Below are 62,063 nucleotides of genomic sequence, written 5' to 3' on the forward strand. Positions count from 1 at the left end.
CTCCCAGCTCCCAGCATCCCGCAGAGCTCCCAGCTTGATGTTTTACTCCAGACTCTTTGGAGGACGTACCTGTCAGGGCTACCTATGCCCCAATACAGTGGCATCATGAGCTAGCCTAGCACCTTAGACTACATACAGACAGACACACTCTCCCCTGAGGCCAACCCCCGTCCCAGCCCTGAGGGGACATAGACGAAGAGCAGGGGCACACCAGTCCTATTCCCCTCCACTCAAGCCTGGTCCCGTGCTTGCACTCAACAGCCTGGGTTTGATTAATTTTTCATAAATCGTGAGGATTTCAGAAAGCCTGGGGGTGGTGTGGAAGTATTTTAGATCCTTCTGTGTTTGCCTAAAGAATGACCAGTCTCCATGCCAGTTGGCACGTGAAAATGGAAGGGCTCATAATTTGGCCAGCCTGAAGTGCATTTCCAAAGATAATTATAATAATAATGAAAGGCCACAGTGCACGGTCACAGAACAGAAATCCAAACCCAAGCTCAGTGAATCTTCAAGCAGAAACAGACCTTCAAAGGTCAGCCAGTTCCTGCTCCAGACCGCAGACAGTTCAACCTTTAAGCTACCCCAGATGGACGGCCTACCTGTCGGCTCACTAACAGACCTTGACCGCACTCAGCAAGTTCCAACTTCATTAAGCCAGAGTGCTCCAAGCAGCATACCCCACAGCTGGCTCTGTGGTCTGTCTGCTGGGCGGACCTTATGGGGCCTGACAACTGGTGTTCTCAACTCCACTCACAAACCCATGGCCCAGATGTTTCTCCAGCACCTTAGCTGTTGCTCCTGACTGGGTCTGACTCACAGAGCCTTTCAGACGTTCAACATAATTGTAACCCATCACCCAGCAAAGGTGTCTACCTGTGCATTTAGTTGGCATGTTATAAGCCACTTCTGGGGGTCCAAAGCTCCCCTTGGCCCTGCCCTTGAGTGAATCTGTGACTGTTCACCTAGAGTTGAGGTCTGGCCCCTGTATCTGCTTCTGACTGCTCTCTCCTCGCCTTCTGCAGAAGTGATTCAGCTGAGCCTTGCCCCTGAGGACAAGGTCAGTGTGACCACAGTGACTGTGGGGCTGAGCACAGTGCTGACCTGCGCTATTCGTGGAGACCTGAGGCCACCGATCATCTGGAAGCGCAATGGGCTCACTCTGAGCTTCCTGGGCCTGGAAGACATCAACGTAAGTCACCGGCACTCATTCTGAGTGCAAGGGATGTCCTGGGAATGCCAACGTGCAGGACACCCTGTGGCAGTAGTGGCAGAGGGTTTCCATTTAACAGATCCATGCTCAGCCTGACAGCTTTAGAGGACCCAAGTCCTTGCATGTACAGAGGGCAAGATGGATGAGGTCATCAACCTGATAGTTACGTCCAGTCAAAGGAGAGGGGTTACTGACCAGGAGGCACATGGCCAGGGCAGGTGGCACCTGGCCAGGGCCCTCTTTTAGCAAAGGCCTAAAACAGGCCCTAAGCCTGGGATCTGGAGAGAAACAGGCTGTGTGAGCCCAGTCTCATCCCTCACAGGGATGAGCCGCAAGCTGCCAGAGAGCGCAGCCAGGCTGAGAGAAAAGCTGGCCAGGAGCTACAAGGAGGAGAGTCCAGCCCTACAGCTGGGGAGGGTGTGGACAGTTGGGCTGTCCCTGCGGAAGGCAAACTGAGCAAGGTGGCTGGTCGGATGAGGAGGTAGAAGGGAGCCAAGTAAGGCCAGCAGAGGCTCACTTTAAGGACCAACCTTCTTTTGGGGGGTAAGGAGATGCGGATTCAAGGAATTTCCAGCCCCCTCCCCTCACAGATGGACATAGAGGTTATTCAATCACAAGTGGCCCTGACTTAGCATGGAACCAATCACAGTGTCCAAAGGGCATTTACAAACTAATGCCAACCATGAGAACTTCTATACACACAAACCCATACACCCAACACCGCATGTGCGTACACACACACACACACACACACACACACCTCATCAGAGAGTAGGTGGGTGAATTCACACAGCCTAATGTGTGACCCACAGGGCATAATACTTCTGGACCCTGAAGAACCTGGCAGCTACTTCTATACCAGCTTTGTGGCACTGAGTAATTCCTTGGCCTGCTGATCCCTAGTAAATTTATCTTTAAGAGAGTGACCTGGGCCGCCCCTCCCTTACACTGCACTGCAGGAAGACATGGACTAATTCAAATATAACAATTGGTCTAGCTTTGGCAAAGGGTAGAGGTGGCTGTCCAGACATTTCATGAGAGAAGTCAGCAATGCCCCCCATGTTGGTGAGATAGAGGGGCTGCTACGGGTCTTGGGCTAAAATAACGGGAGTAGAGTTTTCAAGCAGGGGAGACTACGCTGGTCTCCTTGACTCCGGACAAACAGTAGGTCCACAATGGGATGCTTGCATCAGAGAAGGCGACTCATGGGATGAATGGTCAGATCCTGGCCACCTATCAGTGGAAGGAGATGATCTAAGCTGTGTGACATCCAAGGAGACCAATCTGACTCCTCAGATGGGACACCATTGTTGCTACTGAGCCTGCCTCATGGTAGATTGAGCCTCCCATCCCTAGGGATGTGTAAGCACAAGCAGGGACCATGGGCAGCAATGCTGACAGTCTCCAGATGGCGGCTAAAGCCGTGATCTGAAGCTGCTTCCAGGGCTGAGACTAGTATAAGCAGTCCAGCCCAAAGTATAGGCACCATTAGAGTTGAGATTCAAGACTCTAGGCCCCTTTGGGTGGAGCCTGCAGATCACAGGGAAAGCAGCTAGAAAAGGTAACCACTCGGCAGCGTCTAACCTGGCAGATCTGGCTGAGGAATGTCCTCAACCCTCTTGTCACACCAGGCAGTATTATTTCCCTAAGACTTCCCCCTTTGTGGGATGGACAGCCAGTATCCTCTCCCATCCATCTCAGAATGTCAGTGAAGCCTGCCCTGGGGGTGCCTGACAGACACTTCTTGAGTAGACTCCTTCATCCTCTAGACCTGAGATGGCTAGGCCTTGCTAGAGACCGTAGCAAGAAAGTCCAGTGTGTGTGTGTGTGTGTGTGTGTGTGTGTGTGTGTGTGTGTGTGTGTGTTTATGTGTGTACATGTGTGTGTTGAGTATGAGCGTGCATATGTGTGCATGTGTGTGGGTTGGGTATGCCGGCTTGTATATACAGAGCCTCTCATAATTGGCATCCATTTGCAAACGCCTTTGGCCGCTGTGATTGGCACCTCACTGGGCCAGGGCCACCGGTGACTGACTAACCTCCCCAGCATTATTTGGTGCTCCATTTAAACACATCGGAAATAAAAGCAGAGGCAAACTCTCCTCGGTGCACTTGCCATCGGTTAATTAAATTACTCAAACATGCCTCCAGCACCAACTCGATTGCATTTCTCCTTTTCAAATCAGGTTAGCAATTTGGATAATTGTGGGTGCAACCAGAGATTAATGGCCCCTTGTTACCTCTCTGGAAACACTTGCTCATGGTTGAGTCAGTAGCCTACAAATAGGCAGGGTCAGATCTTTGCTTCTCAGAAGCCCCAGATACAGGTGCAGAGCAGCATCTGCTCTACAGGGGTCCTTGCTGCATGCAAAAACACACATGCAGTGCCCATGCTGCCTCCTCCACATCAGGGAGAGGGAGCATCACCTGCTAATGTAAAACATAGGCTGTGGATTCAAAGAGGCCTAGGTTCAAGTCTCAGCTCTAACACTTTGTTGAGTAACCTTGGAAAGGGCCCTTGACCTTTATAAGTCTCAATTTTCCTCATCTATGAAATGGGCTAAATGAGAGAGGGCACCTGCCTTATAGATTTACAGTAAAGAAATGCATGTAACATTCTTGACATAGACTATTCTATGAATGCCATTATCATCTTTATTATTATTATTATTATTATTATTATTATTATTATTATTACTGAATGAAGAAAAAATAAAAAGGAAAGGACATGACTGCTCCTAGGTATGGTGGAGGAGAAAGTTTATTGTAGATAAAAGGAAGAGGATAGCCAGAGGCAGAGGCACCTGGGACAGTCCAGAGTGGCCATGCCCCTGAGCTATGTGAGGAGGGGTTGTGGGGAGAGGGGACAGAGGGGACAGAGGGGAACCAGGTGCAGCAGCCAGGAGGTCCAAAGAGGATGAGTAACCAAAATGGTTGGATTATATAGGGAAGGGGAGCTGGTGGAAGGGATGCCTAACCCCTGGGCTGGAGAATTTTAGGGTAAAGGGTGGGGTACACCAACCAGGAGGACCCTGTAACAAGTAGGAACTGAGGGATGCTGGGAGAACCTAGTGGCCAGTGTCCACTTTGATATGTTAAATAAGCACTTCAGCCATTTGTCCCAGGATTTGAAACTTAACATTCTACCCCCATAACATTAAGCTGAGCATGTGTGGGAAACACCCAGCTCAGTGTGGGACACCCAGGGAGGTGCAGGAGCATCCTCCCTCCCTCCCAGGACATCAAGGAGGACCCTTCTAGGAGTAAGTCGAGCCAAAGAGGGCAATAGCTGGGTCCCCAGAAGGCCCAGGGTATTTATGAAGCAAGAATTGGTCAGGGGAGAACAGCCCAGGAGGAGCAAAGATCTGAGGTTCTGGGGGAGGGGGGTCTTCAGAGTCTCTTAGCCATCTCAGCACCCCTCACTCCGCCACCACGAGCACTGAAATACGATCAACGCAGTTGTAATTAATGCCTGGTGCCGAAACATGGCTTCCAACCAGGGAAACGGATCAGCCTTCCAAACCCCAGGCAGGGAGATTAGAAAACACAAAAAGGTGTGGGTCTCCTTTCTTTGTCATTTGTATGAGACATCTTGATTGGCAAGGAAATATTAATCACTTTTTCTCTACTCTCTTAATGAGACGCTTTCATGGGCAACAAAATATTAATTTGTCTTGTCTTATCTGTTAAGAATTCTGTTAATGAATTCAGTCACAGAGCTATTAGAGAATGCCATCCTAATGACACATGTAATTAAACTTTTCTGACTTGCAAACATCAAAGATGCCTTGCGCATCAGAATAATATTTGATCAGAAAGTCAATGTTCCCCTCTAGCCCGGAGGCAAGCGAGGAGCTGCCTGTGTTCTGTAGAGAGCGAACACTTCTGTCAGAAGCACAGAGCTTGCCAGTCATCATTTTTGCATTGATTTGCTTACTAAGTGCCACAAAAGCTCCACGCTGGGGTCCAAAGCAAAGATACTGTTCCCAGCACACAGGGAGAGGCAAGACTTCCACAAACACCTGTTGGAAGGGCCTGCAGAAAGGAACTGCCCTCGCTGGGGCTTCCTGTGACCAGGACAGGCAAGAGAGAGCAGTCGAAAGGCCCCAGTTGGGAACAGACCCCAAAGGGCTTTGAATAGTAATGTCAACAGCCTTTGCTGTTTCCCCATAGACTCAGGGTAACTACTGAGTTTTGATCAAGAAGCAATGTGGTCAAAAGTGGCTGTTACACAGGACCAGAGACCCTCCTCACCTAAAGTTGAACATGTCTCCAAGAAGAGCCCCAGGGAACATGAGACCCAGAACAAAAGGGAGGTCCACAGCTGCTCCCGAGCCTTGTCCCTCTCTAAGTTGGCCTAGAGCACAGTCAGAGTGGCCATGATGTCTCCTGACCAAAGTTCCCCCCATATGGCTATGGTGTCAGAAAGTCCAACCGGGACCCTTCAGAGCCTCCTGAGGATGCCCACACCAGTCCTTCCCATGCACGTGACTTCACCTTCACCAGCTCGTAACAGCAGAAACCGGCCCCCCAAGAAGGTCCCCACTTCCAGAAGAGGCCGCTGTGCAGGGTGCTAGCGAGAGCACCCCCCGCAGAGGCTCCTGGGTCACAATGTGCCTCCTTCTGTCAGCCTGAAGAGAAATCGATGGTTTCCACTCCAACCCACAGTCCCTGGAGCCAAAAGCGTGCAGCCTGTGATTGAGTTACTTCCTGGCCATCTATTGGCTTCTTTACTCAAGCAGCCATTGTTCTCAGTGTGTCTCAGATCTGGCCCTGTGCTCACTTCAGCCCTTGGGGAACCACGGCCACAGTCACTGACCTAGAAACTGTCTTCTTTAGTCGGGCTGCCCCTAGGAGTGTGTTCACACCAGTGTTGTCTGATAGAGGAAGAAGATGAGACCTTGGTCCCCCAGCCCATGCCATGGTGCCCCACAGGCCATCCCACTGTGGGCACCAGAAGTCAGCAGTCAGGTCTCCCTGGCTCTGCTCTGTCCAGGTGACAAATGCCATGTGTGTAAGAGGCAAATATGTCACTCACAAAATGGCAGTAACAGGTGTCTCCCAGCAGCCAGAGCCCAGGTTCATCCTGGAGGGTTTGCTCTACCCAGACACCATACTATCTTAGGAAGCAGAAAGATGTCTACCACTCTAGGTGTCCCATCAGAAAGGGGGCAGGTTAAGCTCTGAAGGGTCTCCCAACCCTGTGGTCACACGGGTCAGTGATGAAGAAGCCGCTTTGGACTCTGTGGGATTTTTGAGTCCTGCACAGAAGCCAGGAAAGCATTTTGCTTTCTTTGCCTGGACCACCAAGAAGAACCTTGTATCACCCTTCCCTGGATAGCTTCTGCACACACTCATGCACACACACACACACACACACACACACACACACACACACACACACACACACACACACATCTCCCTGAGACTCAGAAACAGGCTTTGGGGTCTAAGCTGGGGCCCATGTCAGAAATAGACATATCTGCTACTCCCAGCCCCACCCTGGGCATTCTGGGATAGAGTTTGAATGCTGTCTCACTTTCCATACCAACAAAACATGCAAACCCACTCTGAACCACAGTCCTCTGGTTCTCTAACCACTCCAGGCTTCCCAGCAGCCATTCAAAGCAGAGTGAGGGACCCCTCCAAATCCAGACTGTGCGTCATTGCCTCAACAGTATCACTTGTCCTCTACCACGTGACTCCTTCGCTCTCCAGTCATCCAAAGGATGATGGCACCTGCCTAAGGAGGGGACAGAAACAGGGGCGGGGCATCCCGGAAGCCACCGATGATGGCAGATCAGCAGAATCACTGAGTGTTGGTGCTGTTTTTCCCTATGGGTTCGCAGCTGCTCCTGCCTTGTGGTAGCAGGTACTGGGCTTGTCTCTTCCTGCAACTGCATCCCTTCCCACTGCTGCATAAAGTGGGTGGGGTTAGAGCACTCAGAGGCATGGGGGAGCTTTCTGGGGGCCTGCAGCCAGCCTGCCACCCGGTGGCTCTCGGGGGTTCTTGATAACAGGACATAATACTTAGCGCCTGGCATTGCTATGCCCTGCGGCTGCCTCTGCACACGCACACGCATGCACATACACACACACACACACACACACACACACACACACACACACACAAATAAGTAAATGTGATTAAAAATTAAGGGGAAGGAGAAAAGGAGACACCAATGGCTCAGTGATAAAGGCGCTAGCCACTCACCCCGACACACTCCACATCTGTGCTGTGGAACACATGCCTGCACACACACACATGCACACACAATGTAAACAAATGGTTCTAAAAGATTTTAAAGACCTACCACACACTCAGTATATTTCAAATAACTTGAGTCACTCTTTATTTGGCTGTAGGCTTGAGGTTTCTGTGGGGGTTTTTTCCTTTGTTTTTTTTTTGTTGTTTTTTTTTTTAACGGAAGCTCACTATTTGGGGCTTTCAAATGTTGGCAGGCCAAGTACAGGGATAAAAGCAGTGCCACAAAGCCCCACTAGAAGAAAGTATCTGTGCTATTGTTTGAAGGGTGTCTTAAAAGGTTTTCTTTCCCCCATGGCTAAACGGTGTAAAACTGAGAACAAATATTTCTAATGAAGCATGTGCTTCTCTCTCCAAATGTTTCTTTGGAAGTGAGTCCTTTTTAAAGAAAAAAAGACCAAAAAGAACATGATTTAGGAGCTCGTGACTCATTTAATTTTTATTGTCTTTGTGTGAACTGGTTGTGAATCCATTGTGGAGTGAGGAGAGGCGTTTGATTAGCATGGAGAGCTGTTTACCACCCGGCAGACAGTATCTGTCATTCTGCGTTAAGATCATCTCATTAAACGCCTGGGTACATTTTGTTTTAAACTCTTGGAAAACACAGTACTTGAAGCTGAGGCCAGTTCTTTCCAGCTTGGGTTGAGGACCCTGGTGATATCTAAACCTCCTGCCTTTTTAATCTTTGGGTGAATTCAAACTGATAGGTGTATTGTCCGGAGTGGTCCCGGGGGAGTGGGTGGAATGGGTCCGTGGATAGAGTCTTGTCATGTATGCACAAACCCTGGATTCCAGCCCCAGCACTGCATCACAGGGCATGGTGACACACGCCTGTAACCCCAGCATGTAGGTGGTAGAGGCAGGAAGATCAGAAGTTCAAAGTCTTCTGTTGCCTCCAAAGCAAGTCAGAAGCCTGCCTGTGTCATGTAGGACCCTGTATTAAAGAGAAAAGAAGAAAGGCACTCCGGGAATGGGTCCTAGGTCTGTGGTGTGCCAGCTTGTGGACTTGTGGGTCAACTGTCCCAAGTACCTCCTCTGGCGCTTACTTTCTAGGTAGCTTCCTCTAGCTCACCTCTTTCCCCCTTAGACCTGACTAGATCCTGAACGAGCCTGTAGGCTCCTCATAGACTCACTACCCAGCCAGTGGAGGAGGCTGGCCAGGGTCCCTCTTGGCCACTGCAGGTTGGAGCCTAGCCCTCCAAAGGATGCTCTCCAGAGCCCGCAGTCTCAGCCCCACACCAGAGCAGCTGCCCTGCCTTGCCCTCTGCCCCCACCCGGTGTGCCTTCGTCTGTTGTCCCTTTGTGCTGCCCTTGTCCACTGCCCACCATGCTGCCGCCCTCATCAAGACCCACAGTTCTTATATCCGACCACGTCCAGACGGGAAGTTCTTAGGGGGAGCCAATGTGCAGTTTGGAGAGGGTTGGTTGGTTTGTCTTGAAACAGGCTGTCCTGTAGCTCAGGCTAGCCTTGATCCCCCAGTGTAGCTAAGGTTGCCCTCCTGCCCCCTTCCACCTGCTGATTGCTGGGATTACTGGCATGCCCCACAACACTCAGTTTATGCAATGGAAGCAATCAAATCGGGGCTCCGTGCATACTAGACAAGCACTCCACCAACTAGACAGACCTTCTCCCTGCCATTTTGAGTTCGGAGAGAAATTATTAAATGTTTCCCCAAAGGGCGTACTGGTTTATACATACCCTTCCAACAATGCGTGGGGGGTTTAAGCACCAGATCAGTGGGAATTTCCTGATCAAAAATCTCTTGGTCCCTACAAGGAAATGTAATCAAAATTCATCTTGGAATGTTCTAAGGACAGTAGTTGGGACAGGTTGGAACCAGGGGCTGTTACTCCATGAAGCCTCCTCAGTCCGGGGACTTGTGACCCAAGAGTCACTTGGAGGAGGAACAGCAGCCTCCCAGATGAAAACAACTGGTCACAGTGGGCCTGGAACTTCATTTGCTGCTGTCACACACAGCCTGATGCCTGAGTCCCTTCACATCCCCTGCACACACTGGCAATTATCCATGGACCCAGAGCCCCATTCAGGGACTCGGACACCTGGTCATAGGGCCTAACAACTGCCACTTATACCTCGTGACACTCCAGCCAGATGAGCGCTGTCTGCTCTCTGAGAATAAGCAAGCTCAATGCTCAGAGCTACATCTCTGATGTGAGCCTCCAGTGGCGGGGCCCGGGTCCACGTGTGCACCCAGACGCTCGCATATGCCTCCTCAGTATGGCATCCCAGAACCCAGGCAACTGGGCCAGAACCTCTTGTGTGAGTTTTGTACCAACAATGAAGTTAAAGTAGTACAGACACGTACACACACACACACACACACACACACACACACACATAATTCTGGGGCTCCCCAACCGGTCTCGAGATCAGTGATTTGCTGGGAGGACTCACAGAACCCACTGGAGACTGTTGGCCTCACAGGTGACGGTTTCCAACAGGAGAAATGCAGGAGAAAATCAGGAGACATCAGCAGAATCCAGGCAGTCCCAAGCAAAGTGCCTCCTGGGGCCCATCCCAGCGAAGCCACAGATGTGTCATTTTCCATCATCAGCATATGGCGGTCACACTGAGTGTGCCAGTCCTTGGTGTCCAGAGATCTTTCTGGAGCCTCCTCACAAGCTGCCCTGCGGATGACCTTTAGCCTGTAACACCTCAGGTGGCAGGACAGATCCCACATAGCCTGAAGATCCTACATAAACAAAGACTCCAATGAAACAGAACATTCTGGGGGCTTAGGGACCACCTTCCTACAAAGCTAGCAGTGTTTTTGAGTGGCAATATATTTTGATGCCCTTCCTTTCAGGCATAAGCCATAAGGAACAGCATCCAAAGCGACATGTCTCCATCCAGGTAGCCATCGTACCTGAGTTCATTATGTGACCCACAGGTGATGACACGGTAGTGGATGAATGTGGGATACCTCCTTTGAGGCTCACAGTCATGAGGGGAGAGACTGACCCCCACAAGCCAATAGTCACCCAAGCCATCCAGTGACCACGCATGCTCTCAAGGTCTTGAAGCTGGGAGATTTCCTTACAGTGCCTTCTCATGTGCCTCTGACCCCCTCTTCTGGCCTTGAACTTGAAGTGGGCAAGACAGCCCCCAGCCTGGGATGTCTACACCTGCATGGCTGCTCTCTTCAGGCTTCAGTGGCCACCAAGAATGTTACTTCAATATTCTTAACACAAAAAGATCTTGAGCAAGAAGACAGGCTTGGCAGGTCCCTGCAGAATGCCACATCTGTTCTTGAAGGAGCTTGGAAGGATAAGGCAGGCAGCACAGGGCCCCCAACATGAGTGGTCAGCTATAGAGAACTGGCAGGTTGGATGGGTGGGTGTGTGCGCGCACACACACTTTCTCATATTCAATACATGTGTTTGTGTGGATGCTGTATATTTACCAGTGCATGCATGGGGACCCCATTTGGTCTGGATACTAAACATGTGCTTCAAATGTCTCTGAGTATTGGCTACTAGATGTATAGGCTGTTAGATGTCACTCAGCGTAGGGACCACACTGTCTGCGTAGGCAAGATACCAGGATGAGTGACAGTTTATGGACTAGAGTCAAGCCAGAGACCCCTGTTTACACCCTCTTACTCAAAGAGAGCCAGGGGTGTCCCTGGGTTGGTTTGTCTGTTTTATTTTGTGTGTTCGTGTTTTGTCTGCATGTATATACATGCACCATGTATATTCATGCACCATGTGCATGCAGGAGGCCAGAAGAGAGTGTCAGGTCCCCTGGAACTGGAGTTACAGACAGCTGTGAGCTGCCATGTGGGTGCTGGGACTTGAACCGGGATCCCCTGGAAGAGCAGCCAGTGCTCTTAACCACTGAGCCATCTCTCTAGCCCCCTAGTAATGTTTCTTGAAAAAGCAAAGTTGGAAAGTTCTGGATAAATGTCTCCAAACTGAGCTTCAGCTTGTAACTTTGACAGCATGGTTGAGCTGAACTTTAGTGTTACCCTGGAGTCCTTCTGTTTAACGCTGAGTCACCAAATATTCAGCCTTGGTGGCTCATTGTGATATTACTTATTCCTGACTCTCATTTGTCACTATGGAGGCATCCCCCACCTCCTCTCTGCTTAACTACTGTTTAATACTGAAGTCTCATCTAATTACTTTCTTTAATAAGGGCAAATACTTAGAAAATCGCTTTTTAATAGACAAACATTGTGTCTTTAAGTAAAATTGTCTCCTTCCCAAAAAATGGATGTGCACCCATACAAAGAATAGCCTAATCTGGCATCTGTTTATTTCTGGAAGGAACTTTGATTTTGCTAATACATTTCTATGTATCAGAGGGAAAAAGCTATCCATAAAAAAACAATTACAGAGATGCAATCAAGCATTGATAGCAGTATTCAGACACATCTCAGAAAGCATTCAGAGGAGGAAAGATTGCAGGCTTAGTTTTATGTAGCTTCTTATAAATCAATTTTTTAAAGTAATTCTCTCACACCCAATGAGGTAATTTGATTTCTGCAGCCAGTATTCATATCCAGAAAACAATATGCATTTCGTTCTGTAATTATATGATGTCTATTGTTTTAGCCTAGAGAGATTATTTTATTTATTACAGAGGCGGGCTTTCCCTGAGCTGACACCACAGGCAGTGATGTGCTCTGTACTTAAGAGAAGAGCTGTGAAGTGTCTGGCTGTCTCCCTTGTCCCCAGGGGCTGGTGCAGCTCTTCCCAGGACTCACTCCCTGGGGGCATGCTCTGCTCACAGGGAACAAGGACTTATACTTGAGAGACAAGAGAAGCAGGCAGAGGTTAGAAGACTCTTTCAGGGGTGTATAGTTAACAGTTTGGGGCTGTGCACAAGGGCATTTCTATCTTCTGCTGCCCTGAGCTAAACCTCAGTCCATCCCAGATGCCCTGACCTGAAGGATGCCTAAGAATAGACTCCCTCAGAGGGATACAGGATAGGGAAGAAATAGACAGGAAGTGGGAACAAAATGAGGCCAGACCTGGGTAGGTGGCCCAGTCAGTAAAGTGCCTAAGATTGATGAGGACCTATGTTCAACCCCAGAACCCATGGGGGGGGGGGGGGGCTGAGTGTGGCGGTGCACTTTGTAATCCCAGCGCTGGGGAGGCAGAGACAGGAGGATCCCTGGGACCCCCTGGCCAGCTAGCACATCCACATCAGCAAACTCCGGGACAATGAGGAGACCCTCTCTTTAAAACCATCAAAGTGGTGGCACCTGAGGAATGACACCAGTGTTAACCTCTTGCCCGACATGCACTTGCACACATGTGCACACGCACCTGCACACACACACACACACACACACACACACACACACACGCACATATACATGAATACTTGGGACCAACCCTTTGCCATTCTTCCAGCCACTTTGTGGTGACCACTCCCATGGTTTTACCTCACATGGCTAATCAATACCTGATTAGATATGAAGGCAGGAAGTGGACACCCAGATTTTCATACCAAAGAATCAGAGCAGGACTCTACCCCAGCAGAACGCCTCACTCAGTGGCTTACTACCCATCCAATAAATACCACTGAACATGAAGTGCTGGACTCTGCTCTAGGGAAACAGCAGTGACCACAGAGTCCAAGCATCCCCTCCCCTCATGGAGCTCAAGTCTAGTGTGTTTCACCGGTGGTGGACGCAGTAACACAAAGAGAGGGAGGCAGGCGCCTTGGGGTGGAGGTCAGATGAGATGTGAGCACCCTTGGGGAAGATAGAGATAGACTGCAGCCTCCAAGGAGGAGGACAGCAAGTGAAAAGGTCTCGTAAGCAGTGGGAAGCCAGGGTGGGCACGCTGGGACAGGGCAGAGTGAAAGGAGATCACTGAGGCTGGGGCAGCGCTGCCACCATCATCCAGGGCTGGGTGAGGATGTGCGCCATCTGGCGTTTGCTTGAAGAAGCTGTTCTGTGGGATGCTGTGTGGGTGAGCAGGCTGCATGGGGACAAAAGTAGGGAGCCCCTGCTCCCCAGATGAGACCATGGTGGCTGGATACAGGATGTCATGATAGAGATGGTAAAAGAAATCAGATAGTTTCAAATAGATTCTACCAACTCACCCCATGGGACTGGGTGTCTGTTTTATGTTTGTCCCCCCCCCCCCAGGATAAAACAAGGTGATGTAAATCTGGAGATGTTCAAGTCCTTTGTATAAAATGGCACAGCATTTACACACCCTCCCCTAAACCATCTCTACATAATGTATATGGTGTAACATGATAGAGATGCTATGTAAATAGTTACTTTGCTCTACTCTCCAGGGATGTTGACAAGAAGAAAGTCTACACAGGCACCATTTTTTTTTTCCTGATGATTTTCTCCTCTGGTTTGTTGAATCTCTAGATACAGAACACTGGCCGTCAGGAAGAGCTAGCCACATATTAGATTCTGACTCAAGTAACCTCTTGAACTCTGTGTGCCAATGCTAATGGGGTACCACTCTCAGGTGACCCCTGGGAGTTTGACTTTGAACAGCCACCTCACCTGTGCTGTGACCCAGGTGACTAGCAACCCTGACAAGGTGGGGACAAGAGGAAGGAGCCATGGGAGCCTGAGGTTACCCTGAAGGACTCTAACAGGGTTAGGATGTGAAGAGTCAAGAAAAACTGAAATGACCATGCACTAGACTCCCAGCAAGCAGCTCTGGTTCTGCACTTTGGGTTGCAGTCTGCCTGGATCTCCAGAGCATTGGTTTTCCCTCCCTACTCCCTTCCCCATAAGGATGAGCTACATGTCCCCCAGTACACACACACACACACACACACACACACACACACACACACACACACACACAGACACACACACACACACGGGGCTGCTCCGGCTTCCCAGCCATCTTTCAGAGGCCTGCCATCCCACCACTGGACTCCAAGCAAAACCTATTTTTCTCAACACAGGAAACAGCTTAGACAGAATGTCATCCCAGCATTGACCAGCCATTAATTTCTCATCAGCAACTCAGGTGTGAGCCCTTACGGCTCTATTATGACACAGGATAAGTCAGCTATGTGCTGTGTGCTTCTATTACTGAGGCTTCCACAGAAGGGCAGGGATAGGCTCTTTTAAGCAAAGTGATGTTTCACAGTCTGGTGCAGGGTTCCAGATTTCTTTAAGATGAGCGCATGGCAGGCCGTTTTTTTTTACTAATACTGAAAGCAGGAGCCATGCTCACTATCAACCTTCCTGCCACAGCTTCATGCCTTTCTCTCATCCTTCATTGGGCTAATTTAGCCCAAAAGCATCTCCCCCCCACCCACCTTTGAAATATGAGCTCATGTAGCCCAGACTGGCCTTGAATGCACTACCTAGCTGAGGGTGACCTTGAACTCTTGATCCTCCCAACTCCACCTCTTACATGCTGGGATTACAGGTATGTACCATCACACCATGTTTGTGTGCTCTAGGCATCAAACTCAAGCTCTGTGCATACTAGGCCAGCACTCTACCAACTGAGCCACATCCCCAGCCCCCAACAACATCTTTAAAGGGACTCGTGGTTGTGATCAGGCCCTGGGGGTGTGAGCAAGGGAGAGTGCCATTGCTGCAGGGGCAGGAACAGGGCACTAAGGAGTGGCCCCGAAGCTGCTCAGACATCCTGTGCATGGTAGCTGGTGGCCTTAAGTCCTGCCACCACAGTGCCTCTGCAGACGAAGGAAGCTTGGAGAAGACAGGAGAAAGAGCTCGGTGTTACTCTCAGGAAAAACAGGGCCCCGAGTGTGCGCCGTGCATCCCATCCCAGAAAACATCTTTATGTGCATTCCTTTTTCTTGGGTATTGTTTTGGTTTGGTTTAGTTTGGTTTATTTGGTTTGGTTGTTTGGTTTGTCTGGTTTGATTTGGTTTGGTTTGGTTTGGTTTAGTTTGGACTGAGTCTGTGCTCCTTAGTTTTTGCCAACTTGACACAAACTAGAGTCACCTGAGAAGAGAGACCCCCAGCTGAGAAATTGGCTCCATATGATGGACCTATAGGCAAGTCTGTGGGGCCTTTCCTTGATTAGTGATTGATGTAGGAAAGGCCAGACCACGGCAGGTGGTGGTACTCTTGGAAAGATGGCTGAGTAAGATGGCCATGGTCTCTGCTTCTGCTCCTGTCTCGAGTTCCTGCCCTGGGTTCCCCTGATGATGGATTATAGCCTGTGAGCTGTAAGAAGCCCTTTCCTCCCCGAGTTGGTTTTGCTGAGTGTTTTATAGCGGCAAAAGAGAGTAAACTAGGGCAGTTTCTCATATAGCCCAGGTTAGCCTCAAGCTCACAAGAATTCCTCATCCTCCTGCCTCCACCTCCCAAGTGCTGGAATTTGCAGGCATGTACCCCTACACTTGGCTTCCCATGCGTTCTTTTGCTGGGTCCCCAATGCCCGCATTAGGCAGCCAGGGCACATGTTTTATCCACAGCTTATAGGTGGGGACTACAGGGCTTTTGGTCAATGGCAGAGCTGCAGCCGATTCTGGGTCTCCTGAGTATCTATGCCAGGTCTCCCCGTGTGTCCAACATACAACCCTGGGCAGCCATTTTTCTTACCCATAAGCTGAGGCCTTCAAGGTCTCAATAGTGCCAAGCCCCACATCCTTGGAGATGTTTGGTAGCTAAAGCCAGACCTACTGAGGGATTTCCACAGACAACTAAGAAATCTTGAGCCCTAACTTGTCGGCCGGAGGTGCCTGGAACAGCTCTATAAGGAAGAATACAGCTGACCAGAGAGTTGCTGATGCCCTGTGTTCGTTGGACCCCCTCCCTGTGTCCTGACCCAGGAACAGCCATCCTAAAAGGCTGCGAGGACCACTAAGCTGAGCCGCACTGGGTCACTTCCTGTGGAAACCCTGGGAATGGGCCCTTCTGTTTCTCTCTCATGTCCCTGCCTTGTTTTGGTTTGTCCCATATTCCCACCAGTTCTGTCCCTCTTACCTTGGGTGACTCTGATCCCATAAGCTGCCTATACTCCCTTGGGGATCTAGATGGAATTCAAACCATGGTTAAGCAAGCTCGAGTCCATGGATGCCGTCAAACACACCACACTCATTCACACACATATCATCCTGCCTATGGTCTTGCTGTCATGGCAGAGCCAAGGAGTTGACAAAAAATGGAAGACTCTGGAGGCTGAAATATTTACGATCTAGCCCTTTAAGAAAGTTTGTCCATCTTTGCTCTCAACAAGGCCCTCCATCGGGAATCAAGCCTTCCACCAGGTGAGCAAGATTCCTGTGAAACAAGCCAGCATTCCCAGGAGCTACAGGGAATTAGATTGCAGAGTAGGAAAGGTCACGGCCACGTGGAGGAGGAGGCACCAGGGAGGGAGATGTTTTTCCTGGAAAACTCACTCACCAGCTGTCCAGTCTGCTCAACAGAAGTGAATCTCATCATCATTCTTTTGCCCACAGGACTTCGGAGAGGATGAGTCCCTGTATATCACCAAGGTGACCACAATCCACATGGGCAACTACACCTGCCACGCCCTGGGCCACGAGCAGCTGTTCCAGACCCACGTCCTGCAGGTGAATGGTTAGTAAATGGCTCCGTGCATGTTGTCCCCTCAAAGCACCCTCCATGCTGCTGCTCCGAGCAAGCCTCATTCTCTCTTGCATTTTTGTCTTGTTAAAGACATAAATAGTCCATCTGCTGTAATAAAGGGAATGGACTAGAAAGTGCTGGGTCTGGTTTACCCAAGGCTACCTCGGGTGAAAGGGATCCAAATGCTAGGAGAGGGAGCTTGGGGATGAGTCATACAGGCAAGTCACCTGGGCTGTTGAGGCTCCAGTGGCCACTGGGAAGTACGGGGCAGGTGTGGCCCAGAGGCAACCTAATACCTTGATCTCCGGATCTAGCAATTACAGAACCTGTGTCTAAGTCACCACTGCTCTTCCGGGTGACGTGACACCACATTGTTGGGCATCTAGCAGGCACTGTTTCTCTTAGCAGCCCTTCCCCACAGGGCTCCGTGAGCTTCCTCTCTGCCGGTGAGGATGGACACGTTGGAGGGATTGTTTTCACTGGCTCAGGTCCAGACATTACCGGCCATAATAGGCCAGGAAGAACCCCCTCCTGACCGCCCTCCTCCCCCACCTAGCAGTTTTCCAAGCCAGAGTCTGTGAGTACAGCCCTGGATGAGCACTGTGCATGGACTCTCAAGTGGATATGCTGTCACCCACTTTATGGGTGGTTCTTAAGGAAAATCACTTACTGTCTGGGGCCATTTTGGAGTTAGCCTAACCTCTATATCACACTGCTTGCCATCTCAGCCGGGCCCCACCCACCATCAAAACAAGCTCCAGTCTCCCTGAAGTCCTATCCTAGACCATCATGTCAGGGGGATTAGCATCATCCCACCAAGCCCCGCTGTCTCTGATCAGGCCTGGTGCAGGCACTCAGGTATCCGGGAACAGTGAGGCAATTCAGCTCCCAGATCCTCTGTGACAGCTGGTGACTGACTGGGACTTCTCCCAGGAGAAAGTGAGCAAGATGTCAAGAATGATGACATCATGAGATTCACCTTCACTGACCTCGAGGAGCCAGGGTGAGTGGCAAGCCATTTAGGGATGGCTGCACATCTTTAGGTGGCCCTGTGTTTACCTTGACAGAGTTTCCATGGGATTTTTATATTTGTGCGTGTCCACGTAGTATCTTATTAGAATTTCCCTCAATCTGGGATGTACCTTTGAAGTCTGGAGTTCTAGTTGGCAATTTAGCTCAGTTGGTAGAGTGTTCACCTAGCATGTACAAAACCCTGGTTTGGTCCCCAGCACCCCACAAACTGAGAGGGTAGCATTCAGGAGGTAGAGGTAGGAGAATCAGAAAGATGTTGAAGGGCATCCTTGACTATATAATGAGTTTGGGGCCAGCCTGGGCTACATGAGACTCTGCCCATTTAAAAAAAAGAATATGTATCTGGGTTTCACCAATCATAACTCAAGTGTTCCTAGTTAGCTATATCCCAACAGGAACCCACCTAGAGATTTAGGAGTCATTCAGGGACTAGACCTCTGTGCAGCAGGCAGATAGTAGGGGACACTCCTATCAGGGATTGGTCCAAGTAGAACATGTGCTCTGCAGAGAATGTCACCATTTAACTCTGGAAAGTGATGACCAGAGGCTGATGGTGCTTTGAATATTCAGTTGCAAAAGAGCCCTACTTTATGTTATAACCCCTCAGATCCTCAGGTAGGCCACAGAAATACAATTATCTGGTATCCTAAAGCCTTCTATCCAGCCTCACTTGATAAGAGCCTAAGGAACAGGACTGGGGAGTTGAGTCAGTAGTTAAGAGTGCTCCCTGATCTTCCAGAGGATGCAAGTTCAATTCCCAGCATTCATATCCAGTGGCTCACAACCATCTATAGCTCCAGAGGATCTAGTGCCCTCTTCTGGCCTCCACAGCTACCTACACTCACATTCACATACCCACACAGAGATGTACACTCGCATAAATAGAAATAGATCTTAAAACTTAAAGAGCCTAGGGCACAAGGAGAGAGCTGGGGCTTCTGTACGCTTTATCTCCTCTAAGACAAACGTGAAGAGGGTGAGACTCTGGCACAACAGCTTGAAAACCTCCTAGATGTCTCCACCACTGGAAGAGGCTCTAAAGCCTCCAGTTCCTTCATATATGATGTAGCAGGCCCCTGTGCTGAGACCTTCTACCCCTGTGGACCTGGAAGGCTAAGCCTGGGCTCATGGTATGGATGGATTTAAGAGCGAGGTTCCAGTACCATGGGCATTTCTAGGCTTAGACTGTTTCCAAAGATGGGAAATGGACTGCTTACCAGTGTCTTAACTACTTCTCTCATTGCTTGACAAACTGCCTGATGAAAAGAGACTCAAGGGATGGAGGTCCTGTCTGGGCTCACGGTTTGAGGATGCGTCTCCATCACGGAGGAAAAAGCATGGGAATGTGAGGTGGCCAATCACAGTCAAAAAGCAGAAAGAGAGGTGAATGGTGGTGCTCAGCTTACCTTCTCCTTTGAGTCAGTCTAGGACCCCCAGACCACAGGGTGATTCTAGGCATAGTTAGGGTGGGTCTTCCCACCTCAGGTTTTCTCTCTGATAACATCTGTATGAGTGTGCCATGGTGTGTCTCATAGTCCAGCTAACAATGAAGATGAGCTACTCCACCTGGCCTGGAAAGCCTTCTGAAGGAGAGGTTCATAGATCCATGCCCTAATTGTTGAGAGACTCAAGACTTCCCTACTAGGCAAAGGAAGGGCTGTTGATAGTGTGGGGAGAGTACCCTGGGAGGTAGATGGCTTGTTTCCTACTTCATTGTGTGGCCTGCTGGACGGCTGGCCTGGTCCCATAGAGTTCATATATAGCTCCTAGCACTCATGAAGGCAGTTGGTGTGGCACTCTACACCCTCATGGGATCACCTCTAAAGTAGATCCTACGATTGTCTCCCAAGGATACAACGTAATAGCCTGCTGACCCCAGAAAAAGGCAGGAAGTTTTCAAAGTACTACAGGAGTTAAAGTTCTGTCAGACTTAGAAGGAACCAAGGTGTATCTATGTGGAAAGATATGAAAAATAGGGCATTCTGAAAGCCATAATTACAGTAGTGACGTTTACTGAATACCTACTGTGTGCCATCCCTATCTTACAGACAAGGTCACTGGGACTCTGAGAACTGGGGTGACTTACCCTTACATCACACATACATATAATCAATAGCTACAAACAGACCTTGACAACACCCAGGGCCAATGCTTATCCTGCTGGGATGCCATGAAGCTTCCCTTAGAGAATCTGGATGTGGGGTAGAGTAGGCAGTTGTCAGGCCTTTGTTGTGGTTCTCTGGACTGCACACTTGGGGAAACAGAGGATGGGAGCCCTGCATCGTCTGTCCCCCTGCATCGTCTGTCCCCCTGCATCCTCTGTCCCCCGCATCCTCTGTCCCCCGCATCCTCTGTCCCCCTGTATCCTCTGGAGCCCTGCATCCTCTGGAGCCCTGCATCCTCTGTCCCCACACCTAGTGCACAGCTCAGAGCAGGTCGGAACCAGCCATTGAAAGAGACTCTGAGGAAAAAGCAGTGAGTGGAACACTATTGGCCTCGGCAAGATGGAAGTTGGTGGAACACATGGCTGGGTGCCAGCCAGTTCCCCAGGAGACTCAGTGAGTCCTTACACTCAGTGACTCCTGATGGTGCAGGTTTCCAGGAAGGAGGACTGGGTCACTGTAGGAATCTTCCAGAAGGAGGGAATAAAGATTTTTGTGGGCTATGGCTTGGTGCCGAAGGAGGGAGCTCTTGTGCAGGAGACTAGGAGGCCAGGAAGGCCCTGCTGGTTCTCAAAGGGCTTTCTGACTTGCTAAAGAGTTTCATGAGGAAGGAGGAGGACATGGGTAATGACACTGACCTATTCTTTTTACCATCCACCTCACTTGAGGGTATGAAAGATGGCCCTGAGCAGCTTGGGTGGAGTTTGGTTCAGCTGCCTAGCTGTGCTGGTGGAGGTCTGGTTTGGTCCCTTCCTGGCCTGGCAGGAAGATGTTTGGGAAATACATGGGATGCAGGAGGGGTGTAGCTGGAGAATTTCTCTCCAGCTCCCACCAAGCCCCACTAGTCCCAGAGCCCACTTATAAAATAAACACACCGACTCTTATATTATTTAAACTGCTCGGCCATTAGCTCAGGCCTACCATTGTCTAGCTCTTACTCTTATACTCAGCCCATTTCTGTTCATCTATATGTTGCCACATGTTCCGTGGCTTTACCTGTTGCCTCTACATGATGTTCCCTGAAGGGCAGCTCGTGTCTCCTCCCCCTGCCTCCCTCTCCTTTTCTTCTCTCTTCTCTGTTAGTCCTGCCTATACTTCCTTGGGGGAAGCTATGGTGTATCTTAAGCCATAGTTAGTCATAGTTGGTAGACACTGATGATCAAAGCTAGTGGCCCCTTGCAGGGCCTCCAGCATATTATACAGATGGGAAAATGAAGATCCAGAAAAAAATGACCATTCAAAATATAGGTTGCTTCTCTCTAGAACCATCCTCCTCTCCAGTGGTTTGGTAGCAGAGTTGGGATCCCATACACAGACTGGGCTACCACCATCTTCTGGGATCCCCCCACTTCCGTGGCTGCCTGACCTAGCCCCTTAAGGGAACCCTTCCAGGAAGCTATACTACCTCGCACGAATTATTAGTATAACTTGCCCATAGCCCAGGCTTCCAGAGATGAGGCCCAAATACTGACATGATTTATAACTTCCTGCAAAGGCCCTGCATTGCTTTCGCAGGCAGGAGCGAGAACTTGAGACATCCATGATTAATCCATTAAATTAAAAATATCTTCGACCTCCCCACAGTTCAGACAAGTAGTGATTCATCCCCAAAACACAATCATCATCTTCAAATCTGCTTATTACCCCAGCTTAGTGCTTTTGTGACTTTTTACGTAAGAACATGTTTATGCCGCCTAAACCTTGGCAGTGAGAGATGATTCCCAAAGAAAATGGGCCTTTGTGTTGTGGATACAAATGGGGTGTGGGTGGGTGGGTGGGTATGTGGAGGTCAGAGGTCAACTTCAGGATCAGTCTTGAGGAGCCATCCACCTTATTAATTTTGAGAGAGTCTCACACTGGCCTAGAACTCGCCAAGTAGGCTTGGCTGGCTGGCCGGCCAGAGAACCCCAAGGGCTGCCTACCTTTCTCTTCCTCCTGGCTTACTGGGATGCAAGCACAGACCACCACAGCCAGCCTTTCCGTGTGGGTTCTGTGGATGGAACTCGGCTTCATGTCGACAAGGCAAGAACTCTGCCAACTGAGCTGTCTCCCACCCCCTCGGGTGATCATCGGAAGGTTTTGCAAATTTAAAAGAAAATGTGTTTGTCTAGGATCGCTTAGTTTCATATTCTTCTTAATGTGCAAAAGATGAGGGGTTAGGTGTTGGGAGACGCATGGCCTGGGACACAAGAAAAACAGTTGTGTCCTTACCATGCTACTGAGAGCGGGCATCTTTGTTTCGCTCTGACGGGGACCCATGTGGATTCTTCACAATCCACAGTTCTCCTCAGGTCCTCTCTGTCCTGGTAGACTCTACAGAGCTGGCACTGGATATGGCCAAAGCGTGTGGCTGCGGGGATCAGAGCTGGGTGGGTGTAGGTCAGGTGCTCACTCAGAGCCTGGGCCTCACCCATTAGAGAACGGTTTGGTCTTATAGGCAGGCACTGAGTTGCCCACCCAACTGAACTGTGATTTTTTAAAATTCCTCATGCTAGCTTCATCCTCAGCAAATGGTCAGTTTTAAGCAAGACAGCTTCCTTGGCAAAGCTGCTCGGTGCCAGGCTTTACCTCTTGTGTTGCAGCCCAGGACAGAACAGGAGCTAAGGAGACCAAGGAACCTCTGGTCCTGCCCCTACCCAGGTGCCCAGGATGGCCCACAGGGTCCATCTTCCCCCGTCCCCCGCTGCTGGTGACCTAACTGTGCACTGACCTTCTGCTCTACACCAGCTACTCTGGGAAAATGCTGAGGGGACCTGACCACTGGCTCATGGAGGATCATGGCTGTTTACTGTTCCTATGAGCCAAATTCCTGAATGCAACTTATAGCCGTATGCCCTGCTTGTATGTACATACACGACAGAGCACTGTAGTCCAGCCAACCATTCTCTGACCTTCATCTCTGCGAGCCGCCTCAGTTTCCCTAACAGGGTTACCCTCTTGACTTCCTTCCATGGACTTGTTCCATTTGCTGAGAAATGGTCTTCTCCCCAACCCCTTACTTACTATACACCCCCCCCCATACCAATGCATGCAACAAATCAGCATGCTTTGGCATGCCACATCCTCGTGGGGGTGGGGTAGTAGGCAAATGTGCTAAGAAAAAAATTTCTAAAACACAGAAGGAGTGAGGAGAATCGGAGGAAACGTATGTGGTTTACATAGGATGGTAGGAGAAAGAGATGGAGAGGGTAGTGTTGATGAATGGTGGTGGGGAGGTCAAAGGTCACTCCCAGTGTTCTGATGATCGGAGTCTGCCCTTTACTGAAATGAGAAAGTTTGTTTTAAGGGCAAGGGTCTGAGCTGAAGGATGCATTTCAGATGTGTCAGGAGACAGGCGTCGAGTCTGTGGACGGGTTAGGCTAGCAGAGGGTGGAGACCTACCCGAACTCCAGCATCCAGAGCCGGGGCTGTGAGGGAAAGCCAGCTGAGCAGGTAAGAGGGAGGAAACCAGTGGGAACTAGGAAGGATGCCTAGGGCCAGGTGGAGACAGCAACTCACACACACACACACACACACACACACACACACACACACACACACACACAAAAAAAAAAAAATCACTCAGCTGTGTGGTGCAGTGCAGACAGGCCCGGGCAGTGATCAGGGATGCTGGGTCAGGACAGGTGTATGGAAATCACCATGGCCCGGAAAGAGCAGTTCCCACGGGATGACAGGTTCATGTGGCTGGAACTGGCTGAGGGATGAAGGAGGAGGGAAGGGGGCGGGGTGGGGAAAGAAGTCAGGGGGAAGAGCAGCCTCTGTTTTTGGGGTGCTTTAGAGTTACTTCATTTTCTTTAACCTAGGAGAGAATGAACAGATTGTATGAGCGGAGGGGTGAAATTCCCGAGAAATGGAAAAGGGTGAGGCGTGAGGGAGAGATGTTAGAGGTGGATCCTGGAAGAGAAGGGGCAGGGTCTAGGGCTTGAGCAAAGCAGAACTGCAGTCTTAAAACCCAGCATTGCTGTGTGGAAGGACCAAGAATGACCAGGAAGTGAGACTCCTGCCCCACTGCCCAGCCCAGGGATAGAAAGAGAGGGCTTAAGCAGAGGCCCATAGTCCCAGCTATTTGGAAACAGAGGCAGGAGGATCAAATATTAAAGAACTGCCTGGACTACAAAGTGCAGTCAAGCTGGGTAACAGTGAGACTCTATTCCCCACCTCCAAAAAAAGAGCTAAGGATGTAGGTCAGTGGTACAGCACTTGCTTAGCATGTGTGAGCCCTAGGTTCTATCACACATGCACCGAATTAATTAAGTGGGGGCGGGCGGGGCTGAGTAGGAGTTGCCCAGGAAGCTGCAAAAGAGGCAATGTCCTCAGGAGAAAGCTAGGTCTTCAGGGGAGAGGGACAAACAGGTAAAGGAACATCACTAGAGACTTTGTAGATGAGAGTATGAATTCCAGATGGCAGAGGAAATATGTAAGAGGGTGGGCCCAGCAGGACAATGTGACATTATGTCATTACAGGGGACAAAGGACAAAAGAACCTGGTGAGCAGTATTCAGCTCATAGGTTTGAGGCAGGCTGGGGAGAAAGGGGCATTAGATGTGGGCAACAAGTCCTCTTCAGTCCTTCTCAGGCTCCCCTCAAGGGGAGTGTCTCACCCTCAAGGAGACCTCCAGACTGTCAGAGGGCATGTGTATGCATCTGTGGAGTCCCATTCACCTCCACCACCACCCCATCTATGGAGAACTTTGTGCCTTGAATTTAGGCATGTATTTTTGTTGGGTGAGTCATCCTACACCCTTGACTTTTAGTCAGGTGTCCTTTTGTTCTAGAACACTGGCACATATTTTGGTTTAAATTTAGTCCCAAATTGGCTGGAAAAGCTCCCATCTCAGAGCAGTGCACACAGGCATGGGGGGGGGGGGGGGGAAGGGTATGTGCATTACCTGTGTTCAGATAGATGATACCTGCTCAGGTGTGAAAACTTCAGTCTATACACACATTCCTGTCGGAGAGCAGAGCAGAGGCCAAGGCCAGTCTCCAGAGCCGGTACCAGACACTGAGGGAGGGGACCAGTCCTGTTGCTCATTGTTCCCTGGACCAATTCTGCACCAATATGCAGCAGGTGCCACAGACATCTGGAGGTCGGGTTAGTTGCTCCTGTAGGAGGAGGGAAGAGTGAAGCTGCTAGGATCCGCTCCCCAAGGTTCCCCCGGGAGTGACCCTTACATTGGCAACTGGTTTAGTCATCTTTCCCACACAGAAAGCTCCACCACGCAGCAAGGGACCAAGGCTCTTGCCACTGCATGCATCATGCCTGACACTGCCCGATATGGAATTGACAGAGACTTGTAAACATCAAGCAAGGTCTTCAGTCAGGTGCTAGGCTCAAAGAGGAGGAGCCCCTCGGTCCCCCACGCAGTATTGTAACGCTCTGTGACATCTTGGTTTAGCAAAATGACAAGGAACAATGTCATTTCTCAGGTTCCTCAGCCATGCATTGAATTTTTTTTCCCTTTCTAGATAAACTCAGAATTATTTTGTCAAGCCCCAGTGGACTGGTTTTAATTGAAATTAGATTAAGTCTGTGGGTTAATTTGTCAGCTCTTGTTTGTGGCAATGGGAGATCTTCCTAATCAATGACCTCCTTTGAATTGTTACTCTTTCTTATGCTGTCAGTAAGATTTTATAGTTTTCATCACTTGGGTCCAGTCTGTTGTCTGTCTGGTCTGTGCTGATCTCTAGGTAAACTATTCGTTTTGTGTGTTTTGGTACTAGCTCTCTATTGTAGTCATGTGATCATTATCATCTTTTTTGGTTTGGGTCCTAAAATACAGCTACCTAAAACAACCATTGTTCTCTATTATATGGTACAATCTTAAATGTCTCTCTAAGAGACTGAAGAGATGGCTCAGTGGTTAAGAATATTTACCTAAGGACCAAGGTTCCAGAACCCACAGCAGGTGGTTCACAACCTCCTGTAATTCCAGTTCCCAGTGACCTGACGCTCTCTTGTGGCATCTGAGGGTATTACATGCACATACAGACAGACACATACATTTAAATATAAATTTAAATCTTTTTCATTTTGAAATGCCCCCATGGGTGCCTTGAACATTTGGTCCTCAGTTTGTGGTGTTATTTTGAAGGCTGGAGAGTCCTTAGAAGATGGGTCTTGGCTAGTAGAAATAGGTCCCACTGTGCAAGGCTTTGACGTTGATACTCAACTTCAACTGACCACCTTCTCTGTGTTCTGGTTGGTCACAATGTGAAGAGCCTCAGTTGCACCAGAGAGAGAGCCTCTCCCACCACCATGCCTTCCCACCAAGATGAGCTGAGGTCCCTTAAGTTCTTTCTGCTGAGTGTTTGGCCACAGGGGCTGGAAACATGACATCATCCTTTAATATGGACGTCCTCTGTGTCTTGCCTTCCTTGACCACACCAGTGAGCTTCAAAGTTAATGTTGCTGCCTCTACTTTCTCCTTTTTCTTTTTCCTGAAAGGAATTGTACTGTTCCCTCTTTTTATGGACATATTCTTCACTGTAGGAAGAAAACATCATTTTGTTCCTATTTTCTTGAGACTCACACACCAAGAAATGGGGTTTGGATCCTTTTCAAAGGCTCTTTAGGTGCTTACTAAGAAAATCAAATGATTTTCGTTTTGGCCACCTTTGGCTTTGGATTATAGCTTTCCTAGTAGACACGGAGATATATTATATTCAGAGTATGTTATGCTATTTTTTTATGTATGTGTGTCTGCATGTTTATACGTGAAGATGGATGTACACATGCCTCAGCACACGTGTAGATCAGAGGACAACCTCAAGTGTTGTTCCTTCCATTCCATCTTGCCTGAGGCAGGCCTCTTGTTCCCTGATGCTGCCCCATGAGCTTCTGGGAATTCTCTTGTCTCTCCCTCCCATCTTGCCTTAGGAGAGCTGGGATTATAGACGCATGCTACTGAGTCCAGCTTTCTGCATGGATCTGAACCCAGGTCCTCACACTTGCACATCAAATACTTTGTCCACTGAGCAGTCTCTCTAGGCATTCTTGAAATGCCTGAGAGACTTCAGCAGTTAACAGTGTATTTATGGTTCTGATTTACATGGGACTGTGGTGGTTTGAATGGGAACAGCCTCTAGATTCAGATGTCTGATTACTGGGTCCCAGTTGGTGGAGCCTGTTTGGGAAGGATGAGCCTCAAAGAAATGCTCTGCTCTGTAAGTTGCCTTGGTCATGGTTCTCATCACAGCAGTAGAAAAGTAACTAAAACAAGGACCCAGTGAGATAAACTCACAGCACACACACACACACATATGTACATACGTAAGTATGTATGAGCCAACTCTACAGCCCCTAAGGGTTCATTTTAAATGATCCATTTCATTGAGATCTTTGTTTTTATTACCTATAATTTAACACAGCATTCTCACATTGTTAATCCCCTTTGTAATCTTTCTCTAGTTTTTCATTGACCAAACTTGTTCTTCTTACAAACAGGCTCAAAGACTTACTCATCGGTCTCTCTTGGCTTTTGAGTTGAGTCCTCCATTTTACTCCTGCTCTCTCTGGGTTTGCTTTGTGGTTTCCAGGCTGTCTGCTATGCATAGATGGAGATCTTACAAGAATCTGAGCTCGCTAATGTTCAGATCCTGGACAGTCCTCAACTAGAACCCTGGTTTTTCTAGAGCCTTCTCAATTCTCCCATCAGCCTCAGTGCTCTGAGCCGCCAAGCTCCACCTCTGTGCTCTAAGGTTGTAGCCTCCTCACTCAAGTCTGCACTCTGCTTGAGCCCCATTCCCCTCTCTGCCCAATGAAGGTGTGAGGAAAGCTCGTCCTTTCCTATATGAACCAAGGATGTCAGAGAACACCTGTGTTCTTAAAAACAATCCTCACCCACATCTCAACTGGCCCCCCTTATCTCCTTGATGGCTTGATCTGGGACAAGGCCACTCTTCTATAGCCTAGGACTCTCCCCCCAGAACCTTGACAAAGAGAACCCGGGAGAGAGATGCCACAGACATCGTGCTCTCGGGACTCCCTGAGCTTAGTTTGGATTCTGCCCCCCTCCAAACTTCACCCCAGAGGTCAGCCAGGGCAATCCTGGAAACTCAAGCTGAGTTGGTAGATGCTAAACAGACCCCTGAAGTGTCTCCTATAGCAATGGCAGATCCATTGCTCCTAATGAGCCTAGAGTTTCTCTCTTGTCCTCTGTCCACCGAGCGTGGATCGCCAGAATGCTGTCTTCCTCAGACTCCATTGTTGGTGCCGTCGGCTCCTCCCATGTACGTATCAAGTGCTCTCTGTTCATCCAGAGAAAATTCTCTCATCTCAAATACCATGATTCCTCCTTGTAATGGACAAAGGAGCTTCCAGATAGTGATAAGAAAACAGTTATCCTCTTCAAGAGGAATCCATCCCCCACTTTCTGAAGGGTGTGTGGTTTAATACTCAGGTCTGTTTACATAAACTCTCAAATCCTGGTTTTAAAGCATGTAGAGTAAAACGTATTCATAAACATGAGCCCTCGTGAATATGGGAAGTGATAATGGTTCTATTTCAAGGAGGGGGACTCTCTCCCCCAATGATCTCCACTTCTCCAAGAGCCTTTGCCTACAGCCTGCCCTTGTAAGAAGGGCCAATCTGCTGTGCTCACCTAGCCCATGGGTCAGGTCGCATGCCCAAGCTGAAACTCAACTACCATGGGCCAGAGCTGAGTCACTGCCCGACCAAGGAGGACACATCCTTCTTTCATGCTGGTTCCAGGGCTTAGAGAGTGAAGAAATAAAAATGACCCACTGGAAAATCGATGGGCTTCCCCACAGTCGTGATGTAATTAGCAGCCCTGCCAGTCAGTGCCCCTAAGTGCTTCGTGAAGCATTTCCTGCAAGATATTAAGGCCCCGTCCAATGGCTTTCCGATAACAGGAATCATACATCTGAATTTCATTCATTCAGAGATAAATTCCAGTGGCTGTTGCTCTTTACATGCAGCAGCAGAACAGCATTAAATATCTGGATGTCTTTCTGATTATATTTAGAACAAGAATGGAAGCCATGAATTAGAGTCCCACACTGGATGTGTTTATAGCTTGTGATCCATTTTACAGCCTTTTCCCTCGACACTTGGGTTGCTGAAGACATCATTGAGAGCTGGTTCAGAGGCCTCCAGTCACCTCTTGGCTTCACCCTCTGGAGCGGGGGTCTTGGGGTTTGGCTACAGCCCAAGGCCGGGTGTGGGTTTGCTCTTACCAACGCTGTTCTCACCCACAGTGCCACCAGTCATCCGTGTTTATCCAGAGACCCAGGCACAAGAGCCTGGAGTGGCGGCCAGCCTGCGATGCCATGCTGAGGGCATTCCCATGCCCAGAATCATTTGGCTGAAAAATGGCATGGATGTCTCAGCCCAGATGTCCAAACAACTCTCCCTCTTGGGTAAGAATGGCACAACAATCCCAGGGAGGGAATGAGAGGTAAAATCGTGGCTGAGCCTGTGGTGACTGGCACACAGGTCTCGTGGGCATCTGAGAGGCTAGTTGTTGGCCAGATTCCGGCGTACCCTCTGTATTTCAGCAGTGCCAGCCTGTCCTGGGCAGAGTCCCATGAATGATGGCTGCCTCCAGCCACACCCAAGGACTGTGTGTTTAGCTCAGTACTCTTCAAGAGATCCTGAGGTGGTGGTGGGGAGGGCACGTGAAAGGGTGTTCCCCTGAGAATGTCACCCTGAGCCACTATCCCTTCTACAGCCAATGGCAGTGAGCTCCACATTGGCAGCGTTCGCTATGAAGACACGGGGGCCTATACCTGCATTGCCAAGAACGAAGTGGGCGTGGATGAAGATATCTCCTCCCTTTTCATTGAGGACTCGGCTAGGAAGACCTGTGAGTCCACTATTGGCTCTGAGAGCATCACTGAGCTGTTTGGGAGTATTAGGGGGACAAGGGAATGCATTAACTCTCCAGGGCCACAGTCACCAACTGGGAGCCTCTGAAGGCTGGGATAAATCTATTTCCTCTGTCCACAAAGCTAGGTACAGAGGGTGACCTTCTCAGGCAACCTAGACAGCTCTGGAAATGTAGACGATTGAAGTCTCTGGTCAGGACACAGAGCCCAGGACCAGAAGGAAGCCCAAATACCCCAGCTCTAATGACTGGAAACTTGGTTCCAATGCCTTCATGCCCCAGGTGCTCCGTCCTAGCGGCCTGGAGGCTCTCAAGGCAGGTGGTGGTCCCCTCTCATCTAGGGTTTTACTTCCTTTGGTCTGAAATTCCAGAAATGAACCCCTTAAGGTATTTTTTATGTGTACTTTTGGGTACATGTCCCCACAGAGGCCAGAAGAGGGGGCGAGAGATCCCTTGAAGCTGGAGTTACAGGTGGTTATGAGCTGCCTGATGTGGGATGCTGAGAACTGAACTCTGCTCTTCTGGAGGAGCAACATGCTCTTAACCATTAGGCCATTTCTCCAGCCCCATTAGTAACTTTTTCATCACAGCGTGTTATAATTATTCTACTGCATTAATAGTTAATTTTGTAGTGCTTCATTTATAAATTGAACTTTATCATAGGTATGCATGCATAGGAGGAAACAGGCAGGAATGGGGTTCAGGACTGTCTGGTATGGGGGTGCTACTGGATTAGGACACAACTAGGAGCAGCGTGGCCTCTCCTCCAGGAATCATCACCCACCTCACCCACCTCACCCACCCTCCCTTGTAGCCACTGCCTCCCGTGGTTCTGCAAGCAGATTGCACGGCATGGATGGCGTTCAGTTCCTCTCCCTCAGACAGACTTCAACCTAAGCCTTTATCACTGAAAGAATGTTCTTCCTTGGAGAGTCCTAACTGAAAATGATTTCCTGGAAATCAGGGAGAGATGCTACACATTTGTTATTGTCCACAGAATCAGGGAGTAGGGATTAGCTGCTTGGATCCCAGAACCCAGTTTTAAAGATTCATTTAGAAAGCAAAAGCATCCTGAGACCCAGAAGTGTCCTCCTGGGTCCAGCATCATGGACTGATATTGTTGCTGGACCAACAAAAGATGCAGAGTCTCCCAATGCTGAGTGGGTACTGGAATGTCCCTCAATGGAGTGAACCAAGGAATCACAGCAGCAAAGGTCTGACATTGTCTTTTTTTCTTTCTCTTCCGGCTATCATGTCATGGCTCTCCTGATTCTCGGCTGCTACAGTAGCAAACATCTTGTGGCGGGAAGAAGGTACTGAGTGTGATTATCCTGTGTCATGCCTGTAATCACATGTGTTCTTGGTTCCACCATGGGCCACTTTTCCCTGACCCATCAACCTTTCAGAGCCTATGTACCCGAGTCAGGGGCTCCTAGGCAAACTCATGTGGCACACTCATGCACAGACCTACCTCAGTCTCCTGAGCATTGGGCACTGAGCCTGACACAGTCCATGTGAGGGATGGGGGCCAACTGCAATGTTGCTGACTGTGACCCTTAGTGCACTCTCTGGCTGCCATGTGCACTCAGCTTGAGCTCCGTGTCTTTTAAACAATGGTACAGTGCTAGGCCAAGGTTGCTGCAGAGGGACTCGGGTTTTCACAGTGGAGACTTGTAAAGGAACACAAGTCTGCTGGGGTCGCTGTGCACTGTAAGGACCAAAGGCACACACTGAAGTCACCTTAGAGTCCAGGGCGGGTAGGTGCTGCATTCAGATTAAATGATGAAGCATCAGCCAAAGCCCATCTCGCCTCAGTGACTAAATGCTATACCCTTCTCTGCTGATATTCAAGTCCTGGGGGATGCAGGAATACAGAAGCCAAGAGGAAGGGACCACAGGCCTCAGGGCACTCTCAAATCTTAATAGGAGAAAGATGACACAGACAAGAGCTGGGAGCTCTTTGGAGCCCCAGAGCAGAAACTAGATTTCAACAGAACCTTCTGGGGGGGGGGGGGGGCGGATCAGGAGGCTGGGTCTCCTGTGAGATTGATTTCGTGTTGAATGACTATTGACTCTCACATTCCCACCCACTGAGAGAGCACTGCACTCAGCCAGAAATGTAGCTATCTGTGTCTACAAACCCCATGTGGGCTACATTAAGCTGTCAATCTTATGTTGACTCTTCTGGTGACTGGCTTTCAAAGCAGCCCAGGGAGGCTGCGCCCAGAGTCCGTGTTTCAGCCCGAGGTTTGCCAGGTGGGCCGTTCATGACAGAGGTGTTTTGGCATGATGCCTCAGACAGAGATGCTGGGGGCAGCGCTGAGGCATGGGCACATAGCTAGCCTCATAGACTCTCCAAGGAACACCCAAGATTAGCTCTAGATTTCTGTCAGGTGCTCCCCAGACTGGGCATCTTTGGGGGACTAGGTTCCAGATGCTCAGCAGCAAGGGGGTACTGTAGAGCTGAGATAGGATATATTGGTTCCCAGCCTTGAGGACACTTCCACGGTCCCAATTGCATCAAGAAGTATTGTGGATGGGCTGTCTCCTCACCAGAAAAGTATGTTACACCCTCTACCGTGCTGCTGTGCCCCTATCAGTGGCTAGAAGTTCATGACCACACAGTGTTCACTCCTCCCAGGCCTCAGCGTGGGAAACATGTTCTATGTCTTCTCTGACGACGGCATCATTGGCATCCACCCTGTGGACTGTGAAGTCCAGAGACGCCTGAAGCCCACGGAGAAGATCTTCATGAGTTATGTGAGTTTCTGTGGCTGAGGCAGCTTCCATATCATGCACAGTCACAATCCAGAGGTCATGCTCCACATGTGCGTGCATGCATGTGAGACCGGGTTTCTTCAGCTCTGGTCATCAGGTGTGGGTGTGAGTCCAGGCTAAGGGAAGAGGAGGCAGGGCACTTCAGCTCTCCCTTCTCTCTCCGGCAGCTGTGAGGGCCAGCGCACACTGGGTTCCTGGCCTCTAGAAGTTCATGGTCAAATAATAGAGACAGCAAGGTGAACAGACAGCATCTAGACAGGTATTCTTGCAGTGACCTTTGGCATGGACACAGGTGAATAAACGCCGAGTTCCAGAGTTGCTGCCAATGAAACAGGAAGCCAAGTATCAAGTGGCAGGTGACAAGGATGGAGGAGATCCAGGGCAGCCACCCCCCCCACCCCCCGCTCCCATTCTCCTGGGTTACTCTGTTCTCTGTGGTTCCCTCAGCCTACCTGTCCCTGAGCTGTAGCCCCCTGACTCTGTTAGATATCAGGTCACAGTCCTGTTCTCCAGGACTTTGTAGCGTCCTGTGATGCCAAGTAGAGGAGACACTCATGAAAGAGGGGTCAGATGTGGGAGGCAGGGCACTTGACACACCCTAGAGTTGGGAGCACCTGTGAATGGACCCAACAGGGACCGGAGGGACGGGATGTTTCTCAGCTGAAGATGCAGGTCTGGGTACCATCTGCTGTGATTGTCAATAACTGAGAAATGGACAGGGGCATGTGCCGTTGGTGTGAGAGGGACATCCACCAGAGAGTCCTGACCCATCAACAACTCAGGACAGGCAGACTAAGAGAAACCAGTGAACAGGAGCAGAGTTAGGACAGGGTGACAGCAATCCAAGAGGACAAGGATCACAGACAGGGAAAACAATGTTCCCAGCTTTAAAAATATAAAATAAAGAGGACCGGAAGGAAGGAAGGAGCTCCTAGTTTTGTATAGAATGAGCAAGACTGGAGAAAAAGAATGAAAGGTTGATTTTAGACATACAAGTTAGAGATGCACATTAGTCACCACAGTAGAGCAAGGAGCAGCATGTAAGAGTGGAGTTCACAGAAGAGGTTTAAATAAAGACAGAAACTTGGTAAAGTGCTTTGCTTGCAAGCATAAGGACCTGAGTTAGAGATCCTTGAACCCACACTAAAGGGGATGCGGATGGAGAAATGGCTCAGTGGATAAGAGCACTTGCTGCTCTTGCAGGGGACCCAGCACTCACACGGTGGTTCACAGCCTTCTGAAACTCCAGTTCCAGGAGGTCTGATGCCCTCTCCCGGCCTCCAGAGGCATCAGGCACACACGTGGAATACATCCAAATATGCAAGCAAATTTTTTTTTTTTAAAGCACACGTTTGTAATCCCAGCCTGAGGAAACAGAGGCAAACAGATTGTAGGGTTCATTGGCTAGCTAGCCTAACATACATGGCGAACTCTAAGACACTGAGAAACCCTGTGTCAAAAAGAGTCATAGAAAAATGAGGCGGGCGGCACTGGGGGAATGGCATGGCCTCCCCAGGCCTTGTGCAAACGTGTACATGTATGAGCGCGTACACACACACACATACACCACACACACGGGAGTGGTAATTGTACAGGCAGTACCTAAAGCTGTAGGTTTCAAGGAGATCAACAAGGAAAGAGACTTCAGAGAAGAAATCCAGGAATGAGTCCTGGGCCATTCCACACAGAAAGATCTGCAAATTGAGCACATGGTGATATAGTATTGACCTTGGTGAGGAAGATGAGGGTCCAGTGAGAAGTTAGTGGCACGGCAGGGCTTGCATGCCATGTTCTACGTACAAATCCCAAGGAGTTTAAGTGAAAAAAGGGGATTCAAGAGAGTTAAGGGATAGGGACCCCAGAGATGTTAGAGAGGGTGGAAGACCAGATACATGGCTGTCTGTCTCCTTACAGGAAGAAATCTGTCCTCATGGGGAAGGAGACGCTGGACAGCCTTGCCAGTGGGCATCTGCAGTCAATGTCAGGAACCGGTACATCTACGTGGCCCAGCCAGCACTGAACAGAGTCCTTGTGCTCGATGTTCAAGCCCAGAAAGTCTTACAGGTAACAGCTCTTGGAAGAAGTGGGGAAGACTTGAAATCCTGGGGCAACACCTGGTGCGTGCACACTCTCCCATTCCTGTGAGAGGGGCTGAGCCTGGGGAGAGGCCCCTGTGTAGCAGTCTATCAAGTATACATTCCTGCGTACCCAGCATGATTGTAGATGAATGCTGGCACTGTAGTCCCAGGCACGAGAGTTCAGTCAGGGAGGCAGAGTGCAAAGCAGAGTTCCAGGCACTGTAAGAGCTGTGGAAAGCAGGGTTAGTGTGACCATGGTGCTGTAAGACTACTCACATAGGAAAAAGCAGGGTTAGTGTGACCATAGAGCTGTAAGACTACTTCAAATAGGTCCTCACTCCGGAGCTGAACAAAAGCTGGGATCTGAATGCCACCTAAGACACAGACTGTGGGGGCAGCACACAGTGATGAGGGGAAGAGCGGACCCAAGACAGAGACTGTGGGGGCAGCACTCAATGATGAGGGGAGAGTGGAGACAGTGAGTTTAGGAGTAGACAGAAGCCAGCTCCTTGAGGGTCCTGGGGGCCAACTGGGCTAAAGAATAAGATCAAGGCAGAGAAAGCCACCAAAAGGTTTCTGAGCACCAATACAGCTGCTGCTTTAAGAATTGCAAGAAGACAGAGCAGGGATTGGGTGGAACTTGTTCCAGACACAAGATGGTGAAGGCATCAGCATCAGAGGGCCGTGATAAGAAATTAACAGATTCACTTTGTTATTTTTAGTTATGTGTATGTGCACGTGAGCATCAGATCCCCTTAGCTGGAGTTACCGGCAGTCATGAGCCACTTCAGTACTAGGAACCTAGCTTCAGTCTTCTGGAAAAGTAGCAAGCACTCTTAGCCAGCCCTCCTAAAATTCTTCCTACTGGGTTAAATGTAAAGTTTGAGAAGGGACCAAAAGGGCATTATGTGGTTCTTTTGTTAGCTTGGGCATAGAATGGTTATATCATTTATAATATTTGATAGGTAAATAATGGCCCCCAAGACATTCCATCCCAGGAAAATGAACATTGCCTTATATAGCAAAATGGACAGTATAGGCATGGCTAAGGATTTTTCAAGTCAGGAGATCCTGGAAGATTGCAACCACAAGTATTTGTGTAAGGGAAACACAAAGGAAAGTTTGACCGCAGATGGAAGAGAGATTAAATATGAAATGGTGTCAGATATTTAAAGAGCTATCTCAAGTAAACCGGTCAAAGGAAAGATGGAGGCTGAAGCTGTCAATCTGAGTATCATCATCCCATGGCCTGATTAAATCTAGAAAACAGGCTGAGATCACCCAGTGTATACAGAGAAGAGGTCAAGGATGGAGGCCCGAGGCTTACTCACAGTTTAAGATTAAGAAGCAGAGAGACAGACATCTAAGAAATAGCCTGAAAGGAAGAAAGCCTGAGGCAGGTGGTACTTCACAGGCAGAGAGGGTCTCCAGAAGGCATTAGTGGCCTCTGATGTCGAGTATTGCTTTGGATGTTAGGAAATCTGAGAAGCAGCCATTGGATTTCCTCTTCTCACATCATAGACCACCTTAGCTAGAACAGCTAGGATGACAACAGTCAAGACAACCCTGGAGAAGGAGACTCCAGGCAGAATGATGGGGGAGAAAGTGTGGTTGGGGGACACAGGCCACTCACTGTATAGAGGGATTGCCATGCACAACTCAGAGTGTAAAAATGAGGAAGGAGTGCCAAAGAAATGTTACCCCAGAGTGTGCATGCTAATAGGAATAACCGTTTCCAGGCTCCTCCCATGTGTTGTCATGGTAGACAATTGTAGTGGACTCCAGTGCACACAGATGGGGACACCAGCCTTAGCCAGGAGAATATCCCTCCACTAGGTGCCACTAGGCAATTCAGGGGGCAGTAGGTAGATTACTTTCTTTTGGATTTTTTTTTTTCAGTGAAACAGAAGGAAGATTATCACTAGGGCTGGAGGTTTGAGGAGAAAGGTAAAAGCTAAGCATGGGATTGGATTGACCAGGTACATGTGCAAGGAATGCTGGGCAATAGTGATTACCAACTGAAGGACTATGACTAGAAATTTAACCAACCAGCAGAGTAGTCTCTGTCCAGCCCCTGTGAAATAGCATGTGCGAAGAACATTTGATACAGCCAGAGCTGTGGATTTTCCTGGTATATGCAACAGGTTTTCAGTTTGACTCCCATGGTCAGAGAACACATTGAGTCATTTTTATCTTTTGAACTCTACTAAAGCTCATTTTAAAACAGGGCTTGTGATCAACTTTGATGAATGTTTCATGTTTACTTTACAAGAACATGTATTCTAGTGTTAGATGAGCTACTCAATATGTGTCAGTGATGTCAAGTTGATTCATTGTGCTGCTCAGCTCTCCTTTCTCAGGTGACTCGTTTTGTCTGATCTATCAGCTGCTGAAGTGTGTTTTTACAACCCACTGTGGCTATAGAGTTATCTCCTTCCATGAGTTCTCTCCATTTTTGCTTTAAGATTATAGTCTCTTCCTGGGGGAAAGATTTTTTCCTCACAAAATATCCCTTTTATCTCTGGTAATGCTGTGAATCTGGGTTTTTTTTAAATAATGTTAGTATAGCTAAATTATATTTTAATTAGCATTCTCATGCTACAGTTTTTCCATCCTTTTACTTTCCAACCTCTCTATGCCTTATATTTAAGATATTCTTTCATAACATTTAAGTTTTATCTAGTTTAACTACCTTAGATTTTTACTTAAAATATTTGATCCATTCATATTTAATATAATTTGTACAGTTGAGTGCTTCTATCATCTTACCTTTTATTTAGCCTGTTTATGTTGCTTGCTTTTGGCTTTGCCAAAGATTTTTGTTCTTTTTCCCTCTGTTTATTGAAGATGTACTCACGTTATTAGTATCAGAGACTGCAACACATATCCTTACACTGATACTATCACATGTAAATTGTTACTTCATGTCTTGGCTTCCTTTCTCGCTGCTGTGCTAATGTGCTCTTGACAAAAGCACTTAATGGAGAAAGAATGTGATTCTGATCACAATCCATTATTGCAAGGAATCAGGTAGGAAGCTGAAGCAACAGTCACAGTACATTGATAGTTAGAAGCAGAGTACAGGGCTGGAGAGATGGCTCAGCAGATAAGAACACTGGCTGCTCTTCCAGAGGACCTGGGTTCAATTCCTAGAACCCACATGGCAGCTTACCACTGTCTATAACTCAAGCTCCAGGAGTTCTGACACCTTCACACAGATACACATGCAGGCAAAACACCTATGCACATAAAATAAAAATAAATTTTAAAAGAAAATAGAAAACAGTGAATTAGTAGCTGGGCAATGGTGGTACATGCCTTTAATCCTAGCACTTTGGAGGCAAAGGTGGGTGGATCTCTGTGAGTTTGAGACCAGCCTGGTCTATAAAGCGAGTTCCAGGACAGGCAGGACTACACAGTGAAACTCTGTCTCAAAAACCAGTGAATTAGTAAATGCAGGCTAGTTCTTAGCTCACTTTCTCCACTCTTAATCCAGAATTCCCGGCCTAGAGAATGGTGCTACCTACAGTGGAAGGACCTCCCACCTCAATTAACATAACCTAGATAATCTGACCTAGACATGCCCATTTCCCAGATGATTCTAATTTATGTCAAATATAAAGGTAGTAAGTCTTTCCTTCGGTCCGTCAGCTCCCCAAATAACGACACAGACACTTACTGTAGCTAGAGTTTCTCCAGTCCTGCCTGGCCCACAGTCAGGACAAATCTCCACCCACCAGTCCCACAGCTGCTTAGACCCAACTGAGTAAACACACAGAGACTTATATTGCTTAAACTGTTTGGCCTAATGGCTCAGGCTTCTTGCATCTTAAATTAACCCATTTTTATTAGTCTATAAGTTGCCACGTGGCTCATGGCTTACCGGTACCTTACATCTCGCTTGTCATGGCGGCAGCTGGCAGGGTCTCTCTGCCTCAGCCTTCCACTTCCCAGAATTCTCCTCTCTCCTTGTCCCACCTATACTTACTGCCTGGCTACTGGCCAATCAGTGTTTTATTTATTAACCAATCAGAGCAACACATCTAACATACAGAACATCCCACAGCAACTTACTAATTATGAAAGCTCGGCCTTACCTTGAGCTTGTCCCTCTAGGTCTTACAATTTAAATTAACCCATATTTTTAAGTCTACAATGTGTCTTTTACCTCTTTCCCATTCTGTGTGTCCGACTTGTTGCATGTCTCCATGGCATCTCCTGTGGGCTTCATTCATCCTCTTCCCTCTGCCTGGAAGTCCCACCTCTCTCTCCTGCCTAGCTATTGACTGTTAAGCTTTTTTTCTTTTTTTTTTTTTTCTTGGTTTTTCAAGACAGGGTTTCTCTTTGTTGCTTTGCGCCTTTCCTGGAACTCGCTTTGTAGACAAGGCTGGCCTCGAACTCACAGAGATCCGCCTGGCTCTGCCTCCTGAGTGCTGGCATTAAAGGCATGTGCCACCATGACTCAGCTGGCTGTTCAGCTTTTTATTACATCAGGCACAGCAATACCTCTTCACAGTGTACAAATATCCCACAAAATAAATTTTAACACTAGCCATCACATTTCATTTCCTCAACATTAAAATGCTAACTCCTTTAACCTACCTTCTTCCTGCCTTTTGTATTATTACTGTATATAAATACACATACATGCATATATCCAGGCAATAACTGATATTTACCCATATATTAACTTTCTAGTCCACTTCCTTTCTGAGGTAGGTGGTAGTTGTTCTGACAACATCTCACTCCATAGGCCAGGCTAGCCTTAAACTCAGTCCTCCTGCCTCAGCCTCCAAAGAACTGGAATGAGGTCACTTTTCTTAGTTTGAAGTGAAAATATTTTCTATTTCTGCATAATGCTAGATGACAGTTACCTTCCTTCAGCGTTTTAAGACACCCTCCAGATGTCTCCCTTTGCTGCTGGACCAACTGTATCTTCCCTCTAGCCTCCGAGGTCCTCTTTGGCCAGCACTTTAACTGCCATGCTTCTCATGTGGTGATCTTTGGAATTTATTCTGATTCAAGCCTTCGAGAGGCTCCTGAGTTTGTGGACTGAACATTTAACAGATAGGAAAATTCTCAGCAATTATGTCTTTAACTATTCTGCTGGCTCAGGCTCACTTTCTTCCTCAGGACCCCCTCTTTAAAATGATTTGTCTTTCCATCGTATCCCACATGTCTTCTTTTGTTTTGTATGTCCTAAAATATGTCTTTCAGTTTGCTAATCCTACCTTCTCCATTAAATATGGATTTGCCTATTGTTATATCAGATAATTCATTTTTACCTTCAAATTTGCTATTTAATTCCCAGATTCATGTAATTCATATAAATTCTTTTTTGTTGTTTGTTTTTGGCTTTTCGAGACAAATTCTCTGTGTAGCAGCTCAAGCTGTCCTAGAACTCGCTTTGTAGACCAGGCTGGCCTCAAACTCACACAGATCAGCCTGCCTGCAGAGTGCTGGGATTAAAGTCTTGTGCCACCACCTTACTTCATATAAATTCTTAATTGTCCTCTTGTGGCCCTTCACATTATGATTTTGAAAGGTAAAAAGATATCTGCCTCTTGAAATGCCTAGTGATTTTTTTTAATCCAAACATTCTACGTATTTTTAAGTTGTAAAGTCTTTAAATGGCTGTCATCCACCAGAAAGGATTTAGCCTTTCATCTGCTAGGCAGAAAGAGTAGTGAGTTGATCATTTTCAAATTTCTTGAGGGCCAAGTCTGCTCAGTCCATCCCCTAATCCCAGGGCTTTTAACTCTGGTTCTTGCTCCTGCCTCACTTCAGCTCCTGAGTGCAGTGAGACCGTGGAAAATCCCATTCTGAGTGTAATCCACTTTCGGCTTAGTTCTTCAGCTCCCTCTTTCACAGTACTGAGCAGGAGCATGAAATCTCACAGGATGGGGTTAAGTAGAAAGGGAAGACAATGGCTACTGTCTAAACACCAAGGAAATTTTGCAGTGAAGAGAGCAGATGAATGGGATGCATGCGAGAGAGAGTCTTTAAAGAGAAAGATCAAGGGCTGGAGAGATGGCTCAGCCGTTCAAGTCCTCAGATGGTAGCGTTGCAGTGGGACAGAAAGCTCCCAGTAGGATCATGGCAGTGCTGGGTGCCAAAGCCTTTGATAAATGTATTAGTCACTTGTCTTCTTGCTGTGACCAGACGCCTGACAAGAAGCAACTGAAGGGAGAGGGTCTGTTTGGGCTCGAGGTTTGAGGGTCTGGTCCATCACAGCAGCAAGCATCTCCAGTGGGTAGCGGCTGCTCATCTTGAGTCTACATTCAGGAAGAGAGATGAAGGCTGGTGTTCAGAACGCCTTTTTCTGTTTCCTTTTTCAGTGAGCCTTGGGCCCAGTCTGTGGAGGGTGCAGCCCACATTCTCCTCTCCTTAGTTAAACTGTTGTGTGACTCCTACTTGGTCTTAGTAAAAACCCCTGACCCTGGTATCAGGATGAAAGCTGAAAGATCAGAGAAGCAGAGCAAGCCACAGCCACCTCCTCTTACCTCACCAACTCCTCAGCCTGAAAGAGGCAGAGTTCCTGTCTCCTCCTGCCTCAGATTCCTTTCTCTGTCCAGCCATATCACTTCCTGTTTCAACCTTCCTAGTGCTAGAATTAAAGGTGTGTGCCACCACTGCCTGGCTCTGTTTCTCTTTTAGACTGGATTAATCTCATGTAGCCCAGTGTGGCCTTGAACTCACAGAAATCCAGACAGATCTCTGTCTCCTGAGCACTAGGATTAAAGGTGTGTGCCACCACTGCCTGACCTCTATGGCTAACTCTGTCCTCTGATCTTCAGGAAAGCTTTATTTCCTAGATTACAAATAATGTATCACCACATTAAACCTCTCCAGGAACATGCTCACCAGAATAGCTCGAGCTGTGTCTCCTGGGTGATTCCAAAACCAGTCCAGATGAGAGTAAACACTGACCACCAGAGTAAGTGAAAGCAGGGGCCAGGAAGCAGGGATACATGCCAGGCTCACAGGAGGTTACATCGACCTCAAGGGTCGGTCAAGGCTAGAAAAGTAATTAGAGATTCTCCTTGGGACTTGGGTGGATGCTATCAATTAGAACAAGGAAGTGAAGTGAGTCGTGACAGTGGGGAAGGAAGACATTTCAGCAGGGAGCAAAATCACAAGTTTAGTTCTACACATTAGGGGGAGGTCCTCAACAGAGAAGACTCTTAGTCAGGAGGAAGTAGAGAAGCCAGAGAGGTCAGTGGAGTACTTCTAAAAGAGAGTGGTGAACACATGAAGTCCTGCAAAGTTAAGAGGAGGGCCATGAAGTGACAGATGAACTTTTGAGGAGGTCTGGGACACCTCACCACAGAGATGGCAGCAGAAAATGAGAAGTGGGTAGGGGGCTCAAAAGACATTTAGGGAAGTTTGGGCCAATGTGGATGGAGTTGGTCATTTTTTCCCCACAGACTAAAAAGGCTAGACTATGGTTGAAAGTGAAATTTCAGAAATTATGTTGACGAGGTATAAGTTATGTTGGCGGAGGAAAAGCCATTGAAACCATGGAGAAAGTGGGGCTTTGGGGACATGTGCTGGCTCGTTTTATGTCAACTTGACACAAGCTACAGCCATCTGAGAGGAGGAAGCCTCAATTGAGAAAATGCCTCCATAAAATGGTGCTGCAGCCAAGCTGCCTGTAGGTCATTTTCTTAATTGGTGATCAGTGGAGTAAGGCCCAGTTCATTGTGGGTGGGGCCACCCTGGGCTGGTTGTCCTGGGTTCTATAAGAAAGCAGGCTGAGCAAGTCATGAGGAGCAAGTAAGCAGCACTCCTCCACGGTCTCTGCATCATTTCTTGCCTTCAGGCTCCTGCCTTGTTTGTGTTCCTGTCCTAACTTCCTTCAATGATGAAGAGTGGTGTGGAAGCATAAGCCAAATAAACCCTTTCCTCCCCAAGTTGTTTTGGTCATGGTGTTTCACCACAGTAATAGAAACCCTAAGACAGGGCTTATCCATATGGATTTGAAGGCATCAAACGTGGGGGCCAAATGGGCAGAAAAAGATGACAGAGAACCTATGTCAGCCTCTTCACTGAGCATGGGGGTTATGAGAAAAGCTGGTGGTTCATAGTCTAGTGGCATTAGTACCAAGGAGCAGTTTTGTAACAAAAACTATACTGTGAGGCTGGAGAGATGGCTCAGCAGTAAAGAGTGCGTGTTGATCTTTCATAGGAGTTGAGTTTGGTTCCCACCACCTACATAGTTGACTCACAACCATCTGAAACTCCAGCTCCAGGGGTCTGAAACACTCTTTTCTGACCTCCTCAGGCACCTGAACTCACACACAACATACACATAATTTAAAAAAAAAAAAAACTACACTATAAAAAGAAAAGAGCATTCTTGTGACAGGGCCTTGGGAGAAGCTATAGCCTTGGCAGGTAGCAAACTTTCAGGTGCTGCCATTTAAAAAGGGGGTGTGTGCCTGCATGATGCTGTAGTCTGAGTCCAGAACCTTCGACTGATCGACGTGCAACAAAGAGGCAGCACAGAGTGGAACAAAGGGAAGAGCTGGGTAGCAACAGGTGGCCTCCAAATCTACCTCAGATGGTCATGGGAAAGGACCACTCACCAGGACCCAGACGGATGCTCAGGGCCCAAGAGCCCCCAAGACTTCCAGGAAGACTAAAAAGAGTCCCCCTGGAGCTGGTTCTTGAGTGGAAGTCTTAAAGATTCTGTGCTCAGTCTCTGTCCAAGTTAGACCTAGGATACCTTAGGTGAGATACGAGCAAGAAACTAAGTTATTCAAAGGGGACAACTCACGGAGTCCCTTGCCCTCTGAGGACAAAGCCCATGTGAAGGCTTGTACACTGAGTTTCCAATCAGGATTATTGGCTAGGGTTTGAAGCCAGCTTGCCAACTCCCCTAGTGAGATAACCACATACACACAAGTCCAAAATGAGCATCATGTCAGCCTCAGCAATGACCAACTTGTCACTATTTCTTTTCAAGTCCATAGGTGTGGACCCTCTGCCAGCCAAGCTGTCCTATGACAAGTCGCATGACCAAGTGTGGGTCCTGAGCTGGGGGGACGTGCACAAGTCCCAACCAAGCCTGCAGGTATGTGGAGCATGTTGAAAGCTGGCACTCAGACTATAGCAAGATTTTGTTGCAATAAAATGATTGTCTCATGCTTCCCTGGGTGGCCACCTATCCCAACTATTTCCACAAAGGCTGGAGAAGAAAGCAGGAAACAGTATTAGCAAGCTTTACCTGTCCATCTGAGAAGAAACTCTCAGTTGAGAAACTGTTGAGAGCAGAGTAGCCTGTAGGCATGTCCATGGGTGAATAGTCTTGATTGTTAATTGAAGTAGGAGGACCCAGTCCACTGTGGGAGGCACCATCCCTTATACAGGTGGTTCTAGGCTGTATAAGAAAGCTAGCCAAGCATGAGCCTGTACCCAAGCTGGCAAGCAGCAGCCTCCAGGCTCCTGCTTGAGTTCTAGTCTTGACTTCCTTCAAAGATGAACTGTGACTCTGAAGTGTGAGCCAGATAAATCCTTTCCTCCCTAAATGGCTCCAGGTCAGAATATTTTATTACACCAACAGAAGGAAACCAGAATCAGCCCCGAGCAATGCCCCCATTAGGCAGTTCACAGGGCATCTTCAACCAGGACTGCTACTGCAAACCCTGTAAAATGGTCAAATTCTAATGTCCTGACAACCCAGTCCCTACCCAGCCCCACCACACCTGCTTCTCCTGAGTCAGTAACTCTGAGAGTCAAACAGAATGAGCCTCTGGAGTCCAGACAGTGAAAAGAAAGGCAAGATCTTCTCCTTGGAATGAACAGACTGTCTAGAGAATAGTGTTAAATCAAGTCATGAATGTGGGCTCTTCCCATTTGCTTTCTGTTGTTATAACAAAATACCTGAAGCTGGGTGATTTATAAAGGAAAAAAATCTGTTTTCTCTCATGGTTTCATCTAAGACCAAGCAGCTCTATCTGGTCAGCCTCTGGCGAGAGATCATAGGCAGCAATGCTGCCTGCCATCATGGTGGACGTGTAGAAAATGGAAGATGTACGTGGAAGGGCACCTGTGCCAGGGGGTGGAGAGAGAGGCATGATATTCCCATTCTTGTGAGAACTCACCCATCCTAGAAGGACCACTTTAATCCCTTCAAGAGAATAGAGATACAGCCGGGCAGGAGTACTGAGTAATCCCAGTACTCAGGAGGCAGAGCCAGGCAGACCTCTGAGTTCGAGGCCAGCCTGGTCTACAGAGTGAGATCTAGGACAGGCACCAAAACTACACAGAGAAACCCTGCCTCAAAAAACCAAACCAAAACAAACCAAAAAAAAAAAAAAAATAGGGATTCATGAACTAACAGAGCCCAAGAAGGTCCCACCACCTTTCAACACCACAGCATCGGAGGCCACGCCCCAACACGAGTTTGGTGGAGAGACACTCTATTGAAACTACAGTTCTAACAGATAAACAGGAGCAGCAGCCCAAGTGCTTAAATCCACAGAGAAAGCACATAGACAGTGCTAATAGCATGTTAGGCCACAGGTAGTGATTTCCCCTTGGTCCTGGCCCACCCAGCATGGCTCTGAAGCCCCTACTCTGTACCTGCTGCCTTCTGAGAAGAGGCTGGGCTCTGATGATCTGTGGGAATCCTCCCCACACCAGCTAGGGAAGTTTGACACTAACTGGCATTGGGTGTGCCTGGTCCTGCCTCTCTGCCCAGGGATCCACTAAGCCCTATGAAAAAGTCACTTGATGGTCAACTCAGTTCTCCTAAAAAGCAGTGCACAGAACCATTTGCATACATGGAGGAGTGAACTCATTACATACAAATGAATGATTTGGGCCACTAGGGTTGAATGTCTTTAGAATCCACAGAAGTAAATGGAGACAATTCTGCCCTGTTCTCCCAGCCCTTGCAGGACCCAAGGGGGAGATACCAGGCCCAGGTCCCGTGAACCTGACAATCCAAAGAACTTGCCAAAAGTCCTGGGAGCCAAAATAAAGGTCTCTGAGAACAGAAAATGAGCTGGAAGAGCTGTGGGGACTATATTACTAATTTTTCTCTGTAACCAAATACCCTCTGAATTGCGCGCACGAGCACAGCCCACCACAATGGGCACAGCCCTTCACAGCAAGGGAAGCATAGCTGGCAGGAATACCTCCCAGGTGTGGCAGTGGGAAGGGATGGCTGCCTGCTCACATCTCAGTGGCTAGGATGCAGACAGGGTACCGCAGACAAAGTCAGGTTGTACTCGTCAGGGTCCTCCTTCCCTCAAGCAGCCCACTTCCTCCAGCGATCGTCACCTCCCAACACTGTGTCATCAGCTGGAGAGACCAAGTGTTCAAACCCGTAAGTGTGTGGGGGACATCATACAGCCAAACCAAAACAGGGACAGATTTCCTGAGAATGCGGAGAACAAAATCCAAGGAGAGACTACCAGAAAATTGGTCATTTCAACTAAAAAGGAATTTAACTGGCTTCCTAGTTTAAAACTGCAGTGATTTAAAAAGAGGAAAAATAAAACTGCATCTTTATGAAGTAACCTGTAAGAAAAAGAAAATCTTCCTGAATGGAAAACCTGTGAAGATTTAGAGATGTGGAACAGGATCCCTTAATATTCAGAGAGAGGTGTGGGGTCACTGTTGGGATAGAATCAAACAGGAAATGTGTTAGGCATGGTACTACTCACCTATAATCCAAGCACTGGGGAAGCCGAGGCAGAAGGATGCCCACGAGTTCCAGGACAACCAGGGTGACATAGCGAAACTATTGAAAAAGAAATCAACAAATTTGGAACAGAATTGCTGAGTTAAAGAATTGTAATCATGCCAGGCTAGATCTCTAAGTTGGAGGACAGCCTGGTCTACAAAGTGAGTTCTAAGACAGTCAGGGCTGCACAGAGAAACCCTGTCTCAAAAAAAGAACTGTCATCATGTGGATTCAACAAGATCTAGGGCTGGAGAGAGGGCTCAGAGTGAGGGTGCTTACCACACAAGCCTAACAGCCCAGGTTCAAATCCCCAGAAGCCGTGTAAACATGGAAGGAGAGAACTAATTCCACAAAGTTGTCCTCTGCCCCCCACACATGTGCCATGGTGTGTGCATGTATGCTCATCCACGCGTTCTCAAAGAGGGCTCCACAACTCCCAGTCCTAAACAATGAGAAATAATATGTCTCTTGGTACTTTTTAATAAAATGCTGAACTCCAAGAAAGGAAACTCTGACAAGGGAAGCCCCTTGGGGCTAAAAAAACAAATTGCCCATCAAAGACAGACAATCGGGTTGACATTAGACCTCTCACCTGCAACAGTAGCTGAAGACCACACGTGACATCAACGTGGTTGGAAGAGCAAAGAGCTGAGCATCGATAGTCCTGTCCAAGCAAAGACACCACTTACCCAGGAAGACAAGAGGGTGTGTGTGAGCATCCAGGGGCTCAGCTCTAAAGAAGCCTGAGGGGACATCAAGGAAAGATATGACAAGCATCGGATGAGCCAGACCAGAGACATTATCACAGTGTAGAGAGAAAGGAGGCACAGCATTGAGGGACAGAGGAGGTTTAAGAGAGGGCTGGAAGTGTATATACATAAAGCTGGAGAATTAGGGACCGAAAGACAAATAAGAATATAGTAAGTGTAAGTTATTGTAATCAAGAGTGAGTGGAGGCAGGGCAGAGTAAAAATGCAAGTCTCACTTTCTTGGGATAAGAGTGGAGAAAATGTTGGAGCATGAATATCCTATTTCTCCAAATATCTCTTTTTAAGTTTGGTTTGGTTTGGTTTTTTGAGACAGGGTTTCTCTGTATAATAGTCCTAGCTGTCCTGGAACTCACTCTGTAGTCCAGGCTGGCCTTGAATTCATAGATATCCGCCTGCCTCTGCCTCCCAAGTGCTGGGATCAAAGGCGTGCGCCACCACCCCCAAGCTAGAATTCTTTTATTAATGATTTTTTTTACTTTTATGTGCATTTTGTGTTTTGTTTGTATGTATGTCTGTTTGAGGATGTCAGACATCCTAGAACTGGAATCACAGACAGTTGTGAGCTGCCATGTGGGTGCTGGGAATTGAACTCGGGTCCTCTGGAAGAGCAGCCAGTGCTCTTAACCCCTAAGCCATCTCCCCAGCCTGTTTTTGTTTTTGTGTGTGTGTGTGTGTGTTTGTGTGTTGTTTTGTTTTTAATGTGCTGGGGATGTGACTGTAAGTAGTGTGATTATCTGACGTGCATAGAGCCCCAGACTCCATCCCCAGCACCACAGAAAATCATACATGGTGGCATATGCCTGTAATCTCAGAACCTGGGAAGTAGAGGCATAAAGATCAGAAGTAGAAGGTCAGCCTCTACTCCACAGTGAATTTGAGGCTAGCTGGGCTACTTGAGAAAGACCTGTCATTCATAAATAGAATTATTTGATTGGGCTTTAAAAAAGAAAAACATAGGGAGGTAGAGGCAGGCGGATCTCTGTGGGTTCGAGGCCAGCCTGGTCTACAGAGCAAGCTCCAGGACAGGCACCAAAACTGCACAGAAAAACCCTGTCTCAAGAAAAAAAAAAGAAAGAAAAAGAAAAAGAAGAGAAACATTAGAAATAGTTTTTTTTTTTTCAAGAAATATAAAGCCAAGCCTAGTGACACTGGCATCACAGTTACTCAGGAGGTAAAGGAGAGAGGTTCAAGGCCTGCCTAGATAGTAAAGTGAGTTCAAAGCTAGCCTAGGCAACTTAGCCCTTACCTCAAAAAAGAACAAGTGTGGCAGAGAGAGAGCTCAGTCAGTAAAGTGCGTGTGTTACAAACACTGGGCCCTGACCCCCACCCCCAAGCCCAAGCCCACAGGGGAAAAAGTGAATGTGGTGCCAGCTAGATGGCTAAGTGAGAGGGGACACTTGCTGCACAAGCCACCCACCAAGTTCCATCCCTAGAACTCACAGTGGAAGGAGAGAAACTGACCCCCAAAAGTTGTCCTCTGACCTCCATATTCACACCTGCCGTCTCTCACACAAAACCAATTTTTTTTTTAAGCTGGATATGGGGGCTCTGGGGAGACTGAAACAGGATGATTCCTGGGACTCTAACCAGCCAACCCAGTCTACATAGCAAATCTCAGGTCAATTCAAGAAACTGCCTCAAAAAGAAATAAGAGGGACATAGAGTTAAAGAGACAAGTGGTTAGAGCACTGGCCATTCGTGCAGAGGACCCAGTTCTGGTACCCAGCAACAGGGTGATTCACGGCTATCCGTAACTCCAGTTCCAGCGGATGTGACGCCCTCTTTTGATCTCTGCAGGCATGCACATGGTACACATCCATATGAGCAGACGAAACAGTCATGCACATAAAATAAATATCAAAAATAGATTTTAATTTTTAAAAGGAAGGTGCACCAACACCCAAGGCTGGCCTCTGGCCTGCACATGTGCATGCATGCATTTCTGAGTTAAAGGGACCAGAATGCAGCTCCACGCTAGAACGCTTTCCTACCACATCCAAGGTCCTAGGTTTAGTCTCCATTACCAAAAACGGGGGGAAAGACATGAGAGATGTAATAAAAGGAGAGACCTCAAGACTTGAAACCGTGGTAACAGTTGATCAAAGGGATGCTCATGAGAGAGAACGCAAGTCCTGGGTGAGGTGGCTTCGAATTTAAAAGCTGTAGACAGCAGGAGAGACTTTCATGATGATGAATAGCTATGTAAATGTATAAAGCAGTGATTAAATATAATATAGCTTGATCAAAGATGGGCCTAAATTGTACATACCAAGTAGAGAAAATAACACATTGAGAAAGTCCATCCACACAGACAAGGAGCTGAATTTAATATATAGGAAACATTTCATCTGGTAGAGTTCTTTCACATGCGTATAGATACAAAAGTATTTCACTAATCTAAGGAAAGTGTCAAAGGTTTTGCAAAATTAGATGATATGGGCTGTAATATCTGATAACCAGAAGGTAACCTGGGTGCTAGAGAGAGGGCCCAGCAATTGGGTCCTTACCACTGTTGCAGAGGATCAAGTTTGATCCCCAGTATCCACAACAGGAGGCCCGCAACCACCTACAATTTGAGCTCCAAAAGATCCAATGCCCCCTTCTGCCCTCTTTGCACACGTATGCATGCACACACAATTATTTTAAGTAACCTTAAAAAAAAAAAAGTTCCTAGATACCAATAAAAAAGCTGTATGTGACCGTGCACACCTATGACCTTGAAACTCTGAATGCGAAGACAGAAATCTTGGGAGTTCAAGGCAGACTGGAATATATAGGGAGACCCCTGTACCCCAAATCCAAAACACACACAACGAAAAAGACTACAGGTGTGGGCAAAGATTGTGCTGTTAGTACTTGTAAAGCATTGGAAGTATTCTATCCCTCCTTCTAAATATTCATTATGCAGGAATTTGTTAAATTTTGCCCTGGCTGTATGGAGGTAAGTCCATGCATGAAGCAACCAGTTTTAACCATAAAGCATCATCACCAATTTTACCCAGTGGTTTTTACCCCAGGCCCAGCTTTCAGTGGCCTCTAGCTTGTCCCTCTAGACGTTACTTCTCAGTTGGCACTGTCCACCCATTTAAGGAAGAATCTCAGCCTCTTTGTCCCCTCCCTTCTTTCCAGGTAACCCCTGATGCTACTCTGCCATCTGGGTCTCTCTCCTGAGATGAGCCTACAGAATCAGGGGTCTTTCAGAATTACCTTTGTGGCATCCGTGGGCTCAGCCATGTGCTAGGACACAAGGCCAGGGCCAGAAGAACCTCAGGGCTCAGGGAAATAAAGTTGACACACTGCATCGGCTCAATGGTCCATGGTGCTGTGTTTGATGAGGCCACCTCTGAATATAGGGTGTCAGGGTGGTGAAGCGTGAGTGACGCTGACCGACGACAGCCTGTAATTTTCCATCTCTGTTGTAAGCTGAAATGACAGGCCTGGTGTCAAACAGCGATTGCATGCTGCCTTGGAAGTCTCAGCCATGTTTCCCAGACACTCTCTTAGATCCAGTGTCCAATCCTTATATTTTCTTAATGCCCAGTTCTATGAGCTTCTCTCCCACGAACTTGTCAAGAAAGCATCATCCTGCCATTTGTTAAACAAGAAAAAATCACAGGAAAATACGCTCCGTACAACTTCAAAAATCACTTGGAGACTAGAAATCGCAGCATGCATCCCTCTGCTCCAGCATCTTGCCTGCTGACATTCCCCCACCCCCAAGGCTAGCATGGAGATACACAAAGACTCCAGCCTCCAACCTGCCTGAACAGGCAGGCCAGCTGCTGTTTGTTTTGTCATGAAAGAGAGAGCCAGAAGGCAGTCCCTTTCCTAAAAGGCAAAGTGTGCATGCTTCAAACTGTGTGTTCAGCAGGCCCCACCAGAAACTGCCCTTGTCTGTAGGCTGGCTTTGGGCTGCAAAAGACCTGGGTCCTTTCTACTACTGCCATGGCCACAATATGATCGGAAAAAAAAAAAAGTTTTTCTCTCCTGGTTGAGAGTTGAGGGTCTGCTTCCTATCCCCAGTGCCCTTGAACTAAAATTGCCTGTGAGCTGGCCAAGCCCACACTGTAGTGTAGATGTAGTGTAGATGTGCCTCTTTCTGGGCAGTGGCCTAGAACCTACAGATGGATGACCATATACAGAAGGCAGGGGGTCATAGGCCACCTTGGTTAGCCAAGTGGCTTCACCCAGGGGACCAAGTTTTGTCTCACCCTGTCTAACCTCTCCCTCCACCTAGCTACCCTTGCCCTGACTCAACAACACTACAGCGATACACACCAGGGGGTGGATCTACTTGCTTTCTGCCAAGTCTACAGGGCAGACAGAAAGCATGACAGAGGCAATCATGCTCCAGTTTGTGCAAAGCATGGGACCAAAATCTTTACATTAGGAAGCAAGTCCCTTTTGCACAGCCAGAGTCACGCTGCAAAATGCCATCATGGCATGAGTGACAGCCCTGCAGGATGTCTGCTTTCTCACCAGTTCTGGGGTCTCACTTTCTGACAGCAATATAGGACAGAAATTCCCAGAAACCTATGCTAAGGCACCTAGCCTCGAAGCAAATAAACTCCAGATTAGGGAGATGGCTCAGTCAGAGTGCTTGTCAGGCAAGCATGAGGACCTGAGTTCCAATCCCTGGAGCCCCCATTTTAAAAAAGAAGCCAGTCATGGTAATACACACTTGTAATTCAGTGCTGAGAAGGTAGAGGCTCACAGATACGTAATTAATTACAAGTCAGTGAGAGACCTGGGCTCAGACACTCGGAGTGGACAGGACATGAGAAATGATACCCAAGGTTGACCTCTAGCCTCTCCTAGCATATGCACACCTGTGCACACACACGTGCTTGCCCCACACAAACATACAAAAACACTAAACATGTTCAATAATGTCCTAGTCCACGAGAGCATTGCTCAAGCTCCTTCCCTGAGGTTGAGCAGAGATGCAAACACCAGAAGTGAGGAAGGCTGTCTCTGACACATGACCTCACCAAGGAGGGAATCTTCCTTGGAAACCCAGGTTCCCTAGGTCCTCACCCCACCCTCCTGCAGGGTGGCAGGAAGCAGACTGCCAGGTCTGACTAGAGCGGGGAATAGCCAGTCTGGGCCTTCACCTCCCGCTCCAGGAAGAACTGGCGCCTAATCTCCACATTCCCAAACAGCTCCCACTTGACTCCTGTCCCTTCCCTGAGACTAGGGCTTACCCACCATCTATCTCTCCATCTGGGGGTCTACAGCTGAACATGCACATACCCAGAGCTCCAGCCCCTCCTGAACGGGCGCCTCTCTGTTACAGGTCATCACTGAAGCCAGTGCTGGCCAGGGCCAGCACCTTATCCGAACACCGTTTGCAGGAGTGGATGACTTCTTTATACCCCCAACAAATCTCATCATCAACCACATCAGGTAGGATTGGTCCGTCATGACTCTGCAGGGCCGTGCTCAGCCCCACCCCGTCTGCCTGGGCAGTCATACTCCCGTCTCCCTCTCAATACTTCCTGATCTGCCTTTGGATAGAGAAGTGAACACCCTACCCCACCACCACACCCCCGGCACAGCAGACCCAGAGCCTGGTTCCCCTGCTAAGCATACCTTCTAATTAAAGTGTTCCCAGTTCCCAGAGTCCTTAGGGACTGGCCACTCCCCTTCCTTCTTCACTTCATAGAGCACCCACAGGCTCTGCAAAAGTCCCCTGCTGTGCCGTCAAGACCCCAGAGATCTCACTGCGTATGCCACTATGTACCAACGTCAGACACTGTCTTCAGGAAGAAATGATTCATTTCTGCATGCTGAGGCTGGGCACCTAAAGAGGACAATAGCCTCCCTAAGAACCCCTTCCCTGCAGGGCCTCAGAGCTTGAATGCATGCATGAGACCCCCATCAGGATGCTCAATCCAGCCAGAAGTGGTGCTGGTGCAGATGCTCCTGAGTGGCTTTTTAAGTTCAAGTTCCTTTTTTAGGGCATCATTTTCTCCCTCTGCTTCTTTAAGGATGCTTTCAAGCCCATGTCTGGGACATTTTGCCCACTCAGGAGATGCCTTTTTTTTTTTCTTCCCAAAGGAAATTATAGAAACCGATTTGTCCTATTCCTTTAAGCGCATGCATTCAGCACCAAGGGCCTTTGTGAGCAAGATACTCGGGCACAGGATCTCAGGGGAAGTCTTACCTCAAGTCAGATCTTCCATACTTGCAGTCAGTCTCCAACAGCATTTCAGGAAGCCAGATGAGATCAAGTCCCATCTGCTGGGGGCTCCCTCTGGGATCTGATCCTTCCCAACTGCCCTGGAAAGAGACAGAGCTCTTTTAGAGTCCCTGAAGCTCAGAGAGGCAAGCAGCTGGTCCTAGACTTTGTAGCCAAAGGGCATCACAGCACCACCAGGCCATGTGGCTTCTGGGGCAAAAAGCTGCCCGAGGTTCTTCTTGCCCACATCATGGATGCCAGAGGGGAGACCACGCTGTGCATTCGTCCCCCAATGTCAGGATTACAAACAGGAATTCTGTCCTTGTTTAGCTGCATCTGTGGCTTCAAATTCTGACTTACCAGACAGCTCAGGAGCAGGCTGACTGACAAGGGTCCTCGTGACAGTCCAGGCAAGAGTCAGTCTTTTTCTCCAAGGCCTGCAAGCCCAGATCCCCACCCCAGCTAACATACGCTAAGGAAGTGGCCCAAAGGCACCTCCAGAGAAAAGCCATTGAGGGCCTTTCCTCCCGCCTTTCAAAAGCATTTTTTTTTTCCAAAGATGAGTGGGTTTTGCAAACACGCAAATCCAAGAACGTTTGTACTCAACTGCATGTGGCTGAAGAGTGTAGATAACTGACTCTGGAGGTGTCCCCTGCAGAATGATAGCTCTTATTACTAGACCATTAGATGGCTGAAGGGTTAGGATGCCATCATTTAAAACAAATGACAGATGCCCTCTGCCCCCACCAGTGGCCGTGGGCTCTCTGACCTCCATTGCTCTCCCCCCCCCCCAGGTTTGGTTTCATCTTCAACAAGTCTGACTCTGCTGTCCACAAAGTTGACCTGGAGACTCTGATGCCCCTCAAGACTATCAGCCTGAAGCCCCATGACTGCATGCCTCAAGCCATGGCGCACACCCACCTGGGCGGCTACTTCTTCGTGCAATGCCAGCAGGACACCCCCACCTCCGCCGGCCCACAGCTGCTCATTGACAGTGTCACAGACTCGGTGCTGGGCCCTAACACTGACATCACAGGCACCCCCCACGTGTCCCCTGACGGACGCTTCATCGTCAGTGTCTCCAGCAAGGGCCCCTGGCTGCATGTGCAGGAGGTCACGGTACGGGGGGAAATCCAGACCCTATATGACCTAAAAATAAACCCGGGCATCTCAGACCTGGCATTTCAGCATTCCTTCACGGAAGGCAATCAGTTCAACGCCTATGCCACTCTCGACAAGGAGCCAGACCTGCTGTTCCTCGAGCTGTCCACCGGGAAAATGGGCAGGCTGAAAAACTTAAAGGAGCCCCCCTCGGGGCCAGCCCCACCCTGGGGCGGACCCCGCAGAATCCTGAGGGACAGCGGGCTCTTTGGACAGTACCTCCTCACGCCGGCTCAAGAGTCGCTGTTCCTGATCAACGGGAGACAAAACGCCCTGAGATGCGAGGTGTCGGGCACAAAGGGTGTGGCCACAGTCGTGTGGGTCGGGGAGGTATGAAAGGGTCCCGTCAGGAACCTTGGGTCCAGGAGTACCACCTTAGTCCTGACACCAGAGCCCCAACCAGGCGCACTGTACATTTTCACAGACAAAAAAAGCCAAACCCTGTCCTTCGCTTTGTGGTTCAACAATGATCTCCTTGCAAGTTCCCTAGTATAAGGTATGCGCTGCAACCAAGATCGGGGGGGGTTTCCATTCAGAAGTATGATTTAATGCCTTGAGCTGTGACGAGAACACATGCTGCTGTGTGCAAGGAAATCACCTCTGTTCCTGGCTGCACACCACGTCGCCTGGGGACACCACAGAACCGAGGGATCCTGCTGCCCAGGCTGACGCTTCCGTCGGTTGCCTTCACATAGTCATTATCCTCACCCGCCAGCCCCAGCCAGTGCCCTGAAGGAGTGGCCTGGGCAGTGGGGTTGAGCAGGGCTGTCCCTCTTTAGCGGGCTGGCCTTCTACCCCTTCTGGGGACTTCACTTGCCCCATCCCGGATGCTGCTTGCTTGCTTTTCCAGCTGAGTGCTATACCCCTGCGGGAGAGCCTCCGAGACTTACTACACCTTGGGGAATGGGGAAATCACTTGCTTTATTTTGGAATTTTTTGATTAAAACTAATTTTTTTATAATCTCAGATGCGAGGATGCAGAGAGATGCTCTCCAAGGCCTGGTTATATTCTTCCCTGCCTTAGGCCAAGTCTCTGAGGGGAGAGGGTCCCAACAGTACATCCATGTGCAGAAAAAAATAGACATCCAAGAAATAGTGGCCCTCCACACCATTGTGTTGGCCCAAGTACAGCCCATAACTACCATGTTAAAATCCGTGCTGGGTCCCCAAGAGACCAAGCTGAGCCCTGTGTGCCTGCTTTTCACCATAGAAAGGCAACACGTTATTAAGGAAGCCTAATGCGCCAGCATAAGTACAGACCCAGGGCAGACCAGGCTTTCCTGGTAAGGCGTAGGCAGCCTCTGAGCGCAATGCCAAAATCCAGAAGCCATGAGTGCCATCCATCCAGAGTTCTAAGGCTGTATTTCTGCAGGAGCGGTCGGCACTGATGCCTCAGCCCTTGTCACACCTCAAGAGAGCCCCTTTTCCCTAAGTGTTTTCATTCCCACACTCCAATCTACACAATCTCCAAAGTGGAAAACCACAAAGGGCTGTGTCAGCCCCTCCTGTCTGCCTGTGGTAGGCTCTCAGGCCATCAGGAAGAGGCACAACCCAGCCCTATGGGGACCAACTGGGTCAGAGACTCTCAGCAAGAAAGAGGACCCCCCCACCCAGGTTTCTCAGAACACTCCTGTCCTCTCCCATGTTTGTGGCCAAAACTTTCTAGTTCGAATGATTATTCTGCAAACCCACGGCGTTGAGACAGTGGGTCTACCCCAGACATTTCGGCTGACTTAGCCACTTTGACCTACCAACAATGGCCATGACTTTGAAAACACCTCCCTCCCGCTTCCTGCATGCGTGCGCAACCCCATTGCTCACTCCAGTTTCCTGACTCGTAGGCCACTAAACAACTGTCCTTTACAGTCCAAGGCTGTACATACATGTGCTATCATGTTTCAGATTTGGGTAATGACAAGACACATAGAAGTTGAGGATGCTGACCTCAGAGGCCTAATGGCTAGCTTCACAATGGGGTAGATGGTGATGCATCTCTTACCCCTTTTTATCCGCCTCAGTATCTTAATATGATTCCAGAGTCCCAGGTTTTCACTAAAAATCTTCCAATGTTCACCCATTTCTCCTTTTGGAACAATAGTGTCTGCCTCAGGCAGACGAATCCCTGAGCCTCAAAGAGGCAGAGCATCATCTCCCCAAACCCACCAAGGCAAGGGTACCCACGCTCTTTGGATGAAGTATTCCAAAGTCAAAGGCAGATCTAGTCCAACAAACCAGAAGAAAGCAGGAATGCTACTTGGCCACTGTCCCCCATCTCTGCACATTCCTGGAAGTTACTCCCAGATTTCTCTTTTCCTCTGGTCGAGTTACTGGAGACAGCGTATGTCCAGTGACCCGCATGTAAGACATAAAGCAAAAACTCAGAAGAAACCTGAAGCCCAGATGTCAATAGCTCAGCCCAGGACGCAGTCACAAAAGTGGAACGGCTTCCTGGTGAGGACACCAGTAGAAAGCAGAGGACCAAGGGGAAATCATTCCTGGCTTCCATGTCTCTTCACTTTGGGGCCAGAAGAGAGAGACTCGTGAGTCAAGTTTAAAACCCACTGGCAGAAGATGTCAACACCGCGAGTGGGTCTCCTGCAACAAGCCCAGCCCGTGGGGGTTGGTCTGAACACAAAGACTGACAACTAACAGTTTACCCAGGAAAGATTGGTTTAACCAAGAAAATCACCAGGAAAGCTATTTACATAAACCCCACCCGTAATTCTTAACATTCAGCTGATGACGTAAACGTTCAACTGTTCTTTTCTTTCCAGAAAACAAATTCTGTGCACCTGTAGCTGCTGGTTCTCCTTCTGCCCCAAAGTCCTCACTCTCAACATGTTACCCAGCCACCCTAGAACGCATGGAAGAGAGCCTTCCTGCTTCAGACTGAGTGTGTGATCCTCTTGTCCAAACAGGCCTGCGGGTGGGCCACCCCCAGTATGGTTAAAGGGATCTCTTCAGTTCCCAAGTCACACAAACATCCTGCTGCCTTCCGGAATCACAGGAGGCGGCTGGAAAAGGCCTGAAGTCGAGGCTGGGATCACATACTAATACTATGCTGCAGGTTCTCTGAGGTAGAGAGTGAGCATCACCAACAGAGCTATCTCCCCTCCACCGGCTCTCTGTTCAGGAAAGGGCTCCCAACTGAAGGGAAACCACCCAGGAGGACTGACTGCTCCTCCAAACAGAGCCAAGAGCAGCAGCAGCCCTGCTGCCACAGAGCATGGGAACTTCCGGTCTTCGTCCAGCGCAGCAGGAGTTGGCTTTGTACAGCTGCATCTTCTCATTCATCTGATGACCAATAACCTGTGAACTAAGGGAGATCTCAGAACTGAGATGGGAAATAGATCCGCTCTGGATATATTTTTGTACCACAGGCTAAAGTGTAGTTGCTTCATTTTTTCATGTGTTTCATTCAGATACCACTGATGCTGGACCATCTTCACTAACAAGCACCACAACTATCTCCCCAACCCTCCCTTCCAGAAGCAAGCCTCCTGGGAAATCGTTGCCATTCCCCTCCCTCCTGCACACCCACCAATCTACCTCACATCTTCCTCCCGGGCACCCCGCACCCCCAGAATGCCCCCCCAGGAGGCCAGAGATGATGGAAGACTACTGTAGCACTGACTCGGAAGTCCTCCACCAGCCCCACCCCAGTCCCACCCCACGTATGATCAGAACCCACGCATAGCACCTTGCTGTCCAAAATCACAGCCCAAACCTAGTTCTCGGTCCTACCCAGTTAGAAGCCGAAGACTAGAGAAAGCACCTTCAGGGTGGTCAGAAAGAGGGACCCTCGTCCAGCAGGGAGAGAGCTGGTGGCATTTCATTTCAGCCCGGTCTCATGCTAGGCAGTCCACCCTCTCCATCATTTCTCACTTCATTCACTTTCTTCCTGGTTCCCTTCCGGGATGTTCCCCCATGATGGCCCTCATCCTTCAAGGAGCAACAACTCTGTCACACCAGCTTCGTGTGCCCTTTGCCCACCTGCTCCCTGCTTTCAGGGTTCAAATGAGAAGTCACTCACAGACTAGATGCTACCATTTGATTATTTGCTCCCAGGCCACCACAGAGGCAATGTGGTTTTGTCCAGGACAAACATCACTAACTGTCTAGGTTTGGTTTCTCTCCATAGCCACAAAGATGATAAATGGGACACTTAGAAGATCCAACAGGAGCAGGGAACTCAGGGTGTGACCACAAGATGCCAAGCGGCTGATGGAAGGCAAGCCATTTCCTGTTTATCGCACTGGCTTGAGGATCTGGGGTGTCTTGGCTGGGCCTGCAGACTTGGGCATCAACTCCCCAGCAGGTGCCTAGAGATAATAAGCAAGCATCACCTTAGGTCTTCACATTCTCCTCTGGCTCTTTGGGCATCTAGCTAGGAAGTGTCATTTAACCAAACACAATGGGTGAAATTATGGGCTATGTAAGGAGAGAAGAAATGGACCTCCAGAATTCATAGTGAGGCTTTTTTAGCTGGCACCAGAGCATTTAGAGCATTTTTGCTTTTTAGACAAAGTCACTGTTTATGCACCTTTCTTTCCAAGCTCAACTTAATGACCATGATACAGTCCATTTCCCAGGGCTCACTCCCATGACAGTTCCTGCCATTCATGGAGCATCAACTTCCTACCATACAGGCATCATTTAACCTCTGGCCATGATGCCTTGCTGCTTTAGTGTTCCAATGAAAAACCACTAGTGGCCTAGAAAACATGGCCCTACCTTAGACAGCTCTAGAGAACCCTGCCTCCAGCCCACAAAAGCCTTGTGTGTGGACTGGCCCCCTACACCAAGTCTTGGTGACCTGTTGCTCTCCACAGTTCACCTTCTGGAAAAAGGGAAGCCAGCATTGGCTGGTTGTAAGGCCCAGGGGCTCTCTAAACTCTAAGTCCTCATCCACTGTCTAGCATGCCATCTCCAGAGATGGGAGAGAAACAAGCTTGCAGGCGACCAGACCCAGACCCACTGTGCCCCCTGGTGGTAGCACCCCACATCCACACCCTCCCTGCCTGCCTCCTCCACCCTCCTTCCTCCCTGCCTTGGCTCCAGGGCTCCCCATATGCCCCAGTGCTGCTGCCCTGCTTCCTGAAGGCTGTGTGAAACGACCCAAAGTGAAACTGGGCATGAAGTTTTGCTGGATTGGTCGCACACCATGTCACGCTATTGTGTTGCCGAATGACCTTCGAGTTGTGGAACCCCTACGCACACCATCAAGAGATCGTCACCCTTTCCCCGCCTCAGAAAAACCCTTGGATCTCTTACATTGAGGCAAGCTACATTCTTTTGAGCAGTTGTGTGGACTCCAAAATATATTTTCTGTAATCAGTATTTCTCAAAAGGCCGCCTGTAATTATTATACACATGTGAATTTTTTCCTTATTTATAAGATATATATAAATTATTTTTAATACATCAACTTTAGTAGAAATTTGTACCAACACAGTAACAGTATGTGGCATTTGAAATAAGTTTGTGTTTATTTTGATGTATGACACGGTATTGAACACATGATGTATTTACTGTACCACTTGACAAAAAAAAGAAAAAAAGAGACTCACAGATTATCATAAAGTATGGTCATTGTCAATGCTCTTTTTCTGAGGATTTTACAATAAAACTTGAAAAAGAATTACCTTTTGGGCACTAGTCTGTCAACAGCTGTGAAAGTGAGAATTGACAAACGGGAGACCCAAGATTTGGTTTGGTTTGGGGTTTTTTTGTTTGTTTGTTTGGTTTTTGGTTTTTTTTTTCCAGTCATGGTTTTTCTGTATAGCCTCAGCTGCCCTGGAACTCTCTACGTAGACCAGGCTGGCCTTCAACTCATAGATCCCAATGCCTCTGCCTCCAGAGCGCTGGGATTAAGGGTGTGCGCCACCACCGCTCCATTTCAATGGAAGCAGAGGCTCAGAACAGAACTGGCTCCATTTCAAGTCTACAGCAAATGGATGCTGGTCTCTGATCTGATCTACCCACATACAAAGCCTGAGCCTCAGTTCCCCTGGCCTCTGCTTTCTAGATCTGCCTCATTAACGTTTGTGGGAGCGTGGGGGTCCAGCAGTTTCCTATGTGGTGAGCACTGAGCCTGAGCCAAATGCTGATACAAAGCAGAGCACAGTGACCAATTGCCCACTGTCCCTGACTTTGGCCCCGCCCAAGCCTGTGCTCATCACATGGGTGCAGTTCACTCCAAGACCTGCCTGTAATGGTGCGGGAGCTCATGTCTCACCTGAAATCCCAAATGTCCATCCTGCCCCAGCCAAGGAGGCCACTCAGACAAAAGTGTTTGAGCTCCATGTGCCCAGATGTCTGCCTCAGTTTTGTTCCTCCCATAGCCAGAACACTTTTGCAACCACATCTACTCTCTGTTCAGCCATTGTTTTCCAAAACACATCTCTGTATCCAGGCTCAGTCTGCATGGAACCTAGAGTCTAAAGCTATGAAACCCAAGAAGAAGTACGAGAGCCCAGCTCATCAACAGTGCACACAGGAATGCTCACTTGGGAATAATTTTTGGAGGAGATGATCTGAGTTAAATAAAAATGCCCTGATGAACAGCACGAGTCACAACCTGCCTACCAATATAAGAGGCAAAAGCAACGGGTTTGCATGAGAGAGAACAGCCAGAACGCTGGCCCCGTAGACGTGACGGCTGTATGAGATCTCTGCACACAGTAAAGCCAGAGGCTAGAAGAGCTGTGGGGTAGAGTTCCATATTGTTACAAACATCAGTGGCCAGCCTCTGGCTCTGCAGTTGGAGCATCTTCCCTGGCAGGTGGTACAGGTGTCAGGTTGAAAGGAAGGAAAGGGAGACACTTCCAAGAGCATGCCCGTGTCTCCTGACCTGCATCCATGCCCCAGGTGCCTGGGAGCTTGGTCAACTATCTGCACACAGCCTGAAGTCATTCTGTTCAGGGGAAACTCTCCTGGGGAGAGACACAAGGGGTTCCATGGGGAAAAGCCTCAAGAGAGGGAGAGTTCCCAGGACATGTAGGCAGAGGCTGCAAGATGGTCACGACAGGGATCCTATCCTATGAGCACAGAGGCCTGGGATGTTGAACACCAGTGAAGTAACTAACATCAGTAGCTTTAGGGTCAGGATATGGGTGGGAAAGGACTGCTCTAGGCAACCCTAGGTGGGGGGAGAGGTCTTGGGAATAGCCTGAGTTTGGGAAAAGGCAAAGATACCCAGGCAAGGACAGACACAAGGAAGTCTCTACAGGACAGAGGGAATTGGGGAGTACACAGGCTCCAGAAGGGCTGAGTCCCATGTTTCCCCAACTGCAGGCCAGGAAGCTGTGGGGGTTTTGTTCATTTGTTTGTTTATTTTTTTTTTGGAGACAGAGTCTCA

The 62,063-nt window shown here is 48.6% G+C and overlaps 1 protein-coding gene across 1 annotated transcript; it reads left to right on the forward strand.

The window, feature by feature from the left end:
- The first annotated feature begins 28,816 nt into the window (after window positions 1-28,816).
- Window positions 28,817-56,087, forward strand: Fstl4 (follistatin like 4). Its single transcript, XM_059270631.1, has 7 exons — window positions 28,817-28,898; window positions 29,412-29,573; window positions 29,885-30,019; window positions 32,682-32,800; window positions 34,733-34,882; window positions 52,658-52,767; window positions 54,337-56,087. The coding sequence occupies exons 1-7, from the start codon at window positions 28,817-28,819 to the stop codon at window positions 55,037-55,039; spliced, it is 1,461 nt and encodes a 486-aa protein (XP_059126614.1). The 3' UTR covers window positions 55,040-56,087.
- Window positions 56,088-62,063: the final 5,976 nt, after the last annotated feature.

The sequence above is a fragment of the Peromyscus eremicus genome, chromosome 8a (genome assembly GCF_949786415.1).
Source record: "Peromyscus eremicus chromosome 8a, PerEre_H2_v1, whole genome shotgun sequence".
In the NCBI taxonomy this organism is placed as follows: domain Eukaryota; kingdom Metazoa; phylum Chordata; class Mammalia; order Rodentia; family Cricetidae; genus Peromyscus; species Peromyscus eremicus.

Bases quoted from the DNA above. Each gene is read 5' to 3' on its own strand.
- Fstl4 (XM_059270631.1), top strand. From the start codon at position 28,817: ATGCCCAAGCTGAAACTCAACTACCATGGGCCAGAGCTGAGTCACTGC. The intron at 30,020-32,681 runs GTGAGTCCACTA...CACTCCTCCCAG, and splicing joins GGACTCGGCTAGGAAGACCT to GCCTCAGCGTGGGAAACATG. The intron at 34,883-52,657 runs GTAACAGCTCTT...TCTCTGTTACAG, and splicing joins AAGCCCAGAAAGTCTTACAG to GTCATCACTGAAGCCAGTGC.